Below are 71,035 nucleotides of genomic sequence, written 5' to 3' on the forward strand. Positions count from 1 at the left end.
ACTGGTCCACCCCAAGGATCGGGTCCCCCGACACAAACAGAGTAACATAGTGTACGCTGTTAAGTGCCAGGAGGATTGCCAGGATTTATACATCGGGGAAACCAAACAACCTCTGGCGAAGCGGATGGCACAACACAGAAGAGCAACCTCGTCAGGCCAGGACTCTGCAGTCTATTTACACCTACAGGCCAGTGGACACTCTTTCAAGGATGAGGATGTACACATCCTGGACAGGGAAGAACGCTGGTTTGAGCGCCGAGTCAAGGAGGCCATTTACGTGAAAAGGAAAGACCATTTCTGAATCGAGGAGGGGCCTAAGGGTACATCTTTCGCCATCTTACAATGCTGTGATTGCAGCCATTCCCCAACTCTCTGTGAATGGTACTCATGGCCATTGATCAGTGGTCTTTGATCAGTGGGTTTTGGTCAGTGATTGTTGATCAATGGTCATGGGAATTTGCATAATTATGATTAAGGAACTGACCTCACAGCCCATTGTTCCTTCTGTGGGCTGGTTTCAGTAATTATGCAAATGTACTGTTTATAAGGTTTGGGAAACCTGCAGTCAGCTGAGACTGAAGAAGTCACTTGGATGAGTGACTTAAACGTTTCTCCCACAAAACGCTACGTCCAGATGAACTGATAAAACTTTTGGAGGTATTTCTGCTATGTTATAATATTTGTGCTAAACCAGAGTATTTCTGCTGAAACATAGTATTTCTGCCAAATGAGAGTATTTCTGTCAAATTACATTATTTGTGCTAAAACATAGTATTCATTTAAATTTACAATATTCATAGTTCATCACAGTGTCTCTGGTAAATCACAGCATTTCTGCTATGTTGTACTATTTTTGTAAATCATAGTGTTTCTGTAATGTTTAAGTATTTTTGGCTAAATATATTCTTTCTGTTATCTTGTACTATTTCTCCTAAATTCTTGTATTTTTGAGAAGTTATCATGTTTCTGGTAAGTTACAATATTTCTGCAAAGTTCTGCTATGCTATTGTATTTCTGCCAAGTATTATGTTTCCTCTAAGATACTACAGTTCTGCTAAGTTACTACATTTTAGCAAAGTTCCTTTGCTTCTGCAAAGTTTTTACAATTTCTGCAACTTTTCAGCTTTTTCTGCTAGTTTCAGCAGACAGCTTCAGCTTTAAAGCATCCACACTGCATTTTCGCAGAAAATGCAAATTTTTCTAGTTATTATTATTCTAGTTGCCACTTTTTGCACTTTTTTTGGCACTTTTCTACTTCCACAATTTTCAGCCGATTTTCACCGTTCAAATTTTAAACTATTCTGCTATTTCTGCTAATGATCGCTATGACTTTTGGTATTTTTAACTATTATACTTTTTAAAATATTATGCTTTTTTCCTTTAATTTGTCCCATTGAAATGAATGGAAAACTTCCGCAATTCTGCTAAAACTTGCTTGTTTTTGAAACTTAACTACTTCCCCATACTTTCACCTAGAACAACCATTCAAACTTTAAAATGTTCTCAGATTATTGGGCTATTCCTGTCTGATTCAGCTTTTTCAGATCTTCTACCGTTTTAATCTTATCCCTCTTAAAGTTTTGAGTTTCATCTTTGTGATTTTTCACAAAATACATGCGTTGTTATGGTTGCTATGCACTTGGCTTTCAGTGTGCCACTGTAAGTTTTGCAGTCTTCTCTTCATGTCCGAACAACTTCCTGCTACTTGCTCAATTTTCACTCAACTTCGACAAATTATACATCAAAACGTAGGTATTTTTGCTGGCTTTCAGAAAATGTCACCATCATTGTTGTGAGATTTATAGAATTTTGGCAAATCTCCTCAGACCAACACAAAGTCTGAAAACTCTCCATAGAAAGTCAATGGAGAGTTTGTTCAAAATCACCGCTTGATTTCTGTAATGAGAGGCATATTCGAATTGTCATATCTCCTTCACGAAGCGAAGTTAAGACATGAGGCTTGTGCCAATATATCTTCAGACACTCCTGACGCTCACAATTCAAGAATTCTTTTCTCACCTATTACCATTTGGCCATGAATTACGTTTGTCTGAGGGTAGGAAATTCGTCCTTCGCTCAGATTTCTTCAGATTTCAATCTCTGGAAATGAGGCACTTTTTTCTCTCGTCATATCTTTTTCTTGGATTTCCACACAGACCTGAAAATTTCCATGACTGTTCACCAAAGCCTGCTGTCTCTTACGGTGAAAGAATGATATCAATACTCCAAATAGATTTAGAGTTACAAAGCTTTGTTTGAGGGCAAGTCAAGGCAGTTTTTGCTTCGCCTCTACTCAGTTATGGTGCATTACAAGTCAAATATCTTCAATAATTCATATTTTAATGATAAATTGTCAACACTTTAAGATTCCCCCATCTCTTCTGAACAAAACGGTGTAAGAATGACCGTTCTAGCCCCTACGGTTAGGAAATTATGGCTGTTTGTTTGAGGGGAATCCTCACTATGAGAAATAGACTGCAGAAATCCTGTATCTCTCTGTGCTGCGTGTGTACAAACAGGTGCACCTGTTTTGGCGGGAAAAAGTACACAGCCTCTCTGATTCGTGGATTCAAATTGAGCAGCTCCAGGCTGTTTGACATATCTAGAAACATGCTGCCAAGACTGTTAAGAGTCCCTGTTCACTTCCTGGTGATGCTACTGTGTGTGTGTGTGTGTGTGTGTGTGTGTGTGTGTGTGTGTGTGTGTGTGTGTGTGTGTGTGTGTGTGTGTGTATTTGTGTGTGTGAGACAGAGAGAGAGAGGGAGAGAGAGGCTATGATTTAAATTCAATATATTTAGACTGGTTGACTGAATTTGATCCTGTGTGTGTGTCTCTCTGTGCATGTGTGTTTCCATATGTGTCCATATTTGTGATTGTGTGGCTGTTATATTGTTTTTGCAGATTTTTTCGATTGAACAAGTATATTTGAGGGACCCTTATCATGTTCAGGATCTTTTCAGCTGTCCATTTTGCTTTTCCAATTTTTCTATTTAAGTTATTACAATTGTGCTAAATCATAGCATTTCTGCTGCTTTTCAGTATTTGTACTAAATACAGCATTTCTGCTAAATCATACTATTTCTGCTATTTTATAAGATTTGTACTAAATATAGTATTTGTGCTAAAACATAGTATTTCTGAGAAATTATAGTTTTTTAACAAATCTTAGTATTTCTGCTTTTTATAAGATTTTGTGCTTAATATAGTATTTCTGCTAAAACATAGTATTTCTGCTATTTTATAAGACTTGTGCTAAATATAGTATTTCAGCTAAAACATAGTATTTCCGCCAAATATAGTATTTCTGATTAATTATAGTTTTTTCTACCAAGTCATTGAACAGTATTTCTGCTTTTTATAGGATTTGTGCTTAATATAGTATTTCTGCTTAATTATAGTATTTCTGCCATTTTATAGTGTTTGTGCTAAAACATAGTATTTCTACTAAATGTAGTATTTCTGGGTAATCATAGTATTTCTATATATTTCTGCCAGGTCCCCAGGGAGTCAATCCTCTGTGAGGACTGTAATATTCAAATTTTCATATCAGGGTCTGCACGGCTTCCCAACCAGCCAATCATATCTTAGGTCTGAGACATTCAAATTTACAAATCAGGGCCTGCAGGGCTTCCCAGCGAGCCAATCATATCTGAGGGCTGAGGCATTCAAATCTGCATATTCGGGCCTTCATGGCTTGCAAACCAAACAGTCATCCATGTCATATATCTCTAAAAATTCATGTTTTTATTTTAAATAGACAAAACATAATGATTCCCACATCTCTTCTGAACAAAACGGTATAAGAATGACCGTTCTAGCCCCTATGGTTAGGAAATTACACCCATTTGTTTGAGGGGAATCCTCAATATGAGAAAATCAACAGCAAGAACCAGTCTCTCTCTCTGTTCCTGCATGTGTGTAAGAGTGCACCTGTTTTGGCGGGAAAAAGTACACAGCCTCTCTGATTTGTGGATTCAAATTTAGCAGCTCTAGGCTTTTTGGCAGACCTAGAAACATACAGGAATTACTGTATGTACAGCTCCTGATTGTTCACTTGCTGCTGCTGCTTATGTGTGTGTGTGTGTGTGTGTGTGTGTGTGTGTGTGTGTGTGTGTGTGTGTGTGTGTGTGTGTGTGTGTGTGTGTGTGTGTGTGTGTTAGTGAGAGAGAGAGAACCCTACCCCTTTTTGGCAGCATCTCATTGTAGGATTTAACTTGAATATAGTTAGACTGGTTGACTGGATTACATCCTGTGTGTGTGTGTGTGTGTTCCTCTGTGCATTTGTTTTCAATATGTGTCCATATTTTTAATTTTGTAAGTTATTACTATTCTGCTAAATCATAGTATTTCTGCTACTTTTCGGTACTTGTGCTAAATACAGTATTTCTGCTAAATTATACTATTTCTGCTATTTTATAGTATTTGTGCTAAAACAAAGTATTTCTACCAAATATAGTATTTCTAATAATTATAGTTTTTCTCCCAAATCATAGTACAGTATTTCTGCTTTTTAAAGGATTTGTGCTTAATATAGTATTTCTGTTAAATTATAGTATTTCTGCCATTTTATAGTATTTGTACTAAAACAAAGTATTTCTACTAAATGTAGTATTTATGCTTAATCATAATATTTCTATATATTTCTGCCCGGTCCCCAGGCAGCCAATCCTCTGTGAGCACTGAGACATTCAAATTTACATATCAGGGCCTGCAGGGCTTCCCAGCCAGCCAATCATATCTGAGGGCTGAGGCATTCAAATTTGCATATTGGGGCCTTCACGGCCTGCAAGCCAACCAGTCATCCATGTCATATATCTCTAAAAATTCACATTTTTATTTTAAATAGACAACACTTGAAGATTCCCCCATCACTTCTGAACAAAACGGTGTAAGAATGACTGTTCTAGCCCCTACGGTTAGGAAATTATGGCCATTTGTTTGAGAGGAATCCCCACTATGAGAAATACACTGCAGAAATCCTGTCTCTCTCTGTGCTGAGTGTGTGTAAAAACGGCTGCACCTGTTTTGGCGGGAAAAAGTACACAGCCTCTCTGATTGGTGGATTCAAATTTAGCCGCTCCCAGGCTGCTTGACTGACCTAGAAAGTTGCTCCTCTCTCCCTCTGTGTGTGTGTGTGTGTGTGTGTGTGTGTGTGTGTGTGTGTGTGTGTGTGTGTGTGTGAGAGAGAGAGAGAGAGAGAGAGAGAGAAAGCCTTTTTATGGGATGATCTCATTGTAAGATTCAAATTCAATATATTTAGATTGGTTGACTGAATTGGATCTTGTGTGTGTGTCTCTCTGTGCATGTGTGTTTCCATATGTGTCCATATTTGTGATTGTGTGGCTGTTATATATTTTTTTGCCGATTTTTTTTTCATTTAACAAGTATATTTGAGGGACCCTTAGCATGTTCAGCATTTTTTCAGCTGTCCATTTTGCTTTTCTAATTTTTCTGTTTAAGTTATTACTATTGTGCTAAATCATAGCATTTCTGCTGTTTTATAAGATTTTTGCTAAATATAGTATTTCAGCCGTGCAGCCCTTTACATATCAAGGCCTGCACGGCTTCCCAGCCAGCCAATCATATCTTAGGGATGCGACATTCAAATTTACAAATCAGGGCCTGGACTGCTTCCCAGCCAGTCAATCATATATGTGGGCTGAGGCATTCAAATTTGCATATTGGGGGCTTCGTGGCTTCTAAGCCAACAAGTCATCGATGTCATATATCTCAAAAAATTCATATTTTAATGATAAATTGTCAACACTTGACGATTCCCCCATCTCTTCTGAACAAAACGGTGTAAGAATGACCATTCTGGCCAATACAGTTAGGGAATTATGGTCATTTGTTTGAGGGGAATCCTCACTATGAGAAATAGACTGCAAAAATCCTGTCTCTGTGCTGCATGTGTGCACCTGGTTTGGCGCGAAAAAGTACACAGCCTCTGTGGATTCAAATTAAGCAGCTCCCAGGCTGCTTGACTGAAAACATGCTTCTCTCTCCTGTGTGTGTGTGTGTGTGTGTGTGTGTGTGTGTGTGTGTGTGCATGAGAGAGAGAGAGAGAGAGAAAGAGAGACCCTCTTTAGGGTAGCATCTCATTGTTGGAAAAAAATATAATATATTCAGACTGGTTGACTGGCATAGACCCTCCGTGTGTCTCTCTCTCTGTGCATTTGTGTATACATATTTGATTTTGTGTGTATCTGTTGGCTGTTCCTTCTTGTTTTTTAAATTTATTTTTATTTCTTTATTTTTTTTTTTCACAGGTGAACAACAATTAGTTTTCAGGGAACTTAACCATGTTCCGTTTTTTTTTTTTCAGCTTGTCATCCTACTTTTCCAGTATTTTCACTTAAGTTATTACTATTCTGCTCAATCATAGTATTTGTTCTAAATCATTGTTATTATGCTATATTGTAGCATTTCTGCTAAATCATACTATTTCTACTATATTATGTTTTTCTTTCTAAATATAGCACTTCTGCTATATAATTGTATTTCTGCTGTTATAATATTTGTGCTAAACCAGAGTATTTGTGCTGAAACATAGTATTTCTGCCAAATGATAGTATTTCTGTCAAATTATAGTATTTGTGCTAAAACATACTATTGATTTAAAATTACAATATTCATAGTTCATCACAGTGTCTCTGGTAAATCACAGTATTTCTGCTCTGTTGTACTCTTTTTCTAAATCATAGTGTTTCTGTAATGCTTAAGTATTTTTGGCTAAATATATTCTTTCTGTTATCTTATACTATTTCTCCTAAATTCTTGTATTTTTGAGAAGTTATCGTGTTTCTGGTAAGTTACAATATTTTTGCTAAGTCCTGCTATGCTATTGTATTTCTGCCAAGTATTATGTTTCCTCTAGGATATTACAGTTCTGCTAAGTTACTACATTTTAGCAAAGTTCCTTTGCTTTTGTAAAGTTTTTACAATTTCTGCAACTTTTCAGCTTTTTCAGCTAGTTTCAGCTGACAGCTTCAGCGTTCCAGCATCCACACTGCATTTTCGCAGGAAATGCAAATTTTTCTAGTTTTTCTAGTTGTGTGGATGCCCTCAAAGGCATCCACACTATTGAGTTGCTGTTTCTCTTTATTCTTTATTGTGTGGATGCCCTAAAAGGGCTTCCACACTATTGAGTTCCTGTTTTAAACTTTATTCTTCAAGTTGCTGCCCCGTTTTTCGGCACTTAACTACTCCCTCAGTTTTCAGCCGATTTTCTCCGTTCAAACTCTAAACTGTTCTGCTATTTCTGCTAATTCCGGCTATATCTTTTGGTGTTTATTACTTTTATACTTTTTAAAATATTACACTTTTTGTGTCCCACTGAAATGAATGGAAAACTTCCACAATTCTGCTAAAACTTGCTTGGTTTTGAAACTTAACTTCTTCCTCATACTTTCACCTAGAAACTCCATTCAAACTTTAAAATGTTCTCAGATTATTGGGCTATTCCTGTCTGATTCAGCTTTTTCAGATCTTCTACCGTTTTAATCTTATCTCTCTAAGTTTTCAGTTGCAAAATTGTGATTTTTCAGCAAATACATGCGTTGCTATGGTTGCTATGCAATTAAGTCAGAGTGAGTGCTGGTCCGTTCTGAATTTTCTCTTCATGTCTAAACAACTTCTTCCTACTCGCTCAATTTCCACTCAACCCCCACAAATTATACATCAAAACGTAGGTATTTTTGCTGGCTTTCAGAAAATGTCACTATCTTTATTGTGAGATTTACCGTTTTTTCGCAATGTGCCTCGGAGTGACACAACGTCTGACAACTCCCCATTCAAAGTCTATGGGGAGGTTTTCAAATTCAGAGCTGAAATTCTGTAACGGGAGGCATTTTCAAATCGCCATATCTCTTTAACAAAGCAAAGTTAGGACATGAGGCTTGTGCCAATATATCTTCAGACACTGCTGACACTCACAGTGGAAGCAGTTTTTACAGTTATCTTACCGTTGAGCAATGAATTACGTTTGTTTGAGGGGTGGAAATCGGTCCTCCTCTCAGTTTTCAAACTCCGAAAATGAAGCCGTTTCTTCTCTCGTCATATCTCCGCGACGGAGTTACAAAGAGCAATGAAAATCGCAGTCAAAGTACACCAAAGTCCGCTGATTCACCCAGTACAAGAATTATGCTGCTAGCCCTCCTAGTTTTTGAGTTACACGACGTTTTGTAACTCCAAAAAACGGCGCTTTTCGCCTCTCACCGCGATCTATTTCTGATTGCTGATGTCTTTGTTTTTCAGCCGCCCGCCCCCTTTCCAGGTGGCGCAATCAGTAATGACACGGCTCTGCAGCTCAAAGGTCGTGGGTTCAATCCCACCTTGGTCAACATTTTTTTTTTCACTACAAATTTATACACTGTCACAGACCTATAATTTATATTGCTAATTTTTTTCACTACAAATGAGTAGTGCAAAAACATACTATGTCTGTAACATCACAGTATATCTGTTATGTTATAGTGTTACTACTAAATCACAGTATTTCTGCCAATTCAAGGAGGCTGACTGTTACTAAGTGCATCAGTGTACATAGGTCATCTGTTGTGTTGGAGTGCCCTCTTGTGGCGCCTTTTGGGTAGTGCCTTAGTAAACGTGAACACTGCAAAGAAGTGGTATCAGACTGGTTTGTAGTGGAGGAATTTGTTGCCAGTTTCTTTCATCTTTAATCCGTATTCATGTTGTAATGTAGTAGTACCACAATATGGCAGAAACACTATGTTTTGGCACAAATACTTTGATTTGGTATACTTTAGCTTCTTCACCCCTTTTCAGCAAAATTTTCATTTTTTTTCACCCCTTTTCAGCACAAATTCCAGCTTTTTTGGCTGTTTTCAGAAAAAACAAAACTCTTTTCAGCAGAAACTCTGCTGATTCATCTCTTTTCAGCGCAAGTTTTATGATTTTAGCAGCTTTTCTAATATGGACCTCAGATTCTTGTTAACGCTCCATGGCAGAAATACATACAAGTACCCACCTGATGAAGCAGACAGAGGCAGTACCTCTGATTGGTGAATTTGAGCAGAAACAGGTTGTTTTGCCTCTTTTCAGCAGAAATTCTGCTGATTCACCTCTATTCAGCGCAACGTTCTGCTTCTTTGCCTCTTTTCTGCAGAAATTCTGCTGATTCACCTCTTTTCTGCAAAATTTTCAACCATTTCACCTCTTATCAGCGCAATTCTCAGCAGTTTCTGCTCATTTCACCATAATTGTCAGTCTCTCCATCTCTTACCTTGTGAGAGTGAATTTGGCACAGTGAGATGAGTAGCCGCCTTGCGCCCAGGAGGTCCAGGTTCGAATCCTGCTCAGGGTGACACTCTTTTTTCACCACCATACAACTTTTTGCAACTTTTCATCTTTTTCAGCTTTTCAGCAGACAGCTTCAGCGTTAAGGCATCCACAGAGCATTTTTGCAGGAAATGCAAATTTTTCTAGTTCCACTATATTATTCTAGTTGCTTCCGTACACTTTTTGGCACTTAACTACTCCCTCAGTTCTTATCCGATTTTCGCCATTCAAACTTTAAAAAATTCTGCTCTTTCTGCTAATGCCGGCTATGACTTTTGGTGCTCATAACCTCTATACTTTTTGAGATATTGAATTTTTTTTGCAATATTTTTTGCCCATTTCTGCCATATTATCAGTGGCCTCACTGATTTTCTTTGCCGGGAAGACCTGTGTTTCAGCTCAGTGAGATGAGCAGCTGTTCTCAGACTGGGAGGCCCGGGTTCAAATCCCGCTTATGGCAACATTTCTTTCAGTTAACAGTTAAACTTTTTTAACTCTTTTCAGCACAAATTTAAGCTTTTTCACCCCTTTTCAGCACAATTTTCAGTTTTTTCACCACTTTTCAGCACAAATCCCAGCTTTTTCAGCTGTTTTCAGAAAAAACCTCTTTTCAGCAGAATTCTGAAAAGAGTTCTGCAGAACTCTTTTCAGCAGAAATTCTGCTGATTGAACTCTTTTCAGCAGAATTTTTCCCCTTTTCAGCCCAAATTCTGCTTATTCACCTCTTCTGCAAAATTTTCAGCCTTTTCCCTATTATCAGCACAAATCTCAGCTGTTTTCAGAAAAAACTCTTTTGAGCAGAAATTCTGCTGATTCATCTCTTTTCAGCGCAACTTTCTGCTTCTTTACCTCTTTTCAGCTGAAATTCTGCTGATTCACCTCTTTTCTGCAAAATTTTCAGCCTTTTCACCTCTTATCAGCACAATTCTCAGCAGCTTCTGCTCATTTAAGCAGAATTGTCAGTCTCTCCACCTCTTCTTCATCAGAATGACTTTGGCTCAGTGAGATGAGTAGCTTCCTTGAGACCAGGAGGGCCAGGTTCAAATCCTGCTCAGGGCGACATATTTTTTTTCACCACCATACAACTTTTTGCAACTTTTCATCTTTTTCAGCTTTTCAGCAGACAACTTCAGCGTTAAGGCATCCACACAGCATTTTCGCAGGAAATGCAAATTTTTCTAGTTATATTTTATTCTGTATTCCGTACGTTTTTTGTAGTCTATCTCCTTCAAAACCGTTCAACTTAGAAAAACCATTCAAACACCATTAGATTCCTCTTCTTTTGTACATGACTGCTTCTATTTTTCTCATTTATAACATTTATATTTTCAATTTTATTCAACTTTTTTCAACAAAAATTTCCCATGTATTTCAATGGGGAGACCCTTCAAATTCTCCTTCAACTTACTCATTTTTAAACTGTATCTACTTCCACATACGTTGACATAGAGCCACCATTCAAACTTTAAAACGAAGACGAGACATTCAACTATTCAACTTGTATTTATCTTTTCAATATCTATTATACTTTTTCTTCAGTTCCAGTTTAAGTTTCATGATGATTTTTCAGCCGTTTCAGAGTTTATAATGGGTGTGTATGGGACGGAATGTTGGGGCTAGAGTGAGACAGCTCAACTGCCAGAGTGAGAGGAGCGAAAAAATTAATCTTAAAATATTTTTTAAAACTGCTGCTGTGTCCGCAGCGTTTGCTCTACAGGTATGATTTTACCCTCAAAACGTAGCCATCGCTGTCCTCTTTCATCCAATGCATTTACTATTGTACTAGGTGTTATGGTTCTTTCATAAATGTCACCAAAGCACAGCCTCCTCCCTCCAACTCCTCCATAGACTCTAATGTTAAAATGGCTCAGAAGGTTCGTTTGAAAATCAAAAGAGCATGGTGTTTTTACACTGTCACCACGTCCATATAATAAACTCCACAGGCATGAAAACTGAGAATTAGGTAGACTGGACATTGCTGCCGCTCACGGTGAAAGAATTTCGTCAATAGGACCTGTACTTTTCATTTGGGAAGGATTTGTTTGGGCCTGACTTTTCTGTTCATTTTAAGCAGCAAAAGTGAGGTGCATGTCTGTGTGCGTGTGTATGGAGCCACTGGGTGCAGTCACTATAGCAACCAGGCTCACACCTGCCTGCCTAACGAGCTCTGTCTCTCACTCTGCCAAGATTCATCTTAAACACTTCTCTTTCAACTGCTGCTGTGTCCACAGTGTTTGCTCTACAGCCATCATTTTACCCTCAAAACGTCGCCATCGTTCTTCTCTTTCCAACACTGTGTCTTTCAAAGCTCAGAGATGTAAAGTTTTTAAACTGTGTGGATCCAAGTGGAGGGATCACATTTTAGTCATTCAGTGATTCAAAGAATATGAACTTTCAATATTCATTCAGATGTTTTCTGACTCTAAATTTTCTTTTCTCATTACTTAGGTTTTTCTAATTTACATTTAAAACATTTTCAGCTATTTTCCAGCTTCTTCTGTGTGAACATAAGCTTTCAAAAGTTCTGCACTTTTGTTTTCAGGTTAAAAACTCTGTATTTTCCAGCTCATTCAACATTTTTATTTTTAACTTAAAATTCAGCAATTAATTCATTTCAGTGCATACATTCAGATTCAAGCATTCACACTGCAGTTTCTTCAGAAAATGCACTTTCTAGTTTATTATGTATTCCGTACGTTTTTTGTACTGCTACTCCTTCAAAACCGTTCAACTTAGAAAAACCATTCAAACACCGTTAGATTCCTCTTCTTTTGGACATGACTGCTTCTATTTTTCTCATTTTTAACATTTATATTTTTAATTTTATTCAACTTTTTTCAACAAAAATTTCCCATGTATTTCAATGGGGAGACCCTTCAAATCCTCATTCAACTTACTCCTCTTTAAACTGTATCTACTTCCACATACGTTGACATAGAGCCACCATTCAAACTTTAAAACGAAGACAAGACATTCAACTATTCAACTTGTATTTATCTTTTCAATATCTATTATACTTTTTCTTCAGTTCCAGCTTAAGTTTCATGATGTTTTTTCACTCGTTTCAGAGTTTATAATGGGTGTGTATGGGACGGAATGTTGGGGCTAGAGTGAGACAGCTCAACTGCTAGAGTGAGAGGAGCAAAAAAATTTATCTTGAAATCTTTTTTAAAACTACTGCTGTGTCCGCGGCGTTTGCTCTACAGGTATGATTTTACCCTCAAAACGTAGCCATTGCTGTCCTCTTTCATCCAGTGTGTTTACTATTGTACTAGGTGTTATGGTTCTTTCATAAATGTCAACAAAGCACAGCCTCCTCCCTCCAACTCCTCCATAGACTCTAATGTTAAAATGGCTCAGAAGGTTCGTTTGAAAATCAGAAGAGCATGGTGTCTTTCCACTGTCACCACGTCCATATAATAAACTCCACAGGCATGAAAACTGAGAATTTGGTAGACTGGACATTGCTGGTGCTCACGGTGAAAGAATTTTGTCAATACAACGTGTACTTTTCATTTGGGAAGGATTTGTTTTGGGCTGACTTTTCTGTTCATTTTAAGCAGCAAAAGTGAGGTGAATGTCTGTGTGCGTGTGTACTGAGCCATTGGGTGCAGTCACTATAGCAACCAGGCTCACACCTGCCTGCCTAACGAGCTCTGTCTCTCACTCTGCCAAGATTCATCTTAAACACTTCTCTTTCAACTGCTGCTGTGTCCACAGTGTTTGCTCTACAGCCATCATTTTACCCTCAAAACATCGCCATCGTTGTTCTCTTTCCAACAGCATGTCTTTCAAAGCTCAGACATTTAAACTTTTTAAACTGTGTGGATTCAAGTGGAGGGATCACATTTTAGTCATTCAGTGATTTAAAGAATATGAACTTTCAATATTCATTCAGATGTTTTCTGACTCTAAATAATCTTTTCTCATTTCTTAGGTTTTTCTAATTTACAATTAAAACATTTTCAGCTCTTTTCCAACTTCTTGTCTGTGGATGTCAGCTTTTAGCAGTTCAGCACTTTTGTTTTCAGGTGAAAATTTCTGTATTTTTCATCTCATTCAAAATTTTTAACTTAAATTCAGCAATTAATTCATTTCAGTGCATACATTCAGATTCAAGCATTCACACTGCAGTTTCTTCAGAAAATGCACTTTCTAGTTATTATTATTATAACTGTCTTCTCTCAAGACATGCACTTCATCGCTTACCAGACTTGGTGACAAATATGCTCATTTGATACTAGTATTAAGGGTATCAGGTAAACTAAAACTAGACGTGGAACATTTTGTCACTCACTGCAAATAATTTGTGACAACTTAGTAAATATGCCCCTTAGGCCTCTAAAGACCTCATGAAAATTTCGAGACAAGGAATAAAAATGCTTTCAATTGTGACTTTAATTGTGTAATTTACAAATAGTGCAAAATGCAGACAAAAAAGAAAGTAAATTAAAGAAGACATTTTACTGAATATAATTAAGATGAATTATCATTGACTGTTCACACCCTCCTGCTGATCCATGTAGCTGTCTGGAGGGTGCAGCAGATTGAAGCGCAGCAGCTGCAGATCCACAACTGGCCGTTGCTCCTTTACATGGCCCCAGCACTCTCTGGTGCCCCAGGCAGGTGGAGATGGGGGAGGCGGGTCAGAGTCAGCGGGATTGGAGTAGTTTTCCTCAGGCTGGTGGTTGTTGTTGGGGTCAGAAGGGGATAAGCTGCTGTTGCTGTGGCAGCGAACTAGGAATTTTCCCCAGTGGTGACGATGGTAGAGCATGCCGGCCACCACCAGCAGCGCCAGAATTAGTGAGCTGAGCAGGAAGAAAAGGACGTATACACCTTTAGTTTCAGTGGACAGGTTTGAGCTGCAACCTGAAGGGAAAATGAGAAACAACCCCCCCAAAAAAAAAAAAAAAAAAAAAACCAGAAGGTGGTCAGCAGCTGAATTAAAGCAGAATATCTGCAAGTCTAACTAAGCTTACTGATTTGGGTCAAGCATACCTGCAGCCTTCATGTCCACACAGATCGTTCCTCCTGATCCCAGGCGGGACTCATCCTGAAAGCCTGCCCGGCAATGGCATGAGTAGGAGCCAAACTGGTTCACACAGTCTGCATTGATGTCACATTGAACAAGCTGGGTCCCACACTCATTAACATCTGAAACAGACATGGATAGAACTTTTAGCTGATAATGTGTTTAGTTAGTATTATATGCATTTTAAAAAAAACTATGTAAAAACAATGTAGTGTAATCAAATGTATATTTATCAGTAATCAACACTGTTTTTGATTCCTTCCCATTTACAGATTGTTACGATATAAATATATATTCTTAATGCTTATTTTCTGTTTATATTGTTTTATAGAGCCCAGTGTAGGAAAACGCCCTTGTGAGTTAGAATGTAGGCCACTCTGGGTCCAGTCTTTCTCTGTCGCCAAAAGAATTCAAAAGAACAGAATTTAATAAGATTTGTCCAGAGTAACATTACCAAGCAATTTAGGACACTTCCATACCTGCAGTTGACACAGACATGATAATTGCCTTTCTTAGATTCCCTTTGAAGTTGATACCAGTGGCAATGAGCCCCTGGAGAGCGGAGTGGATGGCCCTGTGGACATGCATGCCTCTAGGTCCCTGTCTAACTTGCAGCCAGAGGATGTACAGCACTCCTGCATGCAACCTGTGCACAAAACCTGTAATTATGTACCATAACATTTACCTTAACAGTAAAGCAGCTTTATGGTCCATAGATCCCGCTTCATTGTGTAGTCTAAAGCAGTCAAACTGCACAATGACATAAGTACAGGTGTTGCAGAGTGAGGTTTAATGTAATAAACCAGTCCACAGTTCTCAAGTGGATTTGTTTTTAGTATGGCAGCACAAGAGGAAAAAGAATGAGAGAGGTGGGGAAAAGGTCTGGCCCGGCCCTATATGCTGGATGCAAAGTAAAAGGCACCCTTTTTTTCCAAGTTGGACATGGAGTCCCAGAGTGACTGTCAAAATGTCCAAAATGTGAAGCAAATGAAAATTCCGACAACCACAGCAGAAGAAAGGGTATCAGACAATGAAACAGCGATAACAGACACTGACCAAAATTAACACAGATAAGAACAATCACGGCAAGACAGTGACAGGAACTAAAACTTACACAGAGCACTAAAGAAAACAGAATTGAAAACTGGAGGACAAAAGCATAAAGAGAAAGACAAGACAGAAGGAGGACCAAAATAAGGAAACTGATCAAATTAAACACATAAGAATATCAAAATTGGAGCCAAGGTTTAATACAGAAAAGAATTTCTAAACTAACACTAGAACAATAAGGCAATCTAAACAGGTACCCAGAACTCCAAAGAAACTAAACAGGGACTTAAATAATACAATTTAAAACTTCAAACACTACAATAAAAGTGTACAATGCAATAAAACCTAAACAGAAACCTGAAATTCAGCAACTTCACAATCAACACAAAAACCTAAGACCACGACAGATGAGAAATAAAAAGACAAATAGTGTGGAAAACACTGAGTATGATTTTCAGGCTCATATGCGGTGGTACTTTTCACAGACTTTCCTTGCAGATGGTATTCAGCAGCATTGCACAAGAGCATAAAAATTGTAAAACAATTGACACAAAACAAAGTGGCAAAAATATAGTGAACTAGAACAAATATCTCAAGTGTACAGGTGTTCAAATTCATCTTCAGTAAGTACTGGAGTAAATGTAAGTTACATTTTACCACTGATCCCATCTATACTCTCATCCAGTGGTGGTCGGTTTTGCAAGATCAGACCAATGGTATTTGTGGTTCAGTGTGGAGTTGCAGTCATTTTCTGAATAGGTTCACTCAAAAAAGACAGTGTCATTCAAATGTTTTTAAATGTATTCAAAGACAAACTTATACTTCAGCATTAATGGAAAGACTTGTGAGGATGTTTTCTACAAACCTTTTTATTCTTTTGGAAGACACTGACAGTTGTTCATGCAGAGCCTCCAGCTGTTTGCTGATCTACAGAAACAAAAGCCATGTACAAAGTTTAGTCTGGGCCTTCACCATTTCTTAATGCGTCAGTGATGCTTTGTTTTTAATATTTATTACCAAAAAAAAAAAAAACACACAACATGCACATGCTACATATGACACCTTTAATGTCATGTCTCAAACACACACACACAGAGACAGACACACACACCCCCCATACCAAAGCTTTAACTGAAAGCAGCAGTGATCTGGCCAGGTTGTCCCAAGACTCCACCAAATCCTGACTAAAGTTGATCTCTATAGCCACTTCAAACAGGTGATCTGTCAGAGAGATTTCAGAGGACCAAAACAAAGTCTTTATAATAACAGTTTCACTGGTAGCTCAGATAAAATAAATGAAATTTGATCTCCAGATTAGACATACAGGCATACACAAAGTTTGTACACACACCTTCTCATTAAATGTTTTTTCTTTAATTTTACTACTTCCTACACTGTAGACATCAAATATATGAAGCAAGATATATGTATCAAAGAAAAAAACAACTCTAAATATGCTTTATATTTTAGATTCCTGAAAGTAACCACAGCCAGAACTGCAATCCCTTATCCTTCTCTCAATGACCTTCATGATGTAGTCACCTGTCAGGGTTCATTTGTACATGGTGGTCCAACTAAATGCAGACCGGATGAGATGGCAGGATGCTGTGGTAACCATGCTGGTTACCACAGCATCCTTCTTAATGGAGTTGGGTTGATCAGTTGTGTTCTGCAGAAGTCAGCTTGGTACAAAGCTGACAGCCCTATTTTGACAACTATTAGAAATTATATTATGCCAAGAACCAATCAGCTAAGTAAAGAGAAATGACAGTCCATCATGACTTTAAGAACTGAAGGTCAGTCAGTCAGTCAGTCAGTCAGTCAGGAAAATTGCTAAAACTTTGACTGTGTTGCCAAGTGGAGTTTCAAAAACCGTCAAGCACTATGATGAAACTGGCTCACATGAGGATGCCCCAGGAAAGAAAGACCAAGAGTCACCTCTGCTGCTGAGGATAAATTCATCCGAGTCACCAACCTCAGAAATCTGAAGTTAACAGTGACTCAGATTAAGCCCAGATAAATGCCACACAGAGTTCCAGTAGCAGACACATCTCTACACACATCAAATGTTCAGAGAAGACTGTGCAAGTCAGGCCTTTATGGTCAAATAGCTGCTAAGAAACCATAACTAAGGAAAACCAACAAGCAGAAGAGCATTGTTTGGGCCAAGAAACACAAGTAGTGAACATTGTTGGGCATTTATTCAAAATTAAAGGCACACAGAACCAGCATAGTTACCACAGCATCCTGCCATCTCATCCGGTTTGCATTTAGTTGGACCACGATGTATTTTTCAACAGGACAATGACCCCAAACACACCTCCGGGATGTAGGTTTACTAAACCTGCGCAAATTTGCGTAATTTCCCTAAACCCAACACCCCCTAGAATTACTGGGTTTTTTATTTTCTGGTGCAAGTCCCGAGGTGTTAAGCACCCCTGCTGAGATTTTCACAGGTCGTCAGCTCGTTTCTCCTCCAGCTTTTGTTGTGCAAACCACCCATTATCCTTGAGGCCTGGCATGTTTGCATTTGCTCACTCAGAGTTGCTCAGATCCAAGTCAGGCCAAACCTCTGTGTTACAACTTTCAGAAATGCCTGCCGTACCTATACAAAATATCCCACACATTGACTGACCTGCAAATATAAAAGATACACATTCACACCTTCCTTGACTCTCAGCACAGATCTTCCATTGTTCCATTGTCACTGTGTATGTGAGGGAGTGGCATTGCTTGACTACAGCACAGTGCTGTGCATAAAAGCAGACCGACCCAGGCGGGAGAATCATTTCTTGTTCGCATTTCTGAGAACGCACATCAGGATGGCCTGCCACGCAGGAAGAACCTCTCCGCGCAACAGGCTTTGGCCTTGCTTCAGGAAATGGACGAAGCAGATTTTGATGGAGGAGAGGTTTCAGTTGTCCAGCAGGCCACTGATACCTCCTCAGAAGAATCTGAAAAGGAGACGGAACAAGAACCCAACATGCCTCCACAGAAGAGGCCCCGTGGTACTGGGAAGCCCAGCCAGAGCCACACGGCAAAAGACGGCACTGTGTGGGCTGAGGAGGACATTGGAATGCCCAGTGCAGTAGCAAATCGTTCGTGCTTCACTTCACTGTCCATTCACACAGTATATTAGAACCAAGCCAGACAAATTTGGGATCAAGTTCTGGATGGCCACGGATTTGGACACCAAATATGTCTGCAGTGCATCTCCTTACTTGGGAAAGGACCCCAGTCATCAGAAGGGAGAGAGGCTGGCAGAGAACGTGGTCATGAAACTGATGGAGGCGTTTTTGGATGATGGGAGAAATGTCACAACGGACAATTTCTTTACTTCACTGTTACTGTTGCACAGACTGCTGCGGCGCAAAACAACGTTACTGGGCACGGTGATTAAAGTCCGGCGTGAACTTCCTCAACTTGCAAAAGAAACTGCAAAGCGAGAGGTAATCTCCACTTCAGTGCTTAGAAGTGGCAGTGTCTCCTTGACAATTTATGCAGGAGAGTGATGGAGTGCTGCGCCAGATGTCCTGGCCTCCACAGTCACCTGACCTAAACCCAGTCAAGATGGTTTGGGATGAGACTGAGCGCAGAGTGAAGGCAAAATGGCCAACAAGTGCTCAGCATCTCTGGGAACTCCTTCAAGACTGTTGGAAAACCAGCTCAGGTGGCGACCTCATGAAGCTCATCGAGAGAATGCCAAGAGTGTGCAAAGGATGGCCATTTTGAAGTATAAAGAATGTTATGAGTTATTTCATACTTTTCTCTACTACAAAATTACATGTGTGTTCATTCATAGTTTTGATGCCTTCAGTGAGAATTTACAATGTAAATAGTCATGAAAATAAAGAAAAACCATTAAATAAGAAGGTGTGTCCAAACTTTAGACTGGTAGTGTATATATGTATGTAGACACAGACACACACAGAGAGACTGTACAACAAGTGAAAGTAAGGAGGCTGAGGACTGGTGAATTCCAGAACCACTGTCCAAGCTGAGACAAACATCCATGAGTACAACCAATGGCCACAACCAATTGTGTACTTAGCGAATACCTCAGGCAGCAGAAAGAAAGAAGAAAGAAGAGGAGAAGGAGAAGAAGCATCATGGAAGGACAGGCCCCTGCATGGTATAGATAGAGGAAGTAGCTGATATCCAGAAATCCTACCAGAAGCAGGACAAGCAGAGGAAGATGACCGTAGTTATAGATGCAGCGAAACCGAATGACAGCAACATCAGGAAGGAGGAACATGAAAGGTACCAAGGGCTCAAAGAAGAGCTTGAGAAGATGTGGAGGATGAAGGTAACAGTGGTCCCAGTGGTAATCGGTGCAGTGACTCCCAAGCCAAGTGATTTTCAGAAGAGCGCAGTCCTATAAATAGCAAAGATACTGCACAGGACCCTCAAGCTCCCAGGCCTCTGGTAGAGGACCCAAGCTTGAAGGATAGACCACCCGCAGGGAAGAGAAGGGAATGATTGTTGTTGTTTTGTGTGTTTTTTCAATGAATAAATCTATCTATAAAACATTTTTAAAAACCTGCTCATGACGAGCCTGTGTGTTCAGCATAAGGTACAATGGCAATTTAGCCAGATAAAAAGAGAACCCACACTTCAGAAAAAAAATAAATAAGACATTCTTGTCCAATACTCACCACCAGGAAAATGTTGAATGTTTGAGTCGTTTTTCATGTTTGCTATGAGGGACAAAAAAAAAAAAAAAAAAAAAAAAAAAAAAATCACACAGTAAAAAAAACAAAACGAACAAAACCAAACCCCTCTCTGACTTCCCACAAATGAACCAGTTGTGTAATTCAGTGCTGATCTGACTTAACATGATTCAACACCACTCGACCATATTGATTATCTGTGTGCTTTTGTTTGGCAAAAAAACATTTCTTTATAGTACATCCAAAAGTATCGAGAGTGCATCACTTATTCCTCATTTTGACATATGCTTTCACATGCACTGTAATAATAATAAGACATTTTATTTATAGGCACCTTTAAGACACTCAAGGTCACCTTATAATAGCACAAGAGCAATAGCAACAATACAATATAATAAAACATGGCAAAATAAAATTTAGACATAAGACACAATTTTAATAGCTGTTTAACCTGAAAATGTTCATTGAAAATTTGGTTTCATGATCTCATTTCAAAGAACTAAACATATCTATATTAAGCAATATAATTACAGTTAGTCAATCCAAAAAACGAGCACGACAGATCCAGGTGTGTGTCTGTGTTCAAATGTACTCACAGTTCCATCTGTGGTCTGACAGTGGCTCCACCATGTTAGGCTGAGGATGAGTCTGATCAGTGTGCTGTATTTCTTGTCTGTCGGAGGGTGAGGGAAGCTGGACTGAGGTCTGATTGACCTCAGTTATGTTCTCCTTCACTGTCCAGCTCAGAGTTGTGGTCTCATCCTCTGCAACAGTAGATTCCTCCTCATTCATTTGTTTTGCTGTTGTAGTGTCAGTGGTAACTTCCAGTCGGGTGTGAGTGATACCTCTCCCTGATCTGAAGGTCCTTTGGGTGGACACTGATTCAGTCGGCATGGTTGTGTAGTTCCCAGACAAGGACGGAGGGTTGTTTTTATCCACCTGAAGAAGAACAGATGACGAAGAGTTTCACAATATTTTCTGGAATTTACAAGCAAAATAAAAAACAAAACAAGTACTGCAGATTTTTGCAAGATAAAAAACAGCAATCGCGTGACCTCAGTTGTATGAAATATGACATAAAATGTGACCTTTAAAAAAAAAATTTAGACAGTTAATTTATTAAAGAGAAAATCAAAACACAGTGCAGAAAAAGCCAAAATGATTAACACTGCAGAGGAACTGAAAGGTCGACTGAAAGAAGTTGCTAAACTTTTTTCTATATGTTTTTAAATCAGTGAGTGAAATCTTTAACATTAGACAGTAATTTTACTAGGGCTGTCAACGTTAACACTGATTAATCCGTCATCACAATTTACAAGATTACAATTTTTAAGGCAATTAACCCATCTGGAGCTCAGAATGACTCAAAATCCCTGAAATGTCTCTATCAACGCATTTCGTGCAGTTTGTCCATTCTGCGCTCCAGATGGGTTAAAAATTTTAATCGCGTTAATCGTGATGACGTGTTAACATTGACACGTTGACCACTTTTTACCCATTCTTAAATTTAATAGTGAATATGCAGCTTTTGCCAGTGTTAGAAATATTGCCAGGCAGTATAAGGCATCTGCAAAACTACAGTTGAGACTAAGACTAACACTGTGTCCACTCACCCAAGTGTTTGTGTCTGCAGGCATCTTGGGCTCTGTGGGTAACTCAGTCATCATTGCTAATTGTTCCTCATCATAACCATACCCCATCTGTTCCCTCTTCGTACCTGGTCCAGATTCACTCAAGTCCATCAGCCCAGGAGATGTCTCTGACTCATTGCTTGTCTCTGTAAAGCCTTCCCCTGGGTTAAAAATGACTGGTGATCCAAATGCTTGGTAGCGACCATAAAAGCCCCTGTACAGGGGGTTGGGCCAGCCACCAATCAGTAGCACCACATACAGAATATTGGAGGAGGTGGTGTATTTGGCCTCTTGCCAGCACTTCTGTAAGACTTTGTGTCCCGCTAAATCACCAACTGGCTCGTCAATGTGGATTTGGTCCTGTTTGAGGTTACAGATGTCATCAGGGGTCAAATCCTCCAGGTAGAGATGAATCCTTTTACTCGGATCCACCTGGATTGTCCAGTTGCACCACAGGGGAGGATTGGAGCATAGGTAGTCCGGGGAGAAAAACTCACCACTGTCACTGTATAGCAACCGGTGACAACTCCGCAAGGCAAAGAAAGTGTTTTCAGCTCCAGAGTCATCTGTGAACGGAATAGAAAGACATGTCATTAAATGAACCGAAATGGTTTTATACATTATTATGTTAATAATGTATCAACCTAGTTGGCAGGTGCTGATTTCAGTACTGTATATAATATACATATAGTTATGCATTTTTCAAAATCAGGAAAATATACTAACATCATTCACTTTCAGGATGTTCAGTTTTACTTCATGTTAGTTCTTAATAATGTTTATTGTGTTTTTAAACATACTGAATGCCTCTCAACACTTCTTCCAGCTGACTGGTTCCAACTGATAAGACAAACTCTTACACATAGTGAATAAAAACAATCAAATATTAACCTGTATACGGAAAGGCTCTCCCATAAATCCATATGGGTGATGTCAAACTACCAAAATAAGGTACAGTTTATTTAATGATAAATGGACTGATTCTTATATAGCGCTTTTCTACTCTCCCGGAGTACTCAACATGCCTCATTCACCCATTCACACCCACTCATACAAGCACTTCTAAACACAAGTGCAAACTAATCTACATTCACACTCCGATGAATGCACTTTGTCAGCACAGGCTGAAACATTTAGACTTACAAAATAACATACAAACATGGAAAATCCCAAGTTAAACATTTGCAGACTCACCTGGAGGCTGCTCAGTATCTTCTTCATTCACCTAAGGACAGAAAGAAATACACAATTAAACTGTTAATACAAATCCAAAAGAGGTTATCAGTGAGGCACAATAACTTACCTGTGCATTACAGTCAAATGTCAACAAAAATATGAGCAGCACACACTTGAAGTTTATGATGGCTGTTTGTTTCATTTTCGTATGCAGTTAAATTACTGAAATTTGGGAAACAGCAAAGTCAATCTGATTCTCTCAGATTCAGTTCAACAGATATTTCCTTTCCTGTCTGTGCAGGTGAATTGCATCAGTTAGTTAATGAAGTTTCCTTTTACTGGTTAGTAATATCCATTTTATCCAGCAGAGGGCACTGTAATATTTATTATTGGGCTGGTGCTTTCTGCTTTAAAGACAAAACTGAAGACACTGCACCTATTTTATTCAGGGGTTTAGGTTTTATCTGTTACAGATGTTTGCTGTGTTTGAGTTTCATAAATTATTTATTTTAATTTTTTTCGGGCAAAAAAATTATTACCAAAAATCACATGTTATAATTTATGAGATTAGAACACTTTATTGTAGGACATTCAAATACAGATTAGTTTAAAATTTACCACAACAACACACAATAACAAGAGATAGCTTTGATTTATTGAGAGTGAGGAGTAGATGGGTGGGGGTGTAATGGCTAAAACAATGTCAACAAAACTTAATCCTTATTCAGCCAAGCCTGGAAAATTGTTGCATATGAGCCAAACTCACTTTACTATATGTATACACATATACAAATAAACAGGATAAAGAGTAGCATAGGACACTTCAAAATTGTTATGTAATCATACAAATAAGCAAGAAAAACAATTAAAATAACATTTCATAAATTTAATTATGGAAGTCTGTGAAAATATGTGTCGTGTTTCTGTCAGATAAACCCAAATTTGTCACAGCAACACCCAGTGTCTGATCACTTTAACTTTTATTTCATTTCTTTAACTTAGTCACGTCAGTTAAGGCTGAAAAGCAATGCTATGGCATTTAAAATGCAGTGATATTAAAAATAAGGCTCCTACTTGTATTTTTCCTGGTGCTTCCATCTGTGTTTTCATGATGCTTTGAATTATAAGAGCCTTCAGATGTGTGAAAAAGTGAAAATGTGTAGTAAGAAGAAAATGTTAAAGTAAACATGTACATGATAATCGTGTTTTTTGCTTCTTTTTTTAGTGGCACGGCTGTAATATTGGAGTATTAGCAGTGACATTCAGACATTGTCTGATCTAATATTTCATCTACTAAATGTAGCGCCATTTGCAAATCTAGAAATGTAGGTCTAAATTTTATATACACTGTGCAAACATTCAGCCACAGTTTGACGCTCAAGCTCTGTTACCTTATTGAGTTACCTGCTTTTGTTCATTTTATTTGCAAGTGATGAAGATTGGGATTTGACCAAATAAAAGTGGGATGAAAACAGAAATAACAGCTGGGCTGTTTACCACAAATGACCTGAGGGGTGAACTACCAAGCAATATTAAAAAAGTAGTGAGCTATGTTGAGCTTATAGTAAGAGTGTTCTGTGTTATGAAGGCGGCTTTCCTTTTGCCTGCATAAATCACCATGGTAACTTATACTTACCACATAACCTATACCAGGTTCCAGGTTAGGTTCTGAATTTCAGTTTAAATTTGGCGGGAAGCGTCACATGATCAATAATACTTTTATTTACAGAATGTTTTTTGTCTTAGATTCTCTGCTGAAGGTATCTGTATATCTGCAATCTGTTTAACCTCACTTTACTCACATCACTGAATGAAGCCCACTTGTAAAGTTACAGCAGTCCAAATGTTGTGTCATATGTACTTGGATTTGCATGTATTTAACTGCAAAAACTGTATAAAAGTTTGGTCTGTTAGCCAAGTCTCTTTAACATTGTTTCAATGCAGCTAATAAAACATGGATTAGAAAATTGAATTGTTGCATTCGTAGATGATTTATGGCCAATAATAATTTTCAACGAATAACATTTATTTCACTTTCATCTGACTACAAATTAAATTTCTTCTTTATATGCTATAGAAGAGTGTCAGAGCTGAACACACTGAATAACATTTATTGATTAAATGTATCAAAAGTTTCGGAGTTCAAATACACAGCTGCTGTGTTAAAAATAAAGAGCAACACCAAGAACACACAGAGCAGCTAGAACAAGTCACCTGGATCAGCGACAAAACAGCACATTACTCTTGTATTTTATGTACAGCATATGTGTTGCATTGTACTGTTTATATTATATGCAGCATTTCTTTTCTGAATCTTTAGTGTTCTCTGTCAGTCATGTTGAAAGAGACATTTGACTCTCATCTGACCCATTTTTTGTGGAAGAAGAGTCAAATGACACATCAAATGTCTCCTTTTATGTTAATGTGCCCAGAGCCTGAAGCAGAAAGCCTGAGCTACCAAAGAAATTTGATACCCACCGTTGTGATATCCACGGATTTTAGGATCTGTCAAGACAGATAATGCAAAGAAAGCCTCACTATGTGGAACTTGCTTGATAATATACCCTCTGTGAAGCTAATTTGATATCTTTAATATCTTTGGATTTTGTTTTTTTTTTTAGATTACATCTGATTTAACTTTGGTCGAGTGAGGTTAATGTATGCCCTTTATACTGTTGACATAAAATAATTTATTTTGCATAAATTTGCTGCATCTTGAGGAAGCATACAAAATTCAGAGACACTGGAACTCTTTAATGATTAAAAAAATGTTGGGGGCAAAACTTCACAAAGAGTCATCTGTGAGTGGAATAGACAGACATGTCAATAAATGAACAGAAATGGTTTTATATATTACTACTAATGCAATTCACTTTTCAACCTAGTAGGCAGGTGCTGATTTCAGTACTGTATATAATCAACATATAGTTATACATTTTTTAAAACCAGGAAAATGTACTAACATCATTCACTTTCAGGATGTTCATTTTTACTTCATGTTAGTTCTTAATAATGTTTATTGTGTTCTTAAACACACTGAATGCCTCTCAACATTTAAAAATGGATCAGATGAGAATCAAATGTCTTTTTCAACATGACTGACAGAGAACACTAAAGATTCAGAAAAAAAGATGCTGAATATAATATAAACAGTAAAACTCAACACATATGCTGTAAATGAAAAGTAGCAACCCTGTTGAACTTTGATTAGAAAAATATAGAATGGAAGGATTGAAAATGACTGACAAACTCAGTATTGCAAACAGCCATTAATAAAGCTTTCACTGGCAGTCCAGCTCGGGTTGGACAATGAAGGGCCAAATTGTTAACATCTCCTGTGGGGTTCGGCTGTGAACCAGCATCAAGTTCCTGTGGATACAAGGATTGTCTTTATACTTCTTTTCAATGTCAAATGTCTTGAAGCCATTGTGCTTCTCAGGAACAAGACCCAGCTTCTTGAGACACATCCCAGTATATACATCATCAATAGGAAACAGCACTACTTGCTGAGATACATTGTGTAGGCGTATCGCCAACTCCCCAGAGTACAGATATCCTCCACCACCAGCATAGGGTGGATAGTTACCCACAAACACACTCTCTGGGATAAAGTATTTAAGTTTCTTGTCTCTGTGCGGCCCAGCATTCATTATAACATCGCCTATGAACAAATCCTTGGACTCACCCTCTGGCAGGCCTTTCAGATAATCAACAATTCTTAAGGTGTTCACAAAGACGTCGTCATCGCCCTTAAGAACAAACCGAGCTTGAGGACAGTGTTTGGTAAACCACTCCAGAAAGAGGACCTCTTTCAGAGTTAGGTTTAAGAAGCTGTCTCTGTAGTCCCATTGAAGTATGTCTTTGTGAAGCTTTGCCTCATGACTCAGTAACTCCTGCAAGTCTGGGAAGTGGTCTGACAACAAGATGTTTCCTAGCAGGAACACTGTTACCACAGTCTGGTTGGCTAAGACTCCTGCTTGTCCCCAAGTTTCACGAATAGCCTGCCGCCTTTCAAAATGAGAGATCAAAGACTTGACAACCAGCAGTAGGAACGGTTTTTCACTACAAACATGGGGCTGATTTATTAACATAGGGTATGTCCTACAACGCATGTACAAAAGAAAGTCCTGGAATTGTTTTGGTAGGGAGTTGTGATCAAAGATTTGCCTGGGCACTCTGTAGTCTGGTTCACACGGGTCCAGAGGTCCAGTGTCATTGAGCCAATCTGGCAGTGTGCTGAGTGACATGCTGGAGAATACAGAGTTAAAGTTGGGGTTGTAAATGAAGTCCAAACGTTGCTGCTCCTTGTTCCAGAAGTTTTCATTCAGTATGTGTTTATGCCAAAACTTCTTGGATGGGATGTGAACTTTGTGATGGCCACTTCGCTCGTGTCCAAGGTTCCATGACACGCTTATCACGACACAGATGAAGATGTTAAGCATCATCATGTAGCAGAAAGCCTTTATTTTATGGCGACATAGAGCCATGCTGCCTCCCCTCTGCATCTAGACACGAGAAAAGATATTCTGTTTTTAAAAAGATAGAGAAAAAAACATCTGCAGTGTCATTGCATAACAGAAAAACTTACAACAAAGCCAGGATACAAAGGAGCACTTGGAAACATGGAGACTATTAAGTTGACCCTTAAGCCGCTAACAGGAGTAAAACTGTACGAATCTGTGGCAGCAGGTCAGTGACAAGCTTAATTTCTCCTGGTTTTGTTTTAGAACTATGACTGGCCGCACAAAAAGCTCATTTTCATTCCTAATCCTCGAGGAATGGCCTCCGCTCATCTTGACTGACAGGAGTCACACATTTTCAATTCAGCAGTGCACATGACACCAATCTCTGTACTGCCTGCTCATAAATAAAATTTACATATGTACCACTTGATGTCACTGTTTCTCTGGTAGTAGTACACCTACAGTATATATTTGGTAAATTGTGTTTTTCAACTTTTACAAAGCTTATATACTGTTGTATATGTATTACTCATATAACTGATCTAACAGTCAATGTTTATGTTTATCTCAGTGCTTGAGTTTTTAATAAGAGACTCAAGTAGTAAACAAACCTGCATGCATCTGTGTACGCTCATCACACTGGAGAAAAACACCGTACGCACAGTCTGTTAAAGTTCAATTGAAGTCAAACCTGATTTACGGCTTACAGCTTATAAGGAGGTCGCGACCTGTCGGGTATGTTCATGTGTGAGTTTAATTATTCACAAAATGCTTCAAGTAAAATAAACTTATTTGATGAATAATATCCAGACTGATATTATTAATTAGACTGATAATGATGTTATTACTTTAATACTGGTCAAAAAGAATAAATAAATTGCAAGCCATTGGAACAATTTCAAAGTAGCCCCTATCCTTTTTCCTGGTGTTTAGGCTTAAAATGCTTACAAAGGAATGTTTTGTAGCTGGTCCGGTCTATACAGATGAAACAACTCTTTATTCTTTCCTAATCATTCCTCCTCACTAATCGCTTGTAGAGGTATGGAGCATTGGGCCCCTGTTAACCTTTTTTTCTTCAGTCTTTCATTGTGCAATATTTAGTGCTGCAACAGTACCTATATATTTTTTCAAAATACAAGTTTCTTAACCAACAGGCAAAGAGCAAAATGAAAGCATTCCTCATTTCACTAATTATAGGCTGCAATCAATATGCTCCTATCTTCAGATCATTTTAATAAAATATATGAAAGGCTTTTATTTGAAAATAAACCTAACTTTAAACTGGACAGGATAAGAGACTCTTTAAAATTTGAATCATTTATTTTACTGTAATGCTGTTTATTTTGCTAAAATTTTACATTTAAAAGTATAAGTCACACATCTGTGTTATTTTTAACAAAGCTTGTGGAAATATTTAAATCGGCTCCCTTTAGTGGAACATCTGCCTCCATTTCACCCTATTCATAGCATCCTGCTCTGCCGCACCAGTCCTCTGCATGTCCTCTTTCAGTACATCCATGAATGCTCTCTGTGGTCTCTCTCCTTTTCTCTTGCCTGGCAGCTCCATATTTAACTTCCTTTATCCAATATATCCACTATCACACCACTGTACGTGTCAAACTTGCCTCTCTAACTTTGTCTCAAGTACCTGGCCTGAGCTGTCCCTCTGATATATTAATTTCTAATATTGTCCTGATCTATGGATGGCTGACCCTCATCTATCTTCACTTGCTCTACTCCTTACAACTTCCCTGTCAGACCTGTTTCCATTTCATTCAGGTACATGTATTCTATCTTGCTTCTACTGGCTTCTTTTTTCCACCTCAACCTCTCCAAGCTTACCTCTGACAGCTCTCTACTCTCACTACAGATCGCAGTGTAAACATCAAAGTCTACGGAGACTCGTGTCTGCCCTCATCTGGTACAAAAATTATAGCTTGGCAGCATCAGATGGTAGTCTGTAGATGGCTTTAGGACGTCTAGTCTGTCCATCACCATAGCAAACAAAAGGGGAAACCATACTGCTGCTCGCTGATCATCAACTCTCTCTTTAACTTAACTTTAGCAACCCCTTCCTTTAGTTTCATGGTTTGGCTCTGAAGTTGCTACAGCTCTGCACATCACCCTCTCTTATTTTCTTGATTCACGAGCTCCTCAAATTCAATTCAATTCAATTCAATTTATTTATTTATTATTTATATAGTGCCAAATCACAACAACAGTCGCCTCAAGGCGCTTTATATTGTACAGTAGATTCTACAATAATAAATACAGAAAAAAAACCCAACAATCATATGACCCCCTATGAGCAAGCACTTTGGTGACAGTGGGAAGGAAAAACTCCCTTTTAACAGAAAGAAACCTCCTGCAGAACCAGGCTCAGGGAGGGGCGGCCATCTGCTGTGACCGGTTGGGGTGAATTACTCCTTCCATCTTCTCAGTACACTTGCTTTACTTGTTAGCACATTTCTATTCCTGTCCTTAATCACCCTAACCTGTCTTGGTACATTCTCATTCATACAGGCGAGGAAGTCCATCATCATGAAACGAGTGATGAAACACTTCTCCCACTGAAAACGCTACGTCCAGATGAACAGAATCAACTTTTTGGAACACCCCCAACCTGTTGCAGATCCTTTCCAGCCTGATCTTGCTGTCTAAAAAAATCAATACTAGTCCTTTTTCTCCTTCATTAGTATTCAGTCTCACATAGAACTCAGTATGAGCCTTCTCATTTGCCTTTGCCACCTCTTCCTTTGCTGTGTTCCAAGCCTCCCAATAACCTTTCCACTTACATAATTTTCCTGAGGATCCCACTATTTTGTTGCTAAACTCTTCCTTTAAATACTTCCCTGTACTTCATTCCACCACCAAGTCTGTTCTTGCTCTTTCCTCTGATAAATACCTTCTTATAGCTGCTAATTCAGCTGTACTTTCCCAGTCATCAGGTAACTTTTCCCTACCACCCAGAGCCTGTTTCAAGTCTTCCCTGAACGCAATATTCTTCTTTCTTCAACTTCCACCCCTTAATCCTTATAGCTGCCTTAATTTCAGACTACCATCTGACCCTGCCAAGCTACATTTTTCCCTGACACCACCTTGCCGTCTCCTGTTTTTGTCTTAAAAGTAATTAAACGCAATTATCTTAATTAGAACTTATGTGTTGAGAATGACCATAATGTGCAATTTTTTAAACACATCTGTCCACCTGTGTTTTATAGGATCACTGCAATAGCTCGAAAAAACAAAAATACAAAAACCAAAAGAAAACAAAAAGAAAAGTTCACGCCACTTTTACTTTAATTCCTACTTTTAGACCGCAGACACTCACTTAAAGAGCGCACAACTGTCCTCTCATGTCGCATAAGACTGAAAATTTCTGGCAGCTATTTAAATTAGTAACACACATACCTTTCAGATTCGCTCCATCTATAGCTCTGATCATCAGGCTGCTACTTCGACACCTGCACCTTCCTCTCCTGTGGAGGGAACGCGTTTCCCCTTTAAAATCTGAATTTTGCGAATCGGACGCTTCGTAAATTATCAGAGATGATCAAACCGCGCAAATATCTCCTTCGTACAATCCTCAACAAGGTTAATAGTAGAAGCGCCCGTCCTTCCTGTTTGTTGCGGGTAGTGACTCCTCCCTAATTTTAAGAGCGTGCTCAAGAGGTTGGATAGAGGCTTCGGGGCCCCAGGTTTAACAGACTATCCGGCAGCTCAGTTAGCACTTAAAGTGTTTCAGTGCCGGGAATATGAGGGAAATTTGCAATTGAGAAATATGGATCGAAACAAAAGTGTATGCAAATCAAAAATCATACAAGTTTAGGCCGTGCTTACCTTCGACAAAAGATTTGATTCACCACTGGTTGTTGGTTGCTGTTTTGAGCCCAAGTCTGGCAAAACAGAGCTAAATATATCTATTTTTAAAAATCACAACTCTCAAGATCAACGTGAAAGTGATTTTTTTCATTTGTTTTGGTCCAAATCTTTGCTTTGGTCATCTCTATCTTTGGTTTAGGGATCCTCGAAACATTTTAGAAAGAATCTTCCAAAATACTACAGTATGAATTGCTTTAAAGCTACTTTATACTGTTATAAGGTCATGTCAGACAAAAAAAAACCCTATTTCACCAGTTCACATTTATTATCAGGACAATAACCACTTGGTAAAAATCAGTCTCCAGGCCACTTCATGTTTTTTTTTGTTTTAAACATACTAAGTTGGACTTGTACTAGTTTTACTAGCCTTTCTCCAAACTAAGGATTGTCTAGAGATGGTTGCAGTGAAAATGTGAATGCCAGCTTTTTGGTGCTACTGCAGTTAAAAACATGATAATTACATCTGAAGAGTTAGGACTGATGCAAGATGGAGAATTAAGTTAAGACTTCTTTTATGCTGTCTCTGATTCATTGTACAGAACTACATGAGGAGCAGCAGCAACAGTAGTATAATGTCAAGAGCACTGTTTGGGACTAAACGAAAAGTCAAAAGACATCAGAAAAGTATAATGATTTCATGTTCTATGTATTAACCATCTTTGAAGATGTAAGGTCTCCAGGTTTACATTTAAATATGTATAAAACTGAATTAAGTACTGTACCAAAGGTTGTAATAAGTTCATCATAACAATGAATTGCAGCATGACATTATTTTAAATACACCAAATGAAACAGTCTTTTCTCCTTATCCCTGCATGCTTCTTTAAGATTTGAATTATTGTATTACAGTTTTGATGTGCCATTGGAAATAAAGCACTGACATTCTGAAGGGTTTTGTTCCTCTTAAGAGTTAATGAAACACCAAGAATGTTCGGGGCTGAAGTTTATTACCACTGCCTTAAAGTAACCTAAACTTCTTTTATTTGCTTGAGGAAAAAAAAAAAAAAAAAGAGTGCAGTGCTTATCTGTTTAACTTAGACTTCCTCCTTTACCTTTGGACTGTTCTGTGCTTACCTAACATCATATGATAAGAGCCTGATTACTATCCATATTTTGTGTGTGTGTGTGTGTGTGTGTGTGTGTGTGTGTGTGTGTGTGTGTGTGAGAGAGAGAGACAGAATATATATACTTTCTTATATATAGTCTTTGTTCTTCAAGCTTGGGTCCTCTACCAGAGGCCTGGGAGCTTGGGGGTCACTGCACCTAGTGCTCCGATTACCACTGAGACCACTGTTATCTTCACCCTCCATATCTTCTCGAGCTCTTCTCTGAGACCCTGGTACTTCTCATGTTCCTTTTTCCTGATGTTGCTGTCATTCGGTATCGCTATGTCTGTCACTATGGCCGTCTTCCTTTGCTTGTATACCACCACTATGTCCAGTTGGTTAGCCATCACCATTTATGTCCGTCTGTACCTGGAAGTCCCACAGATGTTCCTGTATACTATGCCGGCCACTTGATTATGGTGTTCCATGTATGTCCTGCCTGCTAGCATCTTACACCCTGCTGTCTTTACACAGCCTGCACCTGGGGTCTTGCCTGGTGCGATAGACCCCAGCCTCTATGGATCTTGTGCTCAGAGCTTGTTCCTGTGCTGCCATGATTACTGCCTCTGTGTTATCTTTCAGTCCAGCTTTGTCCAGTCGCTGGTAGGATACACCCCATGTAATTTATTTTACATGAATTAAAAATCTACTTTAGTCATTTTAACGGAAGATGTCACGGTTAGCATTAGTTATATTTTTTTTTTTGCTAATTATTACTGTTCTGAGAAATGTGCTCCTTGCTACCAGATACAGTTAGCATGTCCATACTATAAACAACTGACTGTAACAATACCCTAATTTGATAACTGAATCTGTCTAATGAAATTTGCATATTTCTGATTTAGTTTTGTCAGGCTGTAGACAGTTGAAAGAGTTTCCAATTATTACTTTACATGTAGTTTAAACACAGTTTTATCCAACACCATGGCCATGAAGGTGATGCTGCAGGAGATTTTTAAAAAATATAATATTAATAGTAATCACAAACAACTTAATCTTTCTGTCCCTCTTAATAATAATTTTTTTTTTAAAATACACATGGGATAGTTTTTATTTAGTTTTACAATATCTACAATTATATTGTAATACATTGCTTTTTTTCACTTTAGATTCATCACATTTCTTATTTCTCATAATCCCAGAATCCCAAAGCTTTGGAAACTATATTGCAAAGAGAGGAATAGTTCTTCTTTAATGACCACTTATTCTCAGAGGATGACCACAAGTATTGTCTACTAGAATGGATAGTGGTGTGTATATCTGTACACGTACACACCACTTTCATTTCTGGTAAATCTGTGAGCAAGTGGAAAAACTATGCCTCAACATTGGACTCTTAGTCACAGTTATCTTTCTGTCTCTGCTGTTTGAGATAAACTTTCAGGAAGTATTTTCAGGTACTGTGAACAATTCTGTCGATGCTCTCCTGAATGTCAGCCATCTTCTTCAACACTTGATTGACTTTGGTTTCATCAAACTCCAGACACACAAACTCTGAGTCCTGAGAAAGACAAAAGAACGGAGGTTTTAGAGGCCGGTGAATGGATTGAACATAACGGATCAGCAACTAATGATATTTCCAAAAAGAATTTAAATATTATTTTCCAAAACAATGAGTCAGTCTACTTCTTAATCAATAAATAATTACTGAAGGAAGCAATATAATATTCACTGCACATCATTCAGTGAATGCGGATAAAAATAGTAAAACTTTGTTTTGATTTCTAGTGTGAAGGTGATGAAAAACAGGGGATTCTGCAGTGATGATGGGCATCCTATCATTAGGCCTTTTCTGGGATTCAAGACTTGAAAGACACTTTAGCAATTCATTTTACCAGTTACCAGTCTCCTCCACCTACTTCTTCAGCCTTTGAGCTTTTATTTGCTACATTTAAATCGACTTGAATAGGGCAATAATAGTGCTGAACAGTAGTACAGTGGCATTGTGCACATTGAGAGTATGGGCCGCTCTGGTCTGCTGATCTGCTTTCTCTGAGCTTGGGGACCTGCAGAAAAAAAATACACCAAATATAATAGACTCCTCAGTGTCAGCAGCTGCTCAGCGGTACAGCCATCTTAAACTATGTTTCATTCTATGTCCAAAATACATGAAAAACAGTCATACAGGCTTTGGCATTCACACCATGGTTGACTGATCCATTATACATTCTAAATCAGACAGCAAGTCATAGGAAATGACACCAACATCAACTCTACACATTAATATCAGCTTTCTATGGTGCTAAAGCAATTATTTGACTGCAGTCTGTACATCCATGGGGACATATAGCATACCTAGTTAGGTGCCAAATGTGACAAGAACTAGAACTACAAGGGTACTTCATGATACAACAGTAATAGTTCTTGCAGGTAGAAGAATCATAGCTGCATGTAAAAACATGCAGTATATAAAGTATATGTATATAATGTATATATGTTGCAGAAACTCCGGACATCGCTGATTAAGGCCAGAGCTTACCGCTGATTACTGGAGGTCACTACGCTCAAAATATCTAAGCCAAATACATAGACAATACAACATACACACACACACACACACAAAATTAATCTGCTTTGGTCATGTGGGCTCATAGCAACGAAAATGTGATTTCCTATAATTTTTACTGACAAATGGATTTCTTCACAAAGCATTTGGGTCTGTCATAAGCACAAAACAACTGCTTAAATCAATCATAGGCAATAAAATAAAATCCATAAACATGATCCAACTTTTAAATTCAGTTTAATACAGTCTCTTCATGCAGCAGTAGAAGTGCCTGTGGCAGTATAGATTTGGGGATTTTTTTTCTATTATTACATTATTGAATTGTTTAAAAAGCAAATATCCAACAGTGATCCAAAATTTAAAGAAGGCAATGCTCCTACTCCTAAATCTAAATATACATTTGAATACACTACAAAAGTAAGCTAATATTACCAATTTTACAGAACTTTTTTTCAGCTCTAAAACTGTTCAGGGCACAGAGCAAATTTAAACCTCTCATGGGACTGAGGCTCACTAAAGCTATCCAGTATGGCCACATTGGAATCTGCTGTTTCAGCAGTAGTTAATGGTATTTAGACAGAATGACACCACCAAGTGGTTAGTTCCAAAATGGCCTCTCCGTTTCACCCCAAAGGTTACAGAACTGGTTATGGAATGGATATCAGTCAAATCATAAATAGGTACCTAGATTAGATGTTGCATAACAGTAAATGACCCAGCTATTGCTGTCAAACTCTACTGGACAGAGTCCAGCTAAGCCCCATCCATATCGAAAGGGCAAAATAATTCATGACTCTCCTCTGGCTTTATGTTGTGTAAATGCGCTTCCATGTCCATTTGAACTGGTAGCAATAAACTCATAAATGTGTGCAGTGCTGCAGTAAAGAAGCCGTGCGGTGGTTAGTACCATACCCCACAGCAAGAAGTTCCTGGGTTTGAATCCAGTCTCGGGTCTTTCTGTGTGGAGTCTGAGACTCAGTATGCCTATGTTTATATCTCTAATGTTTTCAGGCTACTAAAGGCATCTTAATAGTGTTTCAGTATTTTGTAACATATTATAGCCCTCACTGTTTTCCCCTTGAGCTAATGTCATTTTCAAAATAAGATCATTTGTGCTCCAGCTCTACTTTGAGAAAATACTGTTAAACATCCATAAACTCAAAACCTGAAGCATAATTAACTGGCATATATAAAACTTTTGGTTTTTCTAATGGGATTGTACTATTAGAATAGTCATTTAGGATGCTTTATAGTTTTAATTATAGTGGCACATGGTGCCCTAACTGAAGACAGTAAAAAATTATTTTAGTAAATTCTGACAGCTGGTTAATTGTGTGATTTATCTGTATTTAGTGGTTTATTTTTCAGGAAAATGAAAACAGGTGAACGTAAATTAGCAACTCACTACATCCTTGGAAGCTAAGAAAAAAACTGGAACTACAGCGTACTTGTCCTGTTCTGCCAAGCTCGAGCTCAACCAGGGCAACTAGGCCGCTGTGAGCTGTTCCCCGTCGGCTGGCTGCAGTCTGGAGATCCACCCTCCAGGAAAGGCCCCTGAGGCTGGGCTCCCAGCGGCTATGAGCCACCAAGCTTTCCTTAACTCGAACTCGTTGGCTTTTCCAGAAACGAGAGAGCGCAGCGGCCTGTTCAGCGCTCAAGCCACCACCACCTTGTTTCTTGGTCTGAGCTGTGAGGAAGGCCTCCAGCTGGGCATGGTCCATGTCTGCTGTGGCGATGGACTGAGAGATGCAGAAAAGAGGACGATGAAGATTCAACACAAACCTGGAGCTCTAATGTCTTGTAATCATATCGCTACAGCAGTGTTGTGTGGTGACTTTTATGAAAAGGCAAGCAGAAATATTTTAATACTTAAGACTTTTAAGACTTTTTAATGACCAGTTTATTTTGATTATGACTTGATATAAATTTAGAATTTAAAGAGTGTGTACTTTCTTTTTACCTTGACTGTACCCAAAACAAGAAACATATTCCCCATGACATTTATTTGGAAGCCCCATGTAACCAAAGTAAGAATAAACACTGGTGTTTGGGTCCATTTCAACTGGACACTGTATTCTGTCTTTCTATATATTTAGACAATCTGTACTTTTGCCATTTGTATTTTCCCTGTTTGGCCAAATCTCACCTGAAAAATACATTTCACAGGCACTTTATTTGTTTCCAAAAAAAAAAAAAAAAAAAAAAAAAAAAACTCCACAACAAAACAATTATTTATTATATTATTTATATATATTATTTATTATATATGTAGGTACTGAGTAGGATATTCATGTTAGTGCTGCCCCCTATTGACAGAAGATCAGAACCAGTGAAAAAATTACTAACCAGTAGTTGGTTTGTCACCCTTATCTTAAACATTAAAAAAAGACAACAAAAAAAAACCCATTTTAAATGTTTTAAATTCTTTAACATTTAAGACAGTCCAGTCATGATTTAGCTATTTTATCTGAAAGCTGTGTTAAGCTGGAATATTTCTGCCTAGCGTGGAGTAAAAACATTAAATGTCTTTAAAGACACTAGTCAAACAAAAATCCACTGATAAAAACATAGATAAAGAAAAGAAAATAGAATGAGTGACATAATAACATTTAAAGTTATAAGTAATAAGTCTGTTTAAACAGAATTTTTATCAGATTTTATGAGATATTTTATCAAGGGTGTTATTTGTTCAGTGGGGATAAGACATTAAAGTTGCGATCAGAAGTTTACATATTCTCATTATGTCATCATGCAATGTTAATTTTGGATTTTTAATAATTTCTTTCAACTGGTCTTATTCCAGAATAGAATCATTTTGGCATACATCTTTAATTACTTTTTTTTTCAAGAGAATTATGTGCACATGTTTGAATTTCCTTTGGGGTTTTTCTAATCCACACAGGGTCAAAAATATACATACAGGTTCAAATACATACACTCACTTAGATGCTTTAAAAAGTATTGCTGGAGGTTCTCCTTTTTTTTTTTTTTTAGTTGATAAGGTCAAGGTTTATTAACTTCTTAATTGATAGGTTGCAACTGGTAGGTTCTGTCTGTCAGTATAATAAGGATTTGTATGGCAGCACTCACTGGACTGACCAATGTGAAAGTCCAAGGAAGTGTAAATGGAATTCCCAGTGGATCCCGAGAACCATTGCTAAACAACTGTAGAGTCCAAGATCATCATTTTAAACAACTACATCAAAGTACAATTGATCTGGATGTGTTACCAATTTACCAAACTCTGCAGAAGAGGAAATATGTTATAATGTTTATGAACAACCCAGGAACTGCCAAGGCCCAAGCTTGCCATGAACTGGGAACTGCTGGAACAGTCTAAAATGTTGCAAGTTTTATGTTGCCATGGTAAAAAAACAACAACAACAAAAAAAAAAAAAACAACTTTTGGAGCAAAGAATCCTGTGTTCCAAAATCAACACCTTCTAACTCAGCTGAATTTTGCAGCTGGCCACACGGACAACAGGACATGTTCTCAAACACACACCAAAACTGGTTTTGGAATAGGTAAGGCAGGCTGACATTATGCTTTCAGAATGGCCTTCCCAAATGCCCAACCTCAACCATACTGAAAATTTGTGAACTACGCTTAAAAGACAGGTTTGTGCCAGGAAACCACCCAATTTAAATTAACTGGTAAGAAGGGTGGTCAAATATCCAGTTAGAATTATTCCAGATTCTAAGGGACATTTAATAAAATATTAGTGGGGGTATATTATATATTTGAGCTGGTATGTATCTTTTTGACTGTGTGTATTAGAGAAAATTCAAATTGAATTTAACCTTTTACACCAACTTCTTATTTTTTATGAAGTCATTGAAGAAATATGATGCACAATCATTTCAGCCTAGAAGAAAATATTTCAAAGAAATCATTGCAAGCCCAAAATTACCATGACTGTGATGAGAGTATGTGAAATTCTGACCACAACTGTATCAAATGTTATGTTTTTTAAAGCTGCATTTCCAAAGAGTTTGCAGCACATAATTGATTTTCACTTTCAGTGCTCGAGATCCTGTGACACTTTTCATCAAACCATGAAGTGTCGCCATTTCAGTGTGAAAACTACTGTTAACTTAATAAAAGCAAAATGAACCAGATTCAGAGCATCAAGAGACCCACTAAAAAATTCTAGAAACATACCTACTATGTGTCAGCCTCTTGCCTGATTGTTGACACCAGAATTTCCTACAAAGATGAGTTGTGTAGCTTTATATGCATCAGGGATGCTGTCTTTGGCATCATGCAGTTATGAAAGTGATGGGCTGATAGTTGTGTGGCTTTTCCTCACCAAGTGAAAATATCAACCCTGACCATCATTAACAACTTAGAACTTGTGTATGGGCTCAAATTGTGGTCATAAATATTTTGTACTTGTAAATCAGTTTTGTACTTGTAAATGAGGATTTGTATGTGTAAAAAGAATTTGTGTGTGCGTAAAAAAGATTTGTATGTGTAAAAAGAATTTGTGTGTGCGTAAAAAAGATTTGTGTGTGGACTTAGCCAAAAAATACATGTGAAACTCTGCACTCAAGTTTCAAGTTACAAGTACGAATTTTGACCCTATTTTTCTTCCTTTCATCTGATTGGCCAATGTCATGTCAATCACAAATTTAACAATCCAACCAGAGAACAGATGGGTTTGGCTATTGGAGGGGTGCTTTATGGAGCTTTAGGTCCTGAGGGAATAAATACCCTTTTACATGTCAGCCCAGTGTTTTCCTTCATCACCACGAAGGAAAACAGTCTTTGGTGGTCCGAGTTTGGTGATTTTTGTGTCACAGGTTTACATACTTAATACAGGGACCTCCAGAGCCTTTTCAACAGCGCTGCGGACCTCGGGGAAGACTTTTTTATTGAACATTTGAAAATAAAAAAACAGAAACTCTTGTAGAGGACATAAAGTCAGAGATAGAAACGACAAGGAGCAGGTGCATCTAGTACAGGTAGAGCTGCCGCAAAAACCCACAGAGCTCAGCAGCCAGCGCATCAAATTCTAGATCCTTGACTTTTAGTTAGCAGTTAGCATTAGCAGCACATGCTGCATCCGATGTGAAAGGACCTTTATGCTGCACACTGTGACTCACAGCAATGGTCCCGGGTCAGCCCTGACTTTGTGTTAAACTAATCCTAAAGTAATAATGGTATTTCTAGCCACTGATATACCACAACTTTATCCTTTCAACAGCTACTGAAAGTTAGGGGACCTAGCTTCTATGGGATATTTATATAGAGATCCTCCAGCTTCAAACTGTATTACCCTTCAAGGTCCTGCAGTTTAATAAAGCGCCCCTCCGACAGCCAAACCCATCTGTTCTCTGATTGGATTGTTAAATTTGTGATTGACATGACATTGACCAATCAGCTGAAAGGAAGAAAAATGGGGTAAAAATTCATACTTGTAACTTGAAACTTGAGTGCACAGTTTCACACTCAACAAATCTTTTTTACACACACACAAATTCTTTTTACACACAAAAATCCTGATTTACAAGTACAAAATATTTATGACCACAATTTCAGCACATACTTGTGGTCCAAGATGCTGTCAGATGTTAAGGACCTGACACCCTCTCCCCTCAACATCGTTTAGTCTTATGTTGCCTTGTACATAAAAGAATAATTCCCAGTTTCTTCCTGGCAATGAGGCAAGCAACCCATTTGACTTATCATTGCTTCACTTGTACTGGAAGCAACCCAAGGCCAAAGTACTGAAATAGCATCGAAACTACAGAAAGCTGGATCAGTAGGTCCTGCCTTTAAATGCTGGGAGCCCAAACATGGAGACACTCATCCATAAAAAGGAAGACAGTTCATTTGACAGACAGAGGCGGAGCCAGACATCTGAAACACCCGGGGCTTAGCCCTAAAGGGTAGTATGCATATGGGATTTTTGGGGGGGGTTAGAAATGACTGAAAGATTAATTGGCTCTGTTTTGAGTTTTGTTCAAAAAAGAATGACTTCATATAGGGAAAAATATATATCACATATGCAGGACACCTTAAACTAGTTTTTTAATTAAGCAGCAAGGCAGAATAAAATCAGGGCTGTATCAAGACACAGGGACTAAACCCCAATTCAACCAGACCCAGAACTGATCCGGAATTAAAACAGGACTACAACAGTTCAAAATCAGGAATACTTAGGACTTAACCAAGACAGAACCATGTTCTGAGTTGAGTTTTAACAGATATTCTCACGGTGCCTCTCAATAATGTGTGTTTGTTTGTGTGCTGTGCATTTCTGGATGGGCACAAGCATGCACTATCACGCAGACACAGCCCTTTCTCCTAAACTAAAGTGAATATTAGTGAAATCAAAGCTAGAGCAGAATTGCTTGGACTCGACTTCAGCATCAGTAGTGCGGGGTGTCGTGTGGTATTACCTTTAAAAGGCCTTTCATTTTGTCGTGCAAAGCTGTGAACTCGTCCGGCGACATCTCGGGGTAGAGTTCGCTTCTCAGCAGCTCCTCTGTGATCTCGCTGTTGTTGTAATACACTTTCTGCGCGATTCCATTTAACAAGCCGCTCAGAGACTTCGTCGCGTCTACTTCCGCCATGTTTGCTCTTGTGGTCACATGAATTGCAGTACAAGACGGCATTGTGGGACTTGTAGTTGCAGATTCCGACTGCAGCGCTTGAGCTTTAGCGTTTCATCTAAGCCTCCAAAAGGGAACATCACAAACTTTGCTATACAAATTATGAAAAATCATTTGTTTAATTTTTAATGCATTTTAAAAGCAATGCTGCATAATTATTAAATCAAGAGCATTTATATATTAATTAAATTTATTTGAATCACATTGCAGTCTGACTACCCATTTTTACTGATTAGCTGGCCTATTTGAACAATGTCCATCTACAAAAAAAGAAAAAAAAGTGGAACAGTAATGTCAGTACAAACTGTAGTGAGTGAAAAGTAATATTTAAATGTAAATGTCATGAGCAATAGTTCAGAGAATTTGGTTTCAGGATGTATAGAAAGTTCTAGCTTGTGCAGTCCTTTATTTATCAAAGCAAGTCTAATAGTACCATAACACAGGAGTTTCCAAATAATTGACACAGAGACCAGAATGCATGCCAAGCCAAGCTTTAATCAAGAAGAAAAGAACATTAAAGTTTTGATCATGTTTAATCTTTGACTAAATGAAATAGTAGTCAAATATCTTCAAAGTCCCTTTATGTGACTCAAATTTATGATTCAAGACAAAAGTTTCAAGTTTATTGCTCCTACCACAGATCTGTAAGAATGTTTCACAAAAGCTCTTTAAATCATTAAAAGGTTGTAAAATTCTTAAAGTCGACATATTCTTTTAATTTCTATTGTCATGTTTTTTAAAAATTATTTTCAAATGTATTTTATTCTTTTTTTGAACCAACATTTTCTGGCAGCTCCTTGAAGGTTTAAACAGCAGGTGACATGGGACATGGTCATATTAACTTACTGACATGTTCGAAAGCAAATTATTTTGTGTATAAAGGCCAAAAAATACGAGTTAAGCTAGCATAAAAAAAAAATTTAAAAAAATCTATGAAAAGGAAAAATAATGCAGTTTCTCAGAGGATCTTGTGTTTGTAAGCTTCACTGGGTTGCTTGTCAGAATTTAAGGCTATATGACAGACCTGTTTTACCTTAACCATGTCTACGTTTGCCACCTCTTCTACTCTTCTTGCGTCTTTTGCTTTTGCTTCCTCTTCTGCCTTTGCCCTGTTTTCTGCCTTGCTTGCTTCCTTTTCTACGTTGGCCTCCTCCTCTAAGCTTGCTTCCTTTTCTACGTCTACCTCCTCGTCTAAGCTTGCTTCCTTTTCTACGTCTACCTCCTCGTCTAAGCTTGCTTCCTTTTCTATGTCTACCTCCTCGTCTAAGCTTGCTTCCTTTTTTACGTCTACCTCCTCGTCTAAGCTTGCTTCCTTTTTTACGCCGGCCACCTCCTCTAAGCTTGCTTCCTTTTTTACGTCTGCCTCCTCCTCTAAGCTTGCTTCCTTTTTTACGTCTGCCTCCTCCTCTAAGCTTGCTTCCTTTTCTACGTCTACCTCCTCCTCTAAGCTTGCTTCCTTTTTTACGCCGGCCACCTCCTCTAAGCTTGCTTCCTTTTTTACATCGACCTCCTCCTCTAAGCTGGCTGCCTCCCCTGCGTTTGAAGCTTCCTCTTTGATTTCCTTTGCACTTGCTCATTTGACCCTCTTTTCCCCTACCTGAGCCTGGAGGTATCTTACTGCCTATGTCATTGCCTATACCAGTCTCTATACCAGTGCCTATGTCATTGAATAGACCAGTGCCAAGGCCTGGTTTAGGTGTTTCTACATCTGTACCTTGTTCTTGATTTGACAGGGCTGTGTTTGCAACACATTCGGGTGTAACATCTCCCCCCGAGGAGCAACTTGTGCACTGAAAAGTATCATCTCCAGGTTCATAACAACGATATATGTTGTTAAGCCCAAGTTTGGCAATCTCAAGATGCTTAAATGATTGAGTCAGCTGAGACGTGTCTGAAGCAGGAACATCAGCTACATTAGAAAAAACAAACGCATAACCACTCCAGTTGTGAGTGATATCACCAATGTTCAAAGTGATACCTTTATCATTTGAAATTGGAGAGTTTTCAGAGTAGATGACGAGAACGTTACCCTCACTACTTTTTATGAATGGTTGTATGTTCTGAAGAACATGTGATAGTTCCTGTGACTGTGTTGCTGCCACCACCCTGGTGCCTTTGTACACTTGGCCCTGTGAAAGGGCTCCTCTAACTCTGTCTGCTGGGTCATTCTGAAGGATTTCTTGGAGACTGCTTGGATCTTGATTCTGTGGGATGTTCAAAGCCACGCTGAAGGAATCACCTAGTTCATACCTGCCAAGGGAAAATGTTACTAATTAATAATGATAATAATTTTAATGAATTTAAAAGTTTAGATAGTAGATGAAGAATTGTGGGAAAAAAATAATATAATAAGTATAAACTGCACACTAAATTCGAAATATCAGTGATGATCTGGGCTTTGTCAGTGAGTTGTAAAAGTATATTTTGCATTGAGTGTCTTGAGGGTACCAGGGAAAAAGGGAAAAAAAAGAGCCATAAATACCCCACACAGATGATTAAAATGTATTTTATGGGACACTAATGGGACACTAGACATAACAAGCAATTCTTTGCATCAAATTCTTTTTTTTCTCTTTTTTTAAAGTTCCATATTAAAAAACAAGTTCATTTTATGGTACATTTTATTCTAGTGAATAACAAAAGACCCTGAGCAACCTCGGAGTCCAATTATTGATCTACTATATATAGCCTCAGTTCAATCAGGTCCCACACTCACAATCCCAAACTCATAACCAGCTTCTTCCAGAGGACAGTTCGTACTGTTAACAATCCACCCCTGCCCACCCAGCTCACCAGTCTGAGTAACTCTCATCACTCAGGCCACTCAAACTGACTTTATTCAGACCAAATCTTTCTCTGCAGTACTTACAAGCACTTGGAGCACGCATAATTTTGTTGTACGTGTACATTGTATTCTTTATATACTATTACTGTAGATTTTCATTAATAATTCCTTACTACTACTACTATTAATAATAATAGTGATATCATTATTATATACAAAAACATACTATTGCAAATTAATATAATAATGATAATAATAATAATAATAATAATAATAATAATAATAATCTTTTATTACAATTTAAAGCTCATTATAATCACTTTAAACAACAGCAAAACTGCACTGTAAAATAAAGTCACATACTTTGTACAACTATACATGAAATAAAGGCTGAAGTCATAGAGAGATGTCTTGCCTTCAGGTGACTCAACAGATCGATAATAGCACTAGCAGGTTAGAATAGTGATGAGTTATAATATCACACATAAAAACCCCAAAACCTTTTGTCAACTCACTCGTTCTTGACGGCTGCTACAATGTTCGTGAGCCAGTCCTGGTCTACAGCAGCCAAAATGTTTGGAGGAGACAGGAAGAAGGCTGGCACCATCACCAGCCAGCAGAGGCCAGCCATCTAATCAGATCAGATTTAACAACAAAGTGGTTTTCACACACAAAACTGCTGTGACTTGTCCAATTTACTATGACAATCATAACAATTAAACCAAGTGAATGTTTTAAGGAAACAACACTAACATTTAACATGATATCGAGATGCCTCACTTACCTTCACATGTGTTGCCAGCTACTTCTGGTTATAACCCCCTACTAAAATAACGCAAATAGACCTTTTTATGTAGATCAATAGTTAATTTATAAATTAATTCATCAGTTCACAGAAAATCAGTTTGCAACACTTGACAAACAATTCATTGTTTTTATGCAGAAATGCAAAGCATACAAGCTCTCAGCTTCTCATTGATGGCGTTTATTACATTTTTATTCCAGTTTTGCACTTTCTTTGACATTTTGTTTCATAAAAATATTAATCAAGGAAATTACCAACAGGTGACAAAAACAGACAATGACAAAAAGTAGTTGCACAACTTGATTTTTACCAGCAAAAATTTTAAAAAGCAAAAACCTTTATTGCTTTACCTTTTTTGGAAAAAGAGACGATGTCCACACCTCCTGGTTAATTTTAAGTGTGTAAAAAGGGAGATGCTAAAACCGTAGACACAGTACCAGGGAAGTTTTGGTTTTTTATAGAGAACAAAGTGACCACCCCCTGGTAGGTACACCATAACCATATTTGAACATGTCTGTAGAAAACTATGAAATCAGTATGTGATAATAGATAGAAAAAAATCTCTTTTTTATTTGTCATCTTCATTTTGGAGAAGAAAAAAAACAGAAAGAGAGAAATTCAACTAAAGAGGAAGAAAACATTTAGGTTTTGAACACATCATGACTAAGATGCTTTTACAGAGATGCAGAGAACAATGCACAGAAAACAGAGATAAAGATAATAGCTAAACTAAAAGCTGGACAAGAAGCTATGGACATGAGAGGTGTTATTGCAGTTACAGTGCATCATTTTTTTGAAGAAATGTTCATTTTATTTACTTTGTTTGCTGCTGGATTCATGTTTATATATTTTCACTGTAAGGACTCATCACTAGGATGAGGGATGAAATGTTTCTCCCACTAAAAACGTTTTGTCCACATGAACAGAATCAGCTTTTTGGGATTTCACAGATTACTTTAAATTTATAAATTATTTTGCAGACATTTTTAAACAATTTAAGTTTAGGAAGTGAAAATATTTTGCTCTGGGAGTTCAAAAAGAAAATCATTCAACAGAAATGATTTAGCAAACTGGAACAGCATAACAGATATAAATTAAAAAATCACTCTCTATCTCTTGTGCATACTACAAAATTGCGACCTGTTTGCATCATTGCTCTCAAAGCACTTATTAGACTGCTTGGTCATAATATGCCATAAAAGCAGAATATACTGATTAACACAAGGATAAGACCTACACTAAACAGCATGTAATAACCCACAGTGACTAGTATTCTCCACATCAAATGTGCAGGAACAAAATATAAATAGTAAGGCAGCAGGAGTAAATAACACACAGGAGACATATATACAAGATGCTGTTTGTGAGTACCTGATTGGAACCTGATTGACCTTAGGCACCAAACAGAGGGCAGCGGGCCAAGCAGGTCATGGGCAGGATGCAAGTGGTCACCTGGGATGGCCCTGTTTTTTCTGAGACAGGGGTCTTTGATCTAGAAGCAGTGGCAAGGGGAATCTGAAGGTGGTCCAGTTTGGTGGTGAGGATCTATGGGATTATGGTGTTGATGCTGAGCTGTAGTACACGAAGAGCATCCTCACTTAGCTCCTCCTGTTCTCCAGATGGCGAAGCCTCTGTGTGGGGTGATGGTGATGGTGTCCTAGGTTGACCTATTTGCTCTGTAAGCAAACTGGTAGGGGTCGAGGGAGGGGGATAGACAGTTTCTGATGTGCTGCGACACTTTCCGCTCAAAACACTTCATGACTACAGACGTGAGGGATAAAGTTCTGTAGGTTACTGAAAAGATATGAACAGGAAACAGATGGATGAAGAAATTAGACAAAACTTAAGTAGATATGGAAAATATTGACAGTGTTTTACATGTGTATGTGTTTAGGGGAAATAAACTATTGCTGCATGACCCAGCCTGAGCTGGGTGAGCTGTGGCTTGCTTAGTCACTTGGAGAAAAAGATAAGATGAAGACTTCTGCTTGATGGTTGACTAGTTCCTCTTTTCATTTTGCCTCTTCATGGCTTCCAGAGAAAAAGACAAACAAAGATGTATGCCTGGGGCACAAGTTATATGCACACGTTTTATGGCACTGAATCTTTTCAAAGCATCCAGACCAAACTTCACTCCTTACCTCAACATTTTCTGGTGATAAACTTGATGTTGTGAGTCATTCAAGAGGTCATTCAGATTAATTCAAAAAGGAATTAATCTTAGCCAGAATGACGAGACTTTGATCAGGGCCTCTGATCTGCCACTTTCACCTTTGGCGCACATGGGTTGGAGAAAAGTTAGTTGGGTTTTTTTTTTCAACCACCATTTGCCAGACAGTAATGCAGAGCACTCACATGAAGACTGAGTCTAGGGGGGGGTTATTTACTAATGATAGGATGCAGATGGCAAACTGCTGGCTGACACATTTCAATGGGCTAGGGCACGTGTAGTACTCCAGGTAGGTACAGGGAGTGTGCTCAGCATGAACAACCAGTATAACTACTTTCTGTAGTCTGGCAGAGAATGGATGAATGAGCTGCATAATAAAGATATGTTGATGAAACATGTCTACCAGCAAGATATGAAGCTGTAACTGTTTGGAGGGATTTCAGAAGCCATTGCATTCTTATACCAGCACATAGTATTATGATGTTTTTTTCATATTGTTCTGGCTTTTTTTTCTATTAGGCACAATGTATCTTTAGTGTCAGTGCGCTGATGTACCAGCCATGGCAATATTTGGGAGTATCCCCCCAAGGGACAATGGACCACCTAATGATCCTCTACCTAATCACATGAGCCAAGGTGTGAAAACGGTTGTAGGTCACAATCAGCCAAGGTTTCGAGTGAGCTCATTGTGAAACCTAGCATGACCCTATCATGTGATTTCCTGAGGTCAGATGGCCCAGGATGTGAGTGGGTGTTAAGGCGTCTGGGAAGGGATCTCAAAACTGGATTATAGATGCAGACAGTTGGTGTCGTAAACCACCACCTCTGTTCATTTGTCACCCTTAGTTTTTTGTTTTTTTTTTCAATTTCCCTTTTGTATGTTACCATTTCATGATTTATTTCATTTCTCACTCAAACCAAACAAAATCTTCCATGTAAATGGGGCACACCATCAATTTAGGAGACACTGCACAAAGTGAAGCCCCTAGCCCAGGGGTCTGCAACCTTTTACACCCAAAGAGCCACTTGGACCCGGTTTCCACGCAAAAGAAAACACCGGGAGCCGCAAATACTTTTTGACATCTAAAATGAAGATAACACTGTATATATTGTTTTCTACCTTTGTGTGAATAACTAAGGTGTGCTGCTTATGAAATCCATGAAGTGCTACAGAGAAAATTACATTTTATTTATGTAATCAACACATTTTGAACTCTTAAAGAAATATAACAAAAGCAAAGACACCCAGCTGAACTAAAATGATCCATGTAGCAAACAAAAACTGTTGTGAGCCGCCTCCCTTATATCTCCTTTGGGCTTTTGGAGCCTTGAGTGACTTTTAAAAAATAATTGGTAAAAAGCTCTATGCTGCTGAAAAATGAAAAATAGATATTTGCAAAATTCTGCCTAAATATGTATTTTACCTGGTTAATCGCGCGGCGGCGGGCGTGGTCTGCAGCGCCGCTGCAGGGGAGGCGGACGCACCTGAGCGGCACCGCAATCACGCCCGCCGCCTTAAAGTCTGTGCTCTCTCTGCTGTTGTTGGTGGTGGTGGTGTGTCGGGCTGTGAGCTGCGCGGTTACAGCTGGCTGTATGCATACAGCAACCGTGTGTGAAAAGTGGTCAATAAAGAGATGCTGAAAAGCTGCGTTCATGCAAACATCGTCGGGTCTGCCATGATGTGTTTACAATGGGACTTCTGATCCTGAACCTCTGCTCACAGCGTCTGCTAATTGGTGCTGTGCGAAGTCAGTTTACGCAGGACTGTAAGCTGTCATCTGTTGTCTGTGAGGCGTGAGCAGTGTTTGTCTTTAACATAGTTCATGGTGGAGCTACTGACATAATGTGGATCCGAAGATCCATAATTGGCCTACCTGGGGTTGAAAGTAAATGCACGGCGTTTCAAGGGAATACCGGCTTCATGAGTGTGACGCTTATATTGAGCGAGGAAAAAATAATAGAATATAATTTTATATTTATATTTCAATATCACAATAATCTTCCAATTTAGAACTACAAGTTTAAAAGAACTAACATAAATAAAATACACTTCAGCGAAATACTTCTAATTTATTTTCCCAAACCACGCGGAGCCGCACTATAAGGACTAAAGAGCCGCATGCGGCTCCGGAGCCGCGGGTTGCCGACCCCTGCCCTAGCCAACATGACCAACATGCATACTCAAATAGACAGGAAATTAAGGCCTACAATGAAGGTCTTGGAGTGCTCGTAAATTGGTTGGAAGGATTTTGCATGACATAATTATATATTTTCCACTTTTCATGTGTTCTTTTGGAATACTAATAGATGCACAAGATAATTAGAATAAAGAACAGGGTTGGGATGATATTTGGCATGAAATGACAATTGGACTGCAAAAATATGTCAAGCCAACATGGCTTATGAATGTCAAGCAAACACGCTTGTCCTAATGGTAATGGACTAGTACTTCAATAGTGTTTGGTTGCAGTCTTGCACTGAATACTTTCAATGTATAAACTCAGTTGTTAATAATCTTGCTGACACATCCACCAAACAAGTACTCTTATGCATGTGAAAAAGGTTTCTTTTACATCTTACTTTTGAAATTTTAACACTTGATTGTGATTGGATATGAATATTGGTCATGAATATTTTAATAGAAACCAACCAACTTAACTTGGTTAACTTAAGCAGAAGTTTTAAAAGGGAAGTATTGATGTGTTAAACCTCCTAGTGATGGCTTTGTTTGCTAAAAGATTGCGATGGTTGTCTGTAATTTTTCATGTTTGACTGCAAATATTAGCTACTTTCTGCTTTGTGTTCCACTTTTCATACTTCCCTTAGGCCAGGCTTGGCCAACTCCAGGCCTCGAGGGCCGGTGTCCTGCAGATTTTAGATCTCACCCTGGGTCTACACACCTGAATCAAATGATTAGTTCATTACCAGGCCTCTGGAGAACTTCAAGACATATTGAGGAGGCAATTTAGCCATGTAAATCAGCTGTGATGGATCAAGGACACATCTAAAACCCGCAGGATGCCGACACTAGGCCTGGGTTTGGACACCACTGCCTTAGGCAGTATTATAAGAAGGCATATAATATTTTTTCACTATGGAGATGATAACAAGTTGACTCTAGCCATAATGCCAGGTGACACAGAAAAATCCTTGCGCTGGCATCTGGTTGGGTACAGATATAAGTTTAAAATCCTCACTTTTACGTTTATGTCTTTAAGAGGTGAGGCCCCCACTTATATCACTGACCTTCTCCAACCCTGCTCTCCAAAGCGGATCCTTAGATCCACTGATAGTTGTCTTCTGTCTATTTCACGGAACTGTTTGAAAACAAAGGGGGATCGCACTTTTCAAATCCAATAGCTCCAATACTGTGGAACAGTTTACCTCCCCTGCTACGCACCATCGACTCCGTGGCTTCTTTTAAAAAACAGCTCAAAACACATTTGTTTAGACAGGCATTTGGGTAATGTTCGTGTGTAATATGTTGTATTATTTGATATGCTTTTATACTTCCTTTATATTGTTATATTGCTTGTTTGATATGCTTTTATATTCCCCAGTGAAGCGTTTTGTAATAGCTTCTTGTCTTAAAAAGTGCTATATAAATACATTTTACTTGCTTTTTACACTCGGCCCTATAGCTGGACTGGGGCAAAAATCGTCCCTAACACTTTTGGTCCAGATGGCCAAAATTAGCTGATAAGGCATTTATAGAAGGCCCTTTAGGCCTTGTTACTAGCTGTGGCTGGTACTACTGTTGAGAGTGCAACAGATTCTACAGTTAACATGTCGGTTTATTTGACACATTTTGCTGCATCTATTTTTGCCATTTCTTCTCTGAAGAAATGGCGAAAAAGTGGAGCTTTGCTCTGCAAGTGCAGAACAGTAGCCTTGAGAGATTTGATTGAGGAAAATAGTGTCAGTAATGAAAATGAATGGGCTGTTGTACAGCAACCCTCCCATCAGCCCAAAACTGCATCAGGCTACCGGGATAATGCCAGGTATGCCAGATTACCAGTCCAGCCCTGCTCAGCTCTAAAAATCTGAGAAAGATGGTGTTTAACCTAGTTTGAATGGTATTACTATAAGGAATCTTGGAGTCATTTTTGATTAGAATATGTTCTTCATGCAAATGTCATAAAAAATACTGTAGCCATGTGGTAAATATGAACCTAGCACCTGTGGCATCAGTACTAATCACTATGTTATGTTCTTCCCATTAGCCCTCTTTTGAAAATAATTAATAATGATCCATCCTCATCCGCTTTATCCGAAGTCGGGTCGCGGGGGCAGCAGCCTAAGCAGAGAAGCCCAGACCTCCCTCTCCCCAGCCACCTCCTCCAGCTCATCCGGGGAACACCAATGCGTTCCCAGGCCAGCCGAGAGATATAATCTCTCCAGCGCGTCCTGGGTCTGCCCTGGGCCTCCTCCCGGTGGGACATGCCCGAACACCTCACCCAGGAGGCGCCCAGGGGCATCCTTGTCAGATGCCCGAACCACCTCAACTGGCTCCTTTCGATGTGGAGGAGCAGCGGCTCTACTCTGAGCCCCTCCCGGATGGCCGAACTTCTCACCCTATCTCTAAGGGAGAGGCCAGCCACCCTTCGGAGGAAGCTCATTTCTGCCGCTTGTATCCGCGATCTCGTTCTTTCGGTCACTACCCACAGCTCGTGGCCATAGGTGAGGGTCGGGACGTAGATCGACCGGTAAATTGAGAGCTTCGCTTTTACACTCAGCTCCCTCTTCACCACGACGGACCGGTGCAGCGTCCGCATCACTGCAGCCGCAGCACCAATCCGTCTGTCGATCTCCGGCTCCCTTCTCCCATCACTCGCGAACAAGACCCCGAGATACTTGAACTCCTCCACTTGGGGCAGGAACTCATCCCGACCCGGAGTGGGCACTCCACCCTTTTCCGGCTGAGAACCATGGCCTCAGATTTGGAGGTGCTGATCCTCATTCCTGCTGCTTCACACTCGGCTGCGAACCGTTCCAGTGCGAGCTGGAGGCCCCCACCGATGAAGCCATCAGAACCACATCATCCGCAAAAAAAGCAGAGACGAGATTCTGAGGCCACAAGTGGAAGCCCTCCGCCACTTGGCTGCGCTTAGAAATCCTGTCCATAAAAATTATGAACAGAATCGGTGATAAAGGGCAGTTCTGGCGGAGCCCATCACTCACCGGAAACAAGTCCGACTTATTGCCGGCAATGCGAACCAAACTCTTACAACGGTTGTATAGGGATCGAATGGCCCGTAGCAGTGGGCCAGACACCCCATACTCCCGCAACACCTCCCACAGGACACCCCGAGGGACACGGTCGAATGCCTTCTCCAAGTCCACAAAACACATGTAGACTGGTTGGGCAAACTCCCATGCACCCTCAAGTATCTCGAGAGGATAAAGAGCTGGTCCAGTGTTCCGCGACCAGGACGAAAACCGCATTGTTCCTCCTGTATCCGAGGTTCGACTAACGGACGAACTCTCCTTTCCAGCACCCTGGCATAGACTTTCCCAGGGAGGCTGAGGAGTGTGATCCCCCTGTAGTTGGAACACACCCTCCGGTCTCCCCTCTTAAAGATGGGGACCACCACCCGGTCTGCCAGTCCAGGGTACTGCCCTGATCTCCACGCAACATTGTAGAGGCGTGTCAACCAGGACAGCCCTACAACGTCCAGAGCCTTCAGGAACTCGGGCGGACCTCATCAACACCAGGGGCTCTGCCACCGAGGAGTTGTTTAACTGCCTCAGTGACCTCGACCCCAGAAATTGGCGGGTCATTCCCCTCATCCCCAGACTCTGCTTCCTCCTCGGAAGACGTGTCAGTGGGATTAAGGAGGTCCTCGAAGTATTCCTTCCACCGCCTGACAATTTTCTCAGTCGACGTCAGCAGCGCACCGCCAGCACTATACACAGTGCAGGTAGAGCACCGCTTTCCCCTCCTGAGACGCCTGACGGTTTGCCAGAATCTCTTCGAGGCAGTCCGAAAGTCTTTTTCCATGGCCTCTCCGAACTCCTCCCACACCCGAGTTTTTGCTTCAGCCACTGCCCGAGCCGCATTCCGCTTGGCCTGTCGATACCTGTCAGCTGCCTCTGGAGTCCCACAGGCTAACCTTAATAATGACTGCTTTCTTATTAGACACTCACACAAAGTGGATGGGTGTGAGTATCGAAAGTCAACACACTGCAAAAAAGAAAAAGGAGGTTTTTTTGGATGAGCTAACAAAAATAAGAACAAATAAACAGCTCACTGATCTGCTATCAGTCAACCCAACGGTTCTTTTCAGAGCCTCCCACTTTGAACTGAAGAGCGTACTTTACTACTTTCAAACAGCAATGTAACTATTCGCACCAGCTGCTTGCATTGTAACTTGTATTTTGTCACAGAATGGTTTTAATCTGTTGCATTGACCCGCCGCCCCCACCGACTATGAACACATTTATTTATTTTTTTTGTTCTTCACTTGTATGCCGCTTTTCTTGACGCACACACTAACAAACCCAGTATTTGTGCAGTACAATGCTGTTATCTCATATACCAAGTATAGAGGCGCAATAATGCTTGTAAAAGCAGTTTATGTAGGGAAGAGCATTGTTACGAATACAGAGGTTAATCTGAAGCAACTTGGAAAGTTGAATTTTTTTTTTCTTACTTTTAGTAACCATTAAAAATTAAGATTTGCAACTTTGAACAGACCTGCAGTGTAATTGTCTAAAGGTCTTTAGGTCAACTTCAGTTGAAATGTGCTGCATGATATAAATTGTCAGTCAACAAAAAAGGTTCCGACAGTTTTCAGAGTATGTGTTTGAGAAATAATATTCCAAAATCCAGTGACATACATACTGATCTTTGAGTAGAACCGAAGTGTTGTTCCTGTTAAACCACCAACAGCATTGCTATTGTTACTGTTGATATTTGGATTAATTTGCCCACCTTTGGAAAAAGAAGAGGGGGGAAAAAATACCTTACAGAATCACCAAGCTTGTAGCATATGCCCTGTAACATCCACCTGACGTTTTCTTTTTCTGGTTACTCAGAATCTCAAAGATTTTTACAAGATGAGACAATTTTTTTAATTGGCTGTGCAGGATACTCATTACAATTTCTACAATTAAATATTATTCCATTATTCATGGCATCCCACTTGCGTCACAGTAAATTCCACTGCCAATTAAAAAACTCACACAAGAAACTGAATAGCTCATCTTTGACAGTTTCTGATATGCAAAAGAGATTTAATTCAAATTTATTGTCATAACAGTAAAATGCTGCATAGCAGAGTGTAACGAAGTAAATTTTGGTATCAACATGTATGATATGCACTTTAACACTGATTTAAAGGTTAACATAAACACACACCTAGACTAACAACTATGATTAAATAAAGGGGTGGGAAAGGAATAGTCCACTTTGTTGGACTATTAGAGAGTAAACATTGGCCAACTAGATGTTAGTACAAATGTATACTAAGAAAGGTACTGTTATTGTCATTACTATTCTTGTAATTGTTATTATTCTTATTATTATCATCATTATTATTATTATTATTATTATCATTATTATTATTATTAATAATAATAAGAAGAAATAATAGTTAAGTATTTTTATTTTAGAAATAGTGAAAGCCCCACTTTTTTCCCTTCCCCACTTGCGGTGTCCCTGGATGGATGGCACCATTTAGCATGTGCCAAAACTGCCTATGCCAAAGGCAGGCTCTGTTGTGCACCACACATCAAGCTTTCCTAGCAATAACTGATTATTATTGTTGCAGATATTAAATAGATAGTGAATAACAACAACAATATGATTTTAAAAAATGCACAAATAGATAAAATAATACGTTTATTTTGTGACAAAAAAAGAAAGATTAATAGTGAGGTGGCTGGAGGTCGATTAGCAAACACTGAGTATTCCATAGACATCAGTTTGTGGTTGTGTGTATTCATGTGTTCATTCGCTGTTGTTGTTTATTGTAGAGTCAGTAACTGTAGCTGGTAGTGATGTGACGTTCTGTATCGAGGCTTCAAAGCTTGTGTCGAGTAATGGAGGGGGCGTTTCCGCGATGCGCGTAACGAGGCTTGCTTCATTTATGGGAGGAGCTGAAAATTATGACGTCTGAAGCCTCGCTGCCTGGCTGTACCACGTGGCTGGTTCAGGAAGTGGTTCAAACTTTGCCGCGAGCTATGACAGCGATATAAACCCCTCAGACTTCATTCAAAATGTGGGTGTTTGATGGAGAGTTGCGGTTAGTGAGAGTTTGGAGACTGTTTGGAGACAGTTTGGAGAGAGTTTGGAGGTTTAGAAGAGTGAGGAGAGAAAGTCAGGAGAGAATGGAGCCAGCAAAGAAGAGGAGGATGTCCTCCTCTGTGTGGGAACATTTTGATCTTATTCCTCCCAACAAGGTATGTAAATTTCTACAGAAGATATATTTTCATAATACTGATGGTGCAATACAATTTATGTTAAGCTGTCTTTACTTTTGTACAAGGTGAAGTGTTTGCTATGTGCCAGGGAGCTGGGATATAACAACAACACCTCATCCATGCTTAGGCACTACAGAGCTTTGCATGAGAATAAGGGGAATACCGATTGTGGAGCAAGACCAGGTGAGCCATCAAATGCCATGATAATATAGCATGCCGTAATGTTACTAAATGATATAACAATATTATACAACTGTAATAAGTTACGTGTGTGATATTTATATTTGTGCTTTGTTTTTATTGTCTTTCCTCAGGAGAACAATCTCAAATAGATGAAGACCTGGTTAGCATGGTGATTGAGGACTCCCAGCCATTTAGCATTGTGGAGGAGAAAGGATTTAAAAGATTTGTTAAATTCATTAAATCCTAGCTATGTTCTCCCCACTAAAAAGGTCATAAAAGTAGTGAAAATTTAGTTTTTACAGAATAAAATGTGAACAGGCTACACTACACACTGCTTCACAACCACGTCGTACTTTTAAACAAAATGTTTTTTCTTTCCTTTAGGCCCTGAAAGTCATGGTGGAGGCCAGGTACCAGGAGATGAAGGAGAAAGCTAAGGCCAGCATTGAGAAGGCAGCAGCTGTGAGTCTGACATCAGATATGTGGACCTCCATCAACACAGAGGCCTATCTTGCAGTCACCTGCCATTTTGTTGATGAGTCCAGCACATTAAACACCGTTGTTTTAGGAGTGCAATATTTTCCTAATGCACACACTGCAGAAAATATTGCACAAGTGAAAGGCTCACTCATGACAGAATGGGCAATTACTGACAAAGTCACATGCCTAGTAACAGATGGGGCTGCCAATATGGGGGCTTGTGCAAGGGAGCTACGACTCAAACATGCCATATGCATAGCTCACACCCTGAACTTAGTGGTGAAGAAGGCCCTTGACCAGACCCCTGAGGTCTCTGACATCCGAGCCAAGTCCAGGAAAATCATGGGATATTTCAGGAGCCCCAGCCAAGGCGGCCAAGAAGAAGACGACGGCTTCCAAGCCGAAGAAGGTCGGCCCCAGCGTGGGCGAGCTGATTGTGAAAGCCGTGGCCGCTTCCAAGGATCGCAGCGGCGTGTCCACAGCCACCCTCAAGAAGGCTCTGGCTGCCGGAGGCTACGATGTGGACAAGAAGAAGGCATGTGTCAAGACTGCCATCAAGAGCCTGGTGGCCAAGGGCTCTCTGGTGCAGACCAAGGGCACCGGAGCCTCCGGATCCTTCAAGATGAACAAGAAGGCCAAGAAGCCCACAAAAAAAGCCGCTCCCAAAGCCAAGAAGCCCGCCGCTGCAAAAGCCAAGAAGCCGGCAACAGCCGCTAAAAAGCCCAAGAAAGCAGCGGCAGCCAAGAAGCCCACCGCTGCTAAGAAGTCCCCCAAGAAGGCCAAGAAGGCCAAGAAGCCCGCTGCGGCAGTGGCCAAGAAGGCCACCAAGAGCCCCAAGAAGGCGGCAGCCAAGAGCCCCAAGAAGGTGATCAAGAAGGCTCCCGCAGCCAAGAAAGCCCCCACCAAGAAGGCCGCCAAGCCCAAAGCCAAGAAGGCGGCCACAGCAGCCAAGAAGAAGTGAGCTGTCAACACTCTCTCGCACTCAACAACGGCTCTTCTCAGAGCCACCACAGCAACACGCGAGAGCTCCTTCCTCACGATCACGCAACACTTTGTTGTTGCTGTTATTATTGTTTTTATTGTGTGTGTGTATTTTTATTTTATTTTTTTTACTGCTCTGTGAATGGTGATGAATGATCATGACAAACCTTTCATTACAAAGGAGTGTAGCTTACTTAGGCTCTCATGTCATCTAAAAATTTACTTGGATGTAAAGCAATAATCAAAAGGAAAAAGAGCTGAAAAGTGTGTTTTAGTTTTTTTGCAGGAGCTCACTGTTCATTTCTCAGGCTACCAGACACTGTAGTCATACAACTATGAGATTTCACTAGACTGTATTTTTTCGGTGCTTCAAAATGAAGTTCCTTCTGCTTCCATCTAGTTTTCACATTTTTCAGTTTGTGTCCAGTTGACACTGACTGTGGAATTTGCAGTGACTAACTCATATCTTGTTCACTCTCAAACTCTACAACAGCTCTTTTCTGTTTTTTCTTGACTCCCTTTCTCCACAACTTTTATTTTTAAAGCCTTTATTGACAAAATACATGGCAGTTTACATCAAACACACACAAACATGACTCCAGGAAGAGAGACTGTCCAATTGGTTTTTTCCTCCTCAGCTCATCGACAATGTTTTAACAAACATCTCTCTTAGTCATTCTTTGTTCAATAACGACTTTAGCTCCTGTTTTCCAGATGTGGGTATTAATTGTGCACATAAACAGAACACCACACCACCACCCCCAAAATCACACATTTGTTCCTGAAATAAACCATACCTGACAGATTTTGTATTGTTATCAGTGTCAAACCCCACAGTAGCCATTTTCTCTGTTCTATAACAACGTAACATGAAATGATCCAAAGTTTGGTCAGTGTAGCATGGGACATTTCTTTGTGGACAGCTCCAATGAACCGCTGCTCTGACAGGAAATCGCCAAAACATAAATACTAACTTAAACAATAATTTAAACATTACGGATATAATCTGACAAATTATCTGTCTGTCATCAGTTAAATCAAAGACCAGAATGATGGGTCACCATCATGCCCAAAGACATTCAGCTGGCTCGCCGCATCCGCGGAGAGAGGGCTTAAGCTGTCTGCACGCTCTCCTACAAACAACGGCTCTTTTCAGAGCCACCACACTCGCACCAAGAGCTCACTCCTTTCTTACTATTACACCAATCTTACACTGACAGTAGATTCACTTAGTGTATCAATCAGGTATTAAAAAGAAATCTATTTATAGCAGTGTACAAGGTTTACCCTCGTTAAGGATTAAAAGGGACTGAATTTCAAAAATGTAACAAGAATTTTTTACATTTTACCATGTCACAACTTCACACTGCCCAAATCTTCACCAATAAAAGTACGTGCACAGAGAGTTAAGCAAAGCATCTGGGAGCAAAACAGCAGTTAGCTTTATTTCATTTTAACCCACAAGACCGGAGGAGGTGACTAACTGACGGTCAGAGCCGCTAACACATCTGCAATTAGACAGCCACAATGAACCCAGTATACAGCCCTGCACCAACAGGGGGTCCCCTTTACCAACACTAAGGGTATAGGTTATCCAGCTGGATTTCCTCTAGGATACGCAGCAGCTGCTCCAGTGTACACTCCCAACGTCTACGCAGGAGCAAACCCAGGCTTCCCTAATGGCTATGCTCCAAGCGCTCCTTTCAAAGTGTCCTGCTCTCCCAGCACAGGGACCGTCCCACCATACTCCTCCTCCCCAAACCCCTACCCAACTGCTGTGTACCCTGTCAGGAGCACCTACCCCCAACAGAACCCTTATGCACAGGCACTAATACCTTCACAACAACAAGGCCCTTACTACACACAGGCTCTGTATGCTCCACCGCCTCATGTCATCCATCACACGACAGTGGTCCAGCCCAATGGGATGCCTGCAGCAATGTATGCTCCGCCTATCCCTCCTCGCAACCATGGTGTCGCCATGGGCATGGTAGCCGGCACCACTATGGCCATGTCAGCTGGAACTTTGTTGACAACTCCATCGCCAGCGCCCGTCGCTCCCCACCCAGTCACAATGCCCACATATCGGCCTCCTGGCACACCCAGCTACAGCTACGTGCCCCCGCAGTGGTGAAGAGAGAGAAGCGTCCGGAAGATGGTAGATATGCATTCACACTCCAGTGTTTTTCTCTCGTGGTGACGACCTGCCCCGCCCTGGCAGCGTCCGCTACCAATTCTTCTTCTTCCAGCATAATGTGAATCTAAAACCCAACTACATAGAGTCCCATTTGGATAAGCAGGGGGTGACAAATAGGCCCATCCCCACAACCCCTATTAATGGAATAAGGCTGCATTCCATACCCCCACGCCCCCACCCCCTCAGCGCCAGCACCTCTACAAACCTGCTGCATATCTCACGTCAAACTGCAAAGCCTCCATGCAAACTCTATGTGGACTCTCATGCAGGTTTTTATAGCTTAAATTCTTATGTAGTGAAAAGGGAGTTTGGAATAGTTTTTTTTTTTCTTTAATTTGGGGGATTAAATATGATGTTGAATGCATGTGTATATATAGATTTACAAAGTAATGCTAGCTCAATTCTCCCTGCTGTGACAGATGCAAATTCAATAAAAGGCACAAATCCAAAGGAACTTAGAAAAAAAGAGTAATAATCTGCAATGCTGAATCACCAGTGACTATGTCTTAAATGTGAAAGAAAAAAAAGACAAGAAACATTTATTCATGCAAAAACATACCTGCGCCGTCCATCGCGGGCTAAACTGTACTATTTTTCACCGCTTTGTGTTTAGGTAAGTGGTTTTTATCGTTTTCTTTCAGTGATGCAGTGTTTGCATAATGTCTTACCATTTTTGTATTGTAGGAACAAAAGATGGGACTTTGAGTTTGTGCCTCTGTGACTGGTGGCCAATCCAACACTTTTACTTTTTCTGGCCTGTTAAACTTTCTTTTTTTTTCATTTAAACAAATGGTGTTTCAGTTTCTTTCTTTTTTTCCCCCCCTAAAGTCTGAAGCTGCTCCTGCTTGGGTGATATATGATGTATTCACTTATTTTAGCCAGAAGTGTTCTTGGTGGGGAACAAGTATAGGAAGTTATTAGAAGTCAATTGCACCCATTTAATAGGAGTGGATGAGCAGGAAGTGTGTGTGTGTGTGTGTGTGTGTGTGTGTGTGTGCGCGCGTGTGTGTGTGAAAGCGGGACTCGAACGGAAACCATTCTGAATGGTGCCATACAGTGCAACGTGCTTAGAATTTTAGACTTACATGTCACTCTAATGAATTTACTCTTAGGCAGATTTGAAGCACTACATCATTAAATCACCGCTAAACATGGACATGTTAGGGCACCGTAATGATATTAAACTCCATTTGTGAATAGCACTACTGAATGAAGGCACTAATTCCAAACGGTTTGTAAAAGATATTTGACCTTTTCCGACATCGCTCGCTGTCTTACCTCAAGTCTCCAGGCTAAAAATCCACCAATGTCACTGTTTCAGACATGCTTTTCTATGTTGCCTCGGTCACCTCAGTTAAACATGTTTTGTAAATGTTATTTTTGTGACTTTGGTTGCTGTTTTGTATTCTAAAGAAAGACCAAAAATAAAAACAAATATAAGAATAAAAAAAAAAAAAAAAAAAAAAAGTACATGCACAAAAAGGCTATGTAGGTCATAAAGGTCAAATTTCGCCGTTACACAAGAAGCTTAAAATGAGTTTTTGCAACACATTGCAAACATTTTAGAAGCATGACCAAAAATCTTCTTTTTTTTTCTTTTTTTTTTAAAGAAAATGCTAAAACAAACTCATGTATCCATAGCTTCATCCAACTCCACTCTGTGGTGAAATTTGTCTATCAGTTGTTTTTTGTCATATTTCTGTTGTTGTGTAGCAGTTTAATATAAAACGTTATAACGTTTCGCCAGCATTACAGTGGAGCAAATGAAGGACAGATTCTGATTTTTTTTGTTTGTTGGTTGTTTTTGTTTTAGAAATTCGAGGAAATAAACAAACAAAAAACAACAACAAGGACACACACAAAAAGTTGTTTTTTTAGCTAACGATCTTACTATGAGCCATCATCCCTGACCACCATGCTGTGTACATGAAGGATGTAAGTCTCTGACAGCACAGATTTTTCCTGTTACACTGAAAATTTTATAGAGAAGTTAAAGAAACCATTTTCTTAAGTGCTTTAAGAAGCTCTGGAGTGTATGCCAACTGACACAAAGATAGAGGTGGGGTATCCTTGACAGACTAAGAGTTTTTTAATTCAGTCATGTGAACATTTTTCTATAAATTTGTGACATATATTGACTGTGATTAGTCAATAATCACATTTGTGCTCTCTAGGATTTGCTGACCTTAGTCTTTTTGGAAGGTTAGAAAACAGATGAGTATAGACACTTTGCAGTCCACTCTCAACGGTTCTCATTGTGCATTTAAGAGTCCACTAGCAGTTAGGTTATTTGGCCACTAGCTGGATCTGATGACCACCTAATTTCTGATCTTTACTAATATTGAGATATTAGGCCTTTTCTGTTGCTTTGGATATGCAGATATTCCTGCTTTCTGCCTGTTTAAAATGGCACTCTGAGATTTTATTGTGTGAATGCCTCACACAATAAAACATTTTTTCTCTCATAATATCTTTGTTTGGCACCAGCTGCCGTGAGACCCGGTGGCGAAGGTTCGAATCCTACCTGTGACGATTGTCACACATTTTCCCCGCTTGCATGCACTCTGCTTCAGTGTACCCTTTCACATACAACCATCTTAGTATAGTATTTGTATTTGTGCTAAATCATTGCATTCTTGTTAAGTTATCATGTCTCTCTTAAGTCACAATAAATTTTTCTAGTTGTGCCTATGCCAAGAGGCACACATATTACTATTCCTCAGATTTATTATTAAGTGTGCTTATGCCAAGAGGCACACTTATTACTATTCGTCAGATTTATTATTAAGTGTGCCTATGCCAAGAGGCACACTTATTACTATTCCTCAGATTTATTAAGTGTGCCTATGCCAAGAGACACACTTGTTACTATTCCTCAGATTTATTGTGTGGATGCCTCAACGGCATCCACACTATTGAGTTCCTGTTTCTCTTTATTGAGTTCCTGTTTCTCTTTATTCTTTATTGTGTGCATGCTGATTAAGCATCCACACTATTGAGTTCCTGTTTCTCTTTATTGAGTTCCTGTTTCTCTTTATTCTTTATTGTGTGCATGCTGATTAAGCATCCACACTATTGAGTTCCTGTTTCTCTTTATTGAGTTCCTGTTTCTCTTTATTCTTTATTGTGTGCATGCTTATTAATGATCCACACTATTGAGTTCCTGTTTCTCTTTATTCTTTATTGTGTGCATGCTGATTAAGCATCCACACTATTGAGTTCCTGTTTCTCTTTATTGAGTTCCTGTTTCTCTTTATTCTTTATTGTGTGCATGCAGGAACTCAATAGTGTGGATGCTGGTTAAGCATCCACACTATTGAGTTCCTGTTTCTCTTTATTGTGTGAATACCTCACAGGCATTCACACTATTGAGGTCCTGTTTCGCTTTATTCTTTATTGTGTGGATGCTGATTAAGCATCCACACTATTGAGTTCCTGTTTCTCTGTGTGGATGCCTCAAAAGGCATCAAAAGGCATCCACACTATTGAGTTCCTGTTTCTCTTTATTGTGTGAATGCCTCACAGGCATTCACACTATTGAGTGCCTGTTTCGCTTTATTCTTTATTGTGTGGATGCTGATTAAGCATCCACACTATTGAGTTCCTGTTTCTCTGTGTGGATGCCTCAAAAGGCATCAAAAGGCATCCACACTATTGAGTTCCTGTTTCTCTTTATTCTTTGTACTTTATTCTTCAAGTTGCTCCGTTCTTTGCCGCTTAACTACTTCCACAATTCACCATTCAAATTTCACAAGTTTCTGCTATTTCTGCTCATTCCTGCTATATCTTTTTGTACTTTTAACTATTATACTTTTTAAAATATTAAGCTTTTTATACAATATTTTTGCCCATTGAAATGAATGGAACACATTATCAATGTGGTTACTTGTTTCTGCTCGCCGAGCTGAGCTGTGTTTTAGGTCAGTGAGATGAGCTGCCGTTCTCAGACTTGGAGGCCCGGGTTCAAATCCCGCTTATGGCAACAATTTTTTTCAATTCACAGTTAAACTTTTTTAACTCTTTTCAACACAAATTTAAGCATCTTCACCCCCTTTCAGCAAATTTTTCAGTTTTTTCTGCTGTTTTCAGAAAAAAACTCTTTTTAGCAGAAATTCTGCTCATTCACCTCTTTTCAGCACATTCTGCTTCTTTCCTTCTTTTCTGCAGAAATTCTGCTCATTCACCTCTTCTCAGCAGAATTTTCACAATTTTCACCTGTTTTCAGCCCAAATTCTGCTTATTCACCTCTTCTGAAAAATTTTCAGCCTTTTCACCTCTTATCAGCACAAATCCCAACTGTTTTCAGAAAAAAACCTCTTTTGAGCAGAAATTCTGCTGATTCATGTCTTTTCAGCGCAACTTTCTGCTTCTTTACCTCTTTTCAGCAGAAATTCTGCTGATTCACCTCTTTTCTGCAGAAGTTTGAGCAGCTTCTGCTCATTTCAGCAGAATTGTGAGTCTCTCCACCTGTTCTTTGCACGAGTGAGTTTGGTTCAGTGAGATGAGTAGCCGCCTTGAGACCAGGAGGGCCAGGTTCGAATCCTGCTCACGGCAATATTTTTTTTTTCACCACTTTTCAGAAAAATGTTTCCGTCTTTACCCCTTTCAGTAAAATTTTTGGCTTTTCACCACTTTTAAGCAAAAATTTCTGCTTCTTCACCTGTTTTCAGCCGAATTTTCAGTTTCTTCACCGCCATACAATTTTTTGCAACATTTCAACTTTTTCAGCTATTTTCAGCAGACAGCTTCAGCGTTACGGCATCCACACAGCATTTTCGCAGGAAATGAAAATTTTTCTAGTTGTGTGGATGCTGGAAACATCCACACTATTGAGTTCCTGTTTCTCTTTAAACTTTATTCTTCAAGTTGCTCCCCCGTTTTTCGGCACTTAACTACTCCCTCAGTTTTCAGCCGATTTTCTCAGTTCAAACTCTAAACTGTTCTGCTATTTCTGCTAATTCCAGCTATGACTTTTGGTGTTTATTACTATTATACTTTTTAAAATATTACACTTTTTTCCTTTTTTTTGTCCCATTGAAATGAATGGAAAACTTCCACAATTCTGCTAAAACTTGCTTGTCTTTGAAACTTAACTACTTCCTCATGCTTTCACCTAGAAACTCCATTCAAACTTTAAAATGTTCTCAGATTATTGGGCTATTCCTGTCTGATTCAGCTTTTTCAGATCTTCTACAGTTTTAATCTTATCTCTCTTTAAGTTTTCAGTTGCAAAATTGTGATTTTTCAGAAAATACATGCATTGCTATGGTTGCTATGCAATTAAGTCAGAGTGAGTGCTGGTCCGTTCTGAATTTTCTCTTCATGTCTAAACAACTTCTTCCTACTCGCTCAATTTCCACTCAACCCCCACAAATTATACATCAAAACGTAGGTATTTTTGCTGGCTTTCAGACAATGTCACTATCTTTATTGTGAGATTTACCGTTTTTTCGCAATTTGCCTCGGAGTGACACAAGGTCTGACAACTCCCCATTCAAAGTCTATGGGGAGGTTTTGAAATTCAGAGCTGAAATTCTGTAACGGGAGGCATTTTCAAATCGCCATATCTCTTTAACAAAGCAACGTTAGGACATGAGGCTTGTGCCAATATATCTTCAGACACTGCTGACCCTCACAGTGGAAGCAGTTTTTACAATTATCTTACCGTTGAGCAATGAATTAGGTTTGTTTGAGGGGTGGAAATCTGTCCTCCTCTCAGTTTTCAAACTCCGAAAATGAAGCTGTTTCTTCTCTCGTCATATCTCTGCGACGGAGGTACAAAGAGCAATGAAAATCACAGTCAAAGTACACCAATGTCTGCTGATTCACCCAGTACAAGAATTATGCCGCTAGCCCTCCTAGTTTTTGAGTTACACGACGTTTTGTAACACCAAAAAACGGCGTTTTTCGCCTCTCACCGTGATCTAATTCTGACTGCTGAAGTCTCTGTCTTTCAGCCGCCCGCCCTCTTTCCAGGTGGCGCAATCAGTAATGACACGGCTCTGCACCTCAAAGGTCATGAGTTCAATCCCACCTTGTTCAACTTTTTTTTTTTTCACTACAAATTTAAACACTATCACAGACCTGTAATTTTTATTGCTAATTTTTTTCACTACAAATGAGTAGTGCAAAAAACATACTATGTCTGCAACATCACAGTATATCTGTTATGTTATAGTATTACTACTAAATCACAGTATTTCTGCCAATTCAAGGAGGCTGACTGTTACTAAGTGCATCAGTGTACATAGGTCATCTCTTGTGTTGGAGTGCCCTCTTGTGGCGCCTTTTGGGTAGTGCCTTAGTAAACGTGAACACTGCAAAGAAGTGGTATCAGACTGGTTTGTAGTGGAGGAATTTGTTGCCAGTTTCTTTCATCTTTAATCCGTATTCATGTTGTAATGTAGTAGTACCACAATATGGCAGAAACACTATGTTTTGGCACAAATACTTTGATTTGGTATACTTTAGCTTCTTCACCCCTTTTCAGCAAAATTTTCATTTTTTTTCACCCCTTTTCAGCACAAATTCCAGCTTTTTTGGCTGTTTTCAGAAAAAAAAACTCTTTTCAGCAGAAACTCTGCTGATTCATCTCTTTTCAGCGCAAGTTTTATGATTTTAGCAGCTTTTCTAATATGGACCTCAGATTCTTGTTAACGCTCCATGGCAGAAATACATACAAGTACCCACCTGATGAAGCAGACAGAGGCAGTACCTCTGATTGGTGAATTTGAGCAGAAACAGGTTGTTTTGCCTCTTTTCAGCAGAAATTCTGCTGATTCACCTCTATTCAGCGCAACGTTCTGCTTCTTTGCCTCTTTTCTGCAGAAATTCTGCTGATTCACCTCTTTTCTGCAAAATTTTCAACCATTTCACCTCTTATCAGTGCAATTCTCAGCAGTTTCTGCTCATTTCACCATAATTGTCAGTCTCTCAGTCTCTTACCTTGTGAGAGTGAATTTGACACAGTGAGATGAGTAGCCGCCTTGCGCCCAGGAAGGCCAGGTTCGAATCCTGCTCAGGGTGACATTCTTTTTTCACCACCATACAACTTTTTGCAACTTTTCATCTTTTTCAGCTTTTCAGCAGACAGCTTCAGCGTTAAGGCATCCACACAGCATTTTCGCAGGAAATGCAAATTTTTCTAGTTATACTTTATTCTGGTTGCTTCCGTACGTTTTTTGCCGCTTAACTACTCCCTCAGTTTTCATGCTATTTTCACCGTTCAAACTTTGAAAAATTATGCTCTTTCTGCTAATGTAGGCTATGACTTTTGGTGCTCATAACTTCTATACTTTTTGAGATATTGAATTTTTTATGCAATATATTTTGCCCATTTCTGCCATATTATCAGTGGTGTCACTGATTTTCTTTGCCGAGATGACCTGAGTTTTAGCTCAGTGAGATGAGCAGCCGTTCTCAGACTGGGAGGCCCGGGTTCAAATCCCGCTTATGGCAACATTTCTGTCACTTAATAATTAAACTTTTTCAACACAAATTTCAGCTTTTCCACCCCTTTTCAGCAAAATTTCAGTTTTTTCACCACTTTTCAGCACAAATACCAGCTTTTTCAGCTGTTTTCAGCAAAAACCTCTTTTCAGCAGAATTCTGCTCATTCACCTCTTTTCAGCAGAAGTTCTGCTGATTGAACTCTTTTCAGCAGAATTTTCACTTCTTTTCAGCCCAAATTCTGCTTATTCACCTCTTCTGCAAAATTTTCAGCCTTTTCACCTGTTATTAGCACAAATCTCAGCTGTTTTCAGAAAAAACCTCTTTTGAGCAGAAATTCTGCTGATTCATCTCTTTTCAGCGCAACTTTCTGCTTCTTTACCTCTTTTCAGCAAAAATTCTGCTGATTCACCTCTTTTCTGCAAAATTTTCAGCCTTCTCACCTCTTGTCAGCACAATTCTCAGCAGCTTCTGCTCATTTCAGCAGAATGGTCAGTCTGTCCACCTGCTCTTTGTGAGAATAAGTTTGGCTCAGGGAGATGAGTAGCCACCTTGAAACCAGGAGGGCCAGGTTCGAATCCTGCTTAGGGTGAAATTTTTGTTTCACCACCATACAACTTTTTGCAACTTTTCATCTTTTTCAGCTTTTCAGCAGACAGCTTCAGCGTTAAGGCATCCACACAGCATTTTCGCAGGAAATGCAAATTTTTCTAGTTATTCTAGTTGCTTCCGTACGTTTTTCGCCGTGGAACTACTCCCTCAGTTTTCAGCCGATTTTCTCAGTTCAAACTCTAAACTGTTCTGCTATTTCTGCTAATGATGGCTATGACTTTTGGTCTTTATTACTATTATACTTTTTAAAATATTACACTTTTTTCCTTTAATTTGTCCCATTGAAATGAATGGAAAACTTCCACAATTCTGCTAAAACTTGCTTGTCTTTGAAACTTAACTACTTCCTCATACTTTCACCTAGAAACTCCATTCAAACTTTAAAATGTTCTCAAAGTATTGGGCTATTCCTGTGTGATTCAGCTTTTTCAGACCTTCTACCGTTTTAATCTTATCTCTCTTTAAGTTTTCAGTTGCAAAATTGTGATTTTTCAGAAAATACATGCGTTGCTATGGTTGCTATGCAATTAAGTCAGAGTGAGGGCTTGTCTGTTCTGAATTTTCTCTTCATGTCTGAACAACTTCTTGCTACTCGCTCAATTTCCACTCAACCCCCACAAATTATACATCAAAACGTAGGTATTTTTGCTGGCTTTCAGACAATGTCACTATCTTTATTGTGAGATTTACCGTTTTTTCGCAATTTGCCTCGAAGTGACACAAGGTCGGAAAACTCCCCATTCAAAGTCTATGGGGAGGTTTTGAAATTCAGAGCTGAAATTCTGTAACGGGAGGCATTTTCAAATCGCCATATCTCCTTAACAAAGCAAAGTTAGGACATGAGGCTTGTGCCAATATATCTTCAGACACTGCTGACACTCACAGTGGAAGCAGTTTTCAGAATTATCTTACCGTTGAGCAATGAATTACGTTTGTTTGAGGGGTGGAAATCTGTCCTCCTCTCAGTTTTCAAACTCCGAAAATGAAGCCGTTTCTTCTCTGGTCATATCTCCGCGACGGAGGTTACAAAGAGCAATGAAAATCGCAGTCAAAGTACACCAAAGTCCGCTGATTCACCCAGTACAAGAATTGTGCTGCTAGCCCTCCTAGTTTTTGAGTTACACGACGTTTTGTAACTCAAAAAAACGGCGTTTTTCGCCTCTCACCACGATCTAATTGTGACTGGTCATCAATCTGTTTTTCAGACACGCGCCCCCTGTCCAGGTGGCGCAATTGGTAATGACACGGGTCTGCAGCTCAAAGGTCGTGGGTTCAATTCCACCTTGGTCCACATGTTTTTTTTTTTCACTACAAATTTATACACTATCACAGACCTGTAATTTATATTGCTAATTTATTACAATTCTGCAAAGTTTTATGATCATAGTATAGTATATGTCCTAAAACATAGTATTTCTGCCAAATCATAGTATTTGTCCCAAAACATAGTATTTCAACAAAATCACAGTATTTCTGCTATGTTATAGTATTTGTGCTTGTAGAAAAGCCTGTGTTAGTGTGAGCTACATTACCCAGCAGCCTCTGAGCAGTGAGGGGATTCATGGGACTTCTGAGCTAGATGGTCTTCCTTTGTTCCTGTGCTAACGATTGAGGAGAGAGCTGCTGGGAAGGGGAGCAAATAGCCCATCCTGTATTTGTTGGGGATGGTGTGTGTCACATAAATGTGAGTTAATGTTCCATGCTTAAGATGTTTACCCTGCTACTTGTGTGTATTGGTTTTAGTTACCTTTAGCGTATGTGCTAGTTAGCGATAGCTATGGCAGCCCAGTTATTTTGATTGTTTTGGGCTTGTTCCTGCTTTGTTTCTTTGTTCCTGCAAATTTATGTGAATTTGTACACTGTAATATCGCTGTATTACGTAGTGGCTAAGTAGGAGGCTGACTGTTACTAAGTGCATCAGTGTACATAGGTCATCTCTTGTGTTGGAGTGCCCTCTTGAGGCGCCTTTTGGGTAGTGCTTTAGTAAATGTGAACACTGCAAGAAGTGGTATCAGACTGGTTTGTAGTGGAGGAATTTGTTGCCAGTTTCTTTAATCTTTAATCTGTATTCATGTTGTAATGTATACCCTGTTCTTAATCATAGAAACCACACCATATCACCCCTCCACATTCTCCTACTGTATGCCATATCTCCCTGTAACATCCATCAGACTGCCAATAAACTCCACCTGTGGTAATCTAATCCCTGGATGTTAGCCTCTCCTTCTGACCGAGGATAGCTACTATTGCAGCACCACCCAGCATTAAACTGACGTACACCATTCTGTACAGTGCTAAATCATAGTGTTTGTGCCAAACAATAGCATTCACCCAAGTAATAGTATTTCTGCTATGTTATATTATTACTGCTCATAGTATTTCTGCCAAATCATGGTATATGTTCCAAAGCATAGTATTTCTTCCAAAACATAGTATTTTTTCCAAATCATAGTATAACTGCAAAATAAAGTTTTTGAGCCAAAACATATTTTTTGTGCTAAAACATAGTATTTGTGCCAAATCATAGTATTTCTGCTAAATCCTAGTAATTTTGCTCAATGATAGATTTTCTGCTATGCTGTAGTACTTTTTGCTAGATTATAGTATTTCTGCTAAGTCAAAGTATTTCATGTAAATCATAGTATTTCTACCAAGTCCCAGTGTTTCTGCTAAATCATAAATCATACATAATGTTTCAGCACAAATTGTATGATTTGGCTCAAATACTATGATTTGGCAGAATTTTCTATGTTTCAGCACAAATGCTATGATTTGTAAGAAAAAATATTATTTAGTATAAATACTACGTTTTAGCAGAAATGCTATGTTTTAGCACAGATTCAGCTAACAACTATGATTTGTCACAAGTGCTATGATTTGGTACAAATACTGTGATTTGGCACAAACACTGTGATTTACCAGAAATACTGTGATTTGGCAGAAATACTATCATTTGGTTCAAATATTATGATTTAGAAGAAAGACTATGTTCAAACTTTAAAAAAAATTCTGCTATTTCTGCTAATGTGTGCTATAAAATATGGACCTCAGATTCTTGTTAACGCTCCATGGCAGAAATACATACAAGTACACAGCCTGATGAAGCAGACAGAAGCAGTACCTCTGATTGGTGAATTTGAGCAGAACCAGGTTGTTCTGCCTCTTTTCAGCAGAAATTCTGCTCATTCACCTCTTTTTAGTGCAACGTTCTGCATCTTTGCCTCTTTTCTGCAGAAATTCTGCTGATTCACCTCTTTTCTGCAAAATTTTCAGCCTTTTCACCTCTTATCAGCACAATTCTCAGCAGCTTCTGCTCATTTCAGCAAAATTGTCAGTCTCTCCACCTTTTTGTTGGGCGGATGAGTTTGGCTCAGTGAGATGAGTGGCTGCCTTGAGACCAGGAGGGCCAGGTTCGAATCCTGCTCAGGGCGACATTTTTTTTTCACCACCATACAACTTTTTGCAACTTTTCATCTTTTTCAGCTTTTCAGCAGACAGCTTCAGCGTTACGGCAT

At 39.2% G+C, this 71,035-nt stretch overlaps 5 protein-coding genes and 1 pseudogene across 10 annotated transcripts; 2 read left to right on the forward strand and 4 right to left on the reverse strand.

The window, feature by feature from the left end:
* Positions 1-13,689: 13,689 nt before the first annotated feature.
* zgc:66455 (uncharacterized protein LOC393502 homolog) lies at positions 13,690-23,149 on the reverse strand. 4 transcript variants are annotated; one of them, XM_031735705.2, is made up of 11 exons: positions 22,987-23,149; positions 22,878-22,908; positions 21,666-22,249; positions 20,898-20,991; positions 20,649-20,816; positions 20,038-20,079; positions 16,503-16,603; positions 16,248-16,309; positions 14,812-14,978; positions 14,299-14,454; positions 13,690-14,169 (listed from the first exon to the last, which is right to left on the reverse strand). In XM_031735705.2, exons 1-11 carry the CDS (start codon positions 23,059-23,061, stop codon positions 13,790-13,792), a joined length of 1,860 nt encoding a protein of 619 aa, XP_031591565.1. In that variant the 5' UTR covers positions 23,062-23,149; the 3' UTR covers positions 13,690-13,789. The 4 variants fall into 4 exon arrangements, with proteins under 4 accessions (XP_031591565.1, XP_031591563.1, XP_031591564.1 ...); XM_031735703.2 differs by having other exon boundaries at positions 20,649-20,991; XM_031735706.2 differs by having other exon boundaries at positions 13,977-14,108; positions 20,649-20,991.
* Positions 23,150-25,598: 2,449 nt separating this feature from the next.
* b3gnt2a (UDP-GlcNAc:betaGal beta-1,3-N-acetylglucosaminyltransferase 2a) lies at positions 25,599-32,702 on the reverse strand. The gene is made up of 2 exons (XM_031735700.2): positions 30,734-32,702; positions 25,599-27,364 (listed from the first exon to the last, which is right to left on the reverse strand). Exon 2 carries the CDS (start codon positions 27,362-27,364, stop codon positions 26,141-26,143), a length of 1,224 nt encoding a protein of 407 aa, XP_031591560.1. The 5' UTR covers positions 30,734-32,702; the 3' UTR covers positions 25,599-26,140.
* Positions 32,703-33,004: 302 nt separating this feature from the next.
* Positions 33,005-41,430, reverse strand: commd1 (copper metabolism (Murr1) domain containing 1). 3 transcript variants are annotated; one of them, XM_031735707.2, is made up of 4 exons: positions 41,222-41,430; positions 36,265-36,555; positions 34,170-34,316; positions 33,005-33,811 (listed from the first exon to the last, which is right to left on the reverse strand). In XM_031735707.2, exons 1-4 carry the CDS (start codon positions 41,393-41,395, stop codon positions 33,704-33,706), a joined length of 720 nt encoding a protein of 239 aa, XP_031591567.1. In that variant the 5' UTR covers positions 41,396-41,430; the 3' UTR covers positions 33,005-33,703. The 3 variants fall into 3 exon arrangements, with proteins under 3 accessions (XP_031591567.1, XP_039468871.1, XP_031591568.1); XM_039612937.1 differs by having other exon boundaries at positions 34,247-34,316; positions 41,222-41,428; XM_031735708.2 differs by lacking the exon at positions 34,170-34,316 and having other exon boundaries at positions 41,222-41,427.
* Positions 41,431-41,909: 479 nt separating this feature from the next.
* On the reverse strand, positions 41,910-45,435 carry LOC116317049. The gene is made up of 4 exons (XM_039613056.1): positions 45,376-45,435; positions 45,004-45,046; positions 44,735-44,850; positions 41,910-43,684 (listed from the first exon to the last, which is right to left on the reverse strand). The coding sequence occupies exons 3-4, from the start codon at positions 44,848-44,850 to the stop codon at positions 42,469-42,471; spliced, it is 1,332 nt and encodes a 443-aa protein (XP_039468990.1). The 5' UTR covers positions 45,004-45,046; positions 45,376-45,435; the 3' UTR covers positions 41,910-42,468.
* Positions 45,436-55,762: 10,327 nt separating this feature from the next.
* Positions 55,763-57,242, forward strand: LOC116317047 (histone H1-like). The gene is made up of 3 exons (XM_039613144.1): positions 55,763-55,801; positions 56,186-56,263; positions 56,607-57,242. The coding sequence occupies exons 1-3, from the start codon at positions 55,763-55,765 to the stop codon at positions 57,240-57,242; spliced, it is 753 nt and encodes a 250-aa protein (XP_039469078.1).
* A 1,429-nt stretch (positions 57,243-58,671) lies between these two features.
* On the forward strand, positions 58,672-59,990 carry LOC120440692 (annotated as a pseudogene).
* Positions 59,991-71,035: the final 11,045 nt, after the last annotated feature.

Source organism: Oreochromis aureus, linkage group 6, assembly GCF_013358895.1.
Source record: "Oreochromis aureus strain Israel breed Guangdong linkage group 6, ZZ_aureus, whole genome shotgun sequence".
Classification (NCBI taxonomy): domain Eukaryota; kingdom Metazoa; phylum Chordata; class Actinopteri; order Cichliformes; family Cichlidae; genus Oreochromis; species Oreochromis aureus.

Excerpts from the sequence above, each read along its gene's own strand:
- zgc:66455 (XM_031735703.2), bottom strand. The coding sequence starts at position 23,061 with ATGAAACAAACAGCCATCATAAACTTCAAGTGTGTGCTGCTCATATTT. Across the intron at positions 20,080-20,648 it reads GTCAGACCACAGATGGAACT|CAAACATGAAAAACGACTCA; the intron begins GTGAGTACATTT and ends TGTCCCTCATAG. Across the intron at positions 14,170-14,298 it reads TGTGGACATGAAGGCTGCAG|GTTGCAGCTCAAACCTGTCC; the intron begins GTATGCTTGACC and ends TTTTCCCTTCAG.
- b3gnt2a (XM_031735700.2), bottom strand. The coding sequence starts at position 27,364 with ATGCAGAGGGGAGGCAGCATGGCTCTATGTCGCCATAAAATAAAGGCT.
- commd1 (XM_031735707.2), bottom strand. The coding sequence starts at position 41,395 with ATGGCGGAAGTAGACGCGACGAAGTCTCTGAGCGGCTTGTTAAATGGA. Across the intron at positions 36,556-41,221 it reads AAATGAAAGGCCTTTTAAAG|TCCATCGCCACAGCAGACAT; the intron begins GTAATACCACAC and ends TGCATCTCTCAG. Across the intron at positions 34,317-36,264 it reads AGCTTGGCAGAACAGGACAA|GTCCCCAAGCTCAGAGAAAG; the intron begins GTACGCTGTAGT and ends TTTTTTCTGCAG.
- LOC116317049 (XM_039613056.1), bottom strand. The coding sequence starts at position 44,850 with ATGGCTGGCCTCTGCTGGCTGGTGATGGTGCCAGCCTTCTTCCTGTCT. Across the intron at positions 43,685-44,734 it reads GTAGCAGCCGTCAAGAACGA|GTATGAACTAGGTGATTCCT; the intron begins GTGAGTTGACAA and ends TTCCCTTGGCAG.
- LOC116317047 (XM_039613144.1), top strand. The coding sequence starts at position 55,763 with ATGAGAATAAGGGGAATACCGATTGTGGAGCAAGACCAG. Across the intron at positions 55,802-56,185 it reads CGATTGTGGAGCAAGACCAG|GCCCTGAAAGTCATGGTGGA; the intron begins GTGAGCCATCAA and ends TCTTTCCTTTAG. Across the intron at positions 56,264-56,606 it reads GCATTGAGAAGGCAGCAGCT|CCAAGTCCAGGAAAATCATG; the intron begins GTGAGTCTGACA and ends CTGACATCCGAG.